Consider the following 72,089-nt stretch of genomic DNA (forward strand, 5'->3'; position numbering starts at 1 on the left):
TAAACCGATTTGTTTTCTGAAAACCCTATTTTCAATGCGTTCATTACCATTGAACGTAAAATCCTAGGAATTCACCTGGAATTCATTAGGTCACCTGAACTAAATCGGGTGTCAACCGTAAGAACGGTGGTTGCATAGTGGTCAAAGACAGGACCTTGTGCCAGACCGAAAAATTATAAGGGTGAGCTTTACTATTGCTCCTACCAAGGATAGTAATTGCGTCCGACACGTTATAGACCATAATCAAAAGCATGTCACGGGACATTGCCTTAACAGTTGCTTGTTCAACGCTTTCCTTTACAACCGGACGGTAGTTTGCCGAAAGGTAATATACGGGACAAGTAAACTGGATGTGTTGCTTTCCAAATACAAGGTTAGCAAGTGGGTGACACAAAACCGCAAGTTTTGAGCTAAAATTTTCAATTCTGAAACCCACCAAACCCACAAAAATATTTTGCAAACACCGGTAAAGGGTTATTCCGGAAAACTTATCTAGGGTAAAAACTAGATTTCAAAAGATCAAATGTTTTCATAAAGATCCAATTTCCTTAATGGATCTAAATTTTTATAGTCATGTGGGACTGTAAACCATATCGTTACTACCATTGTTTATACCGCCGTATAGAAATCACTGATGTACAAAGTGTGAAGAATAAAGAAGTGATTCTAGTATTTCAAGACGATATTGCTTGAGGACAAGCAACGCTCAAGTGTGGGAATATTTGATAATGCTAAAAACGAACATATATTTCATAGCATTATTCCTCAAGAAAGACAAGCTTTTAGTTGCAATTGTTCTATTTACAAGTGATATTCGTTTAAATAATAAAAGGTGAAGACAAAAGACAGATTCGACGAATTGAAGACGCAAACGACCAAAAAGCTCAAAAGTACAAAAGACAATCAAAAAGGTTCCAATTATTGATAAGAAACGTCTCGAAATTACAAGAGTACAAGATTCAAAACGCAAAATACAAAATATAAAATTGTACGCAAGGACGTTCGAAAATCCGGAACCGGGACCAGAGTCAACTCTTAACGCTCGACGCAACGGACTAAAAATTACAAGTTAACTATGTATATAAATATAATATAATATATAATTAATTATATTAATTATATATATATATTATATATATATATATATATATTAAAAACCGTCGGCAGAGAAAACTCCAAGGACTGAGCTGTAAAATTAACCTCCGCGACTCGCGGAGTTTGAAGAGCATTTTGCCGCGAGTCGCGGAGTTTGAAGAGCATTTTGCCGCGAGTCGCGGAGCCCCAAAAATCAACTCTGGCTATAAAGCCAACCGAATTCTGATCAAAATGATCATCTTTTTTCTCCTCATTCATACGATATATATATATATATATATATATAATTTATATTTTTATTTTAATTTTAATTTTAATTCTAATAATAAGGGTATGTTAGCGAATTTTGTAAGGGTGTAAGTCGAAATTCTGTCCGTGTAACGCTACGCTATTTTTAATCATTGTAAGTTATGTTCAACCTTTTTATATTAATGTCTCGTAGCTAAGTTATTATTATGCTTATTTAAAACGAAGTAATCATGATGTTGGGCTAATTACTAAAATTGGGTAATTGGGCTTTGTACCATAATTGGGGTTTGGACAAAAGAACGACACTTGTGGAAATTAGACTATGGGCTATTAATGGGCTTTATATTTGTTTAACTAAATGAAAGTTTGTTAATGTTAATATAAAAATTTACAATTGGACGTCCCTATAAATTATCATATACACTCGATCGGACACGATGGGCGGGGTATTTATATGTACGAATAATCGTTCATTTAACCGGACACGGGAATGAATTAATAGCCACTAGAATAATTAAAACAGGGGTGAAATTACATTCAAGGGTAATTGGTGTAATTGTTAACAAAGTAGTAAAACCTTGGTTTACACGCAGTCGATAACCTGGTGTATTCATTAAACAAAGTATTAAAACCTTGTTACAATTCGAATCCCCAATTAGTTGGAATATTTAACTTCGGGTATAAGAATAATTTGATGAGGACACTCGCACTTTATATTTATGACTGATGGACTGTTATGGACAAAAACCAGACGGACATATTGAATAATCCAGGACAAAGGACAATTAACCCATGGGCATAAAACTAAAATCAACACGTCAAACATCATGATTACGGAAGTTTAAATAAGCATAATTCTTTTATTTCATATTTAATTTCCTTTATTTTATATTTAATTGCACTTCTAATTATCGCACTTTTATTTATTGTTATTTAATCGCACTTTTAATTATCGTACTTTTTATTATTCGCAATTTCATTATCGTTGTTTACTTTACGCTTTAATTTAAGTCTTGTATTTATTTTATATTTTACATTAGGTTTTAACTGCGACTAAAGTCTTAAAATCGACAAACCGGTCATTAAACGGTAAAAACCCCCCTTTATAATAATAATATTACTTATATATATATTTGTATTTTTAATAAAAGTAAACTAATATAGCGTTGAGCTTTGTTTAAAGATTTCCCTGTGGAACGAACCGGACTTACTAAAAACTACACTACTGTACGATTAGGTACACTGCCTATAAGTGTTGTAGCAAGGTTTAAGTATATCCATTCTATAAATAAATAAATATCTTGTGTAAAATTGTATCGTATTTAATAGTTTTTCCTAGTAAAATATAAACTATTTTATATACACCTCGTACGACATCAGGTATACCCCATGGATTCGGCCGAAAAAGGGAGTGGGGTGGGCCCCACTTGGTCCATCTCACTTAAATGTATAATCCTTGTGGCCCGAAAGCCCGAACGAGTCCCGAAACGCGAAAACACGTTTACGCGATTAAAAACCCGGAGAGATAACAAACGCGCGACGAAAAATAAATATAAATACACTATTTAATAATATGATCTTAAAATATCATATTTAAAATATTTAGGATTTAAATGTCCCAAAAACTCGACCGTTGGTTTGAAAACCAAAAAGATTCGCCGGATGGAAATCCGCGAGACGTAGAAACGTATAAATTAAAATATGAATACAAATATTCACATAACACATAATAATTAATATATATATATATATATATATATATATATATATATATATATATATATATATATTATAAAAATAATAATATAGGTCATAGAAATGACGTGGCACACTAACAGTTAACGGCCGTTAAATAATTAACGGAAAAGATAACGAAAAAAGTAGGGTCGTGACAGTACCTTCCTGTTACGGAAATTTCGTCCCGAAATTTAAGCAGGCGCAGGGGTTGACTCGGCATCTGAGAACAAATGCGGGTATTTCTGCTTCATTTGGTCTTCACGCTCCCAAGTGAACTCGGGACCGCGTCTTGCGTTCCATCTGACCCGAACAATAGGAATTCTGCCCTGTTTAAGAGTCTTAACCTCTCGGTCCATGATTTCAACAGGCTCCTCAATAAAATGCAATTGCTTATCAACTTGAAGTTCCTCCAAAGGAATAGTCTGATCAAATTCAGCCAAGCACTTCTTTAAATTCGAAATATGGAAAACATCGTGAACAGCACTGAGTTCTTGTGGCAATTTCAAACGATAAGCCACCGGTCCAACTCTTTCAATAATCTCAAAAGGTCCAACAAAGCGAGGACTTAACTTCCCTCTTTTACCAAAACGGATTACGCCCTTCCAAGGCGAAACCTTTAACATAACACGATCACCAACTTGAAATTCAACATCTTTCCTTCCCTTATCGGCATAACTCTTTTGCCGACTTCTAGCAGTTCTCAACCTTTCTTTAATTTGTACAATCTTCTCAGTAGTCTCGTGAATAATCTCTGGACCTGTAAGTTGAGCATCCTCAACCTCATTCCAACAAATAGGAGACCTACATTTCCTACCGTACAAAGCTTCAAACGGTGCAGCTTTAATACTTGCGTGGTAACTATTGTTATAAGAAAACTCAGCTAGCGGCAAATATTTATCCCACCCATTTCCAAAATCAATAACGCACGCTCGCAACATATCTTCTAATGTCTGAATGGTCCTTTCACTTTGACCATCCGTTTGAGGATGATAAGCGGTGCTCATATCCAACCTAGTACCCAAGGCTTCCTGTAAAGATCGCCAAAACCTCGACACAAATTGACTGTCTCAGTCAGAAATAATGGACACGGGAACACCATGCCTAGAAACAATCTCTTTCAAATACAAACGGGTGAGTTTCTCCATCGAATCCGTTTCCTTAATCGGCAAAAAGTGAGCCGACTTAGTGAGTCGATCTACAATCACCCAAATCGCATCATAGCCACCCGAAACTCTTGGTAACTTAGTAATAAAATCCATAGTGATACCTTCCCACTTCCACTCGGGAATTTCTGGTTGCACCAAAAGTCCAGACGGTTTTTGATGTTCAGCTTTGACCTTAGCACAGGTCAAACACTTAGCCACATACGTAGCCACATCACCTTTCAAATTATGCCACCAATACAGCTCCTTAAGATCCTGATACATCTTTCCTGAACCATGATGAATATAGTATCTAGACTTATGAGCCTCATCCAAAACAAGTTGTCGAAGACCTCCAAATTTCGGAACCCAAAGACGTCCTGCAAAATACCTAGTACCATCAGCTCGAACTTCAAACTTCTTAGCTACCTTTTCTACATTCTCCTTTACAAAATTCTCCTCCTTTAAGGCTTCTTTTTGTGCCTCAAGAATCTGCCTTGCGAGGTTTGATCTAACTGTCATATTCAAGGCCCTAACCCTGCGAGGTTCAGTCCTTTCTTTATGACTCAATGCATCAGCCACAACATTGGCCTTACCCGGGTGATACAAAAGGTCACAATTATAATCATTCAACGTCTCAATCCATCTTCGTTGTCTCATGTTCAACTGTTTCTGATCGAGGATATGTTGAAGACTTTTGTGATCGGTGTACACAGTACTCTTAACACCATAAAGATAGTGTCTCCAAATTTTAAGTGCAAAAACAACAGCCCCCAACTCTAAATCATGAGTTGTATAGTTCTGTTCGTAAATCTTCAACTGTCGTGACGCATACGCAATAACCTTCTTTCGTTGCATCAAAACGCAACCATAGCCTTGTCGCGATGCATCACAATAAACAACAAAATCGTCATTTCCCTTCGGTAGTGACAAAATCGGAGCGGTAGTCAACTTCTTCTTCAAAATCTAAAAAGCATCCTCCTGTTCATCCTTCCGCTCATACTTCTTCCCCTTATGCGTTAAAGCAGTCAGAGGTTTCGCAATACGAGAGAAATCCTGAATGAACCTTCGATAGTAACCTGCCAACCCTAAGAACTGACGAATCTGAGTAGGAGTTTTCGGGGTTTCCCGCTTCTCAATCGCCTCAATTTTAGCAGGATCAACTTGTATTTCCTGTTTACTAACAATATGACCAAGGAACTGAACTTCTCTTAACCAAAAAGCACACTTAGAGAACTTAGCGTACAACTCTTCTTTCTTTAACAAATCAAGCACTAACCTCAAGTGTTCTTCGTGCTCTTCATCACTCTTAGAATAGATAAGGATGTCGTCGATGAAAACAATAACGAACTTGTCCAGATAGGGTCTACACACACGGTTCATGAGGTCCATGAACACAGCAGGTGCATTTTTCAATCCGAACGGCATAACAAGAAATTCAAAGTGACCGTAACTGGTGCGAAAAGCAGTTTTTGAAACATCGGATTCTTTAACACGCAACTGATGATAGCCAGAACGAAGATCAATTTTTGAATAAACAGAAGAACCCTGACGCTGATCGAACAGATCATCAATTCTCGGAAGAGGATAACGATTTTTAACAGTGAGCTTATTCAGTTCACGATAGTCAATGCATAAACGAAAAGAACCATCTTTCTTCTTAATAAACAGAACGGGAGCTCCCCAAGGGGACGAACTAGGACGAATAAAACCTTTGTCTAACAACTCACGGAGTTGACTCGACAATTCTTGAAGTTCGGAAGGCGCAAGACGATAAGGAGCACGTGCTACAGGAGCAGCGCCGGGAACAAGATCAATTTGAAATTCTACCGCGCGTTGCGGCGGAAGGCCAGGTAAATCATCGGGAAACACCTCGGGAAAATCCCTAACAATGTGAACGTCATCAACGTTCTTCACTTCCTTACTAGGATCAAAAACATGAGCAAGAATAGCATGACAGCCTTTACGGAGATGTTTACGAACTTTCATACAGCTAATAAGATTTAACTGTGTGCATTTCTTATCTCCAAAGACCATCAGTGGCTCTCCAATCACATCAGTAATACGAATAGCCTTATCATAACATACGATCTCAGCACGGTTCGCAGATAACCAATCCATACCAATAACAATATCAAAACTACCAAGTTCAATCGGTATCAAATCTATCTCAAAATCCCTACCACCCAGATTAATGTTACACTTACGATGTACAGTCTTAGCAGTAAGTTCTTTACCATTAGCTACTTCAACAACATAAGTATTGTCTAAGGGAGTTAACGGCATTTTGATTCTCGGACTTAATTTACTCGACACAAAACTTAAATCAGCCCCTGAATCAAATAGTACATAAACTGATAAATCGTTGACTGAGAACGTACCAGTAACAAGCTTAGGATCTTCCTCCGCATCCTTAGCATTAATGTTGAACGCTCGGCCGCGTGCAGTTTCAGCAGTCTTCTTGTTGGAACAAGCATCTCGGAAATGCCCCGGCTTCCCACACTCATTACAAACCCTTTGATTACTTCCATTATTCGGTTTCCCATTACCATTACCGTTACCACCTCTATTACCAACATTATTATTACCACCAGCCGCGAGAGTAGCAGAACCCGACAAAAGTACTATACAATCTTTAGCAATGTGCCCTTGCTTAGAGCACCTCTTACAAGTAACTGTGCAGTAACCAACATGAGCTTTATAGCAACGAGGACACACACGCTGATTTCTGTTGTTAGCACCTGAGGTATCCTGTTTCTTCTGCTGATTTTGGTTTTGATTGCGGTTGTTATCCCACTTTCGTTTCCCATTATCAGCCTTCTTGATAACCTCCTCACTAGTTTCAATAACTGTAGTCTTGCTTCTTCTCAACACCTTGTCATTAAGTTTGTGGGCCATAGACATAGCCGCCTCAATAGTCTAGGGTTCACTAGACTCAACCCCGTGTTCAATCTTCTCGGACAAACCATCAATGTAAACCTCAATTTTGCGGTCCTCATCCGCATAAACCCTAGGACACAGCAGAGTTAACTCGAAAAACCTTCGTTCATAGGCATCTAACTCGGTGCCATGCATTTTCAAATTCTTGAGCTCAACCTCTAGCTTCTTAAGCTCACCCCGAGGTCTATAGCGGGTGATCAATCTTTTCTTAAAATCATTCCAGGCCAAACCATAAGCTACATCGTTCCCCAAACTACTAACCAGATTGTTCCACCATGTCAAGGCACTATCCTTGAGAGTGCAACTAGCGAAACTAACTTTGTCCTCTTCACGGAACCGACTGACCCTGAAAATAGATTCGATTTTCTCGAACCAACGAGTAAGCCCTATTGGTCCTTCCGTACCACTGAATTCTTGGGGTCGACCAGCCATAAAAGTTTTGTGGGAGCATTCCACGTTGTTGTTCACATTGGCGTTAACATTAGCATTTGCTGCCATAGCAGCAGCAATTCCTTCATTGATCAGGCGTTGCATACGCACTTCAGTGGACTCTCTTGGAGGCATGATCTTCAAAATAGAATAACACATCCGTTAGTACCAAGAATAATACTAGTGTTATAAAGGAATAGATCAAAACACGAAAAGACTAACCATTAAAATATTAGTCAACTAACACTATGAGTAATAACATGACAGTTATGATTGTTATAGAAATAACCATCACATGCATACATATTTTATGATAACATCATACAACATACATAGCACCTAACATACATGAACATATATTACGCATAATATAACATGCCAAGAGCCACAACATCACAAATAAAACATTATAATGATAATAGATGTCATAAAAATAACCATCCATACATAATGAAAAATATCCCATAACAAAATCTTAATAAAATCCTCGGCAAAACGCCATACATAACCCAAAATGTATGTATAAAAAGGACATTAAGTCTGATGAAATAGATAATCAATATGAATAATCACATCACATTCTCTTAGAGCGGGTGTGATAAGCTGGTCCAGCATGAGTCTCAGCAGGATCCTCATACTTAAGCAACTTCCCTTTCACAACATCCAACTCTTCCTTCAACACACGAACAGTGCTCTCGAGAGCCTCAAACTTAGCCTTAACTTCTCGATCACGCTTACGGTTCTCATCCTCAACCCTATGCTTGAAAGTGATAAAGTTACCCATGTCGGCACGGATCTCGTCCATAACTTCATTATGTGGCAAAGTGCGCAAACAATCACTAAGGGCGTTAATACGTGTCACCTCATTATAAGCCCGGTTCATATGAGTAATGGTAGAAAAATAGTAATGAACAGGATCATCGATCTCTGGTTGATTAGCACGACGTCTAGCAGGAGACGGTGGAGCAGGAGCAGCAACGGAGTTATCGCTCGAAGTCGACATCTGCAAACAGCAAAACCGCAAACCACATACCAAAGAGATATAAAAGCTAATAATATAACTTATACAAAATGAAATGCATATTAATGCTATAGCAAAAAGGTCGGGCTGTAGACTAGACTCTAATGCACCCTAAAAACCACGGGTTGACCACATTAAGACCGCCTAGTTCCCTACAACCAACGCTCTGATACCACATGTGACGACCCCGTCAGAACACTTAACGGATCCGTCAGTTGGTCCCACAGCTTGATCGGACTTAAATGAATTAAATAAACAAAGTTGCATTCTTTTATTACAAATGTTTCCCAAAAAGGAAACAAACCAAAATAAGTAGTTTTAAAACAACTAACCATAGTAATAAACCAAAAGTTGACACAAAACCTTGCCAACAACCCACAAGTTTAAATTATCCAAAAATAGAATGCCAACTTAAGTTTCATAAATTGTTTCAATAAAATCTGCCCAAATGCATGCAGACTCTTCTAAAGACAGCGGAAGCATCATATAACTCAAGTACCTGTGAAAACATGCAAGTAAACTGTCAACACAAAGGTTGAGTGAATTATAGGTTTAAATAAATAAGTAAACTTTAGACCACAAGATTTAAAAATGTTATAAAACATTAAACATTATTCCATTATCAATGAGCCACCTGGTAACCACTTAACCCTTTATTTACCCTTGCCAAACACAATAAAAATATACACTTGGACAGTGTATCTACAACAAATTACGAAGTACTAAACATTCCGATTATAAATTGCTAGCGCGACTAGCTCGAAATGGGGTTGTCACACCCGATAGATCTATTCGTAGGATTCGCGTTCACCGGTAGAAATCAATGATTACAGTTACCAGACTAGGAAATATTTTTGTCCAACTCACAATGAATAATTAAATTTAACTGTTACTTGTGTCTAAACGTAAATAAAAATGCATGTAATCACATCCCAAAAATATACTTTGAAAAGTATGTAAAAACGGGACTATAACTCACTTTAAAAGCAACTGAAGAAACCACACAAACAAGCGAACAGCAAATAGAGTAAAGTGATCAGGAATGATCACAACGCCGACCTATAAATAAAGTAGGTCGATATAAATAACTAACTTAGGTCAAGTCTTAGTATGATAGCCATTGTACATGTTACAAGTAGACATAGAACAATACTCGACAAGCATCGGTTTGACTGGAACAGCGTACGGACACATACTTTCTATTTTTAGAAAGTTTCTATTTTTAGCAGGTTTCCATTTTTGGAAAGTTTTCTATTTTAGAAAAGTTTCTATTTCTGGAAAGTTTCTATTTTTGGAAAGTTTCTATTTTTGGAAAGTTTTTAAGTTAGGAAAGTTTCCTTATTTAGAAAGTCAACAAAAGTCAACTGAAAGTCAAAGTCAACCGAAAGTCAACTCAAAAGTCAAACTTGGTCAAACATATTCAACGTTAATTTGAAAAGTGTAAGTTATAATAATAACATAAGTTATAATGTTTATTAAAGTTAAAAGTGTATAATTATGTCATAACATAAGTTTAATTAAATAAAATGAATTATTAAAGTTAATATAAGTTGAAATGATATAATTCATATAACATAAGTATTTAATTAATTAATTAAATATTAATCATAATATAAGTATTATTAATTAATAATAAATTTTAAATCATATCATAAGTTTTATTAATTAATAATGAATTATTAATCATATCATAAGTTTCTAATTATAATTATTAAATCATAAGTATTTAATAATTAAATCATAATTAAATAATAATTAAGTCTTATAATAATTAAATAATTATTTAATATTTATTATAAGTCTTATAATAATATTCTTATAAAATAAATTTAATACTTATCATAAGTATTTTCCATTAATAATAAAAGTATTATTAATCATAAGTTAAATTAAAATGTTAATTAAATCATAAATAATAATTAAGTGATATAATAAATATTTATATCATAATTCTTAAATAATAATAATTACTTCTTTTATCATAAGTAATTAATTAATAATGAGTTTCATTATTTTTATCATAAGTTTTAGAATTAAACATAAGTTTTAATTCAAAAGTTCATCGGGTCGTATCTTGAGCCCCGGGTGTCGATTTCTGGCGAGCCTTATATGCATCTCCGCCTATTCAAACCACCCAACACAATGATGCACTCAAGAACACACCAAGAACAGTCCACAAGTTGTGGTAATCAGCCATGACACCACTTGGACCTTCAATTTACTCAAAACCGTGTTTTAGTCGTAACGGGTGAACCGTGGCTCGGATTTAGGTGACCCGAACATGAAAGTTCGTCCCACCATCAGTCCTAACACACTAAAACACCCTAAAGACATCAAGGATGGTCACAAAGTTGGACCAAACCTGTTTCATGTCAATCCACATTTCAATTTTAACAAAATAGTAATTTGATCATAACTAGGGCTCCGGGAATCGAAACGACATGAATCCGGAGTCTAAAATTAATGTCTTGATGAGAGGAACTCATTTACATACTTTATTTTAACATTTATCTCAGTCACAAACGCAGAATACACGAAATAGCTGCTGTCCAGAATTTAACAAACCGAAAACATGTGATTATGAGTACATCTATGCATACAAACACCATTACAATAATCCACAAACATCATACTACTAAATAATCATCAAAATACAGTAAATAAATGAAAAATTGAAAATTCTAGGGTTAGAGTTTATACCCTAATCAAGAAACGATTTATGTAATCGCGTAGAGAAGAACGAGAGGAACGCGTTGGTGCTAAATAATCCTTGATCCAAGCTATATGTTGAAGCAAGATGATGATGATGATGGGTGTGGTGGGTTACGGCCAAGAGAAGAGGGGAGGGAGGAGAGCACTTTGCTAAAATTAGGTTTTAGGAAAAATAATATGAAGTGAAAAGTAATTAACAAAAAAAAGAAAGCAAGGGGTATACCCCATGGATTCGGCCGAAAAAGGGAGTGGGGTGGGCCCCACTTGGTCCATCTCACTTAAATGTATAATCCTTGTGGCCCGAAAGCCCGAACGAGTCCCGAAACGCGAAAACACGCTTACGCGATTAAAAACCCGGAGAGATAACAAACGCGCGACGAAAAATAAATATAAATACACTATATAATAATATGATCTTAAAATATCATATTTAAAATATTTAGGATTTAAATGTCCCAAAAACTCGACCGTTGGTTTGAAAACCAAAAAGATTCGCCGGATGGAAATCCGCGAGACGTAGAAACGTATAAATTAAAATATGAATACAAATATTCACATAACACATAATAATTAATATATATATATATATATATTATTATAAAAATAATAATATAGGTCATAGAAATGACGTGGCACACTAACAGTTAACGGCTGTTAAATAATTAACGGAAAAGATAACGGAAAAAGTAGGGTCGTGGATTGTAACATCCATGTTACATCCGTCCCACATCGGTTGGAGAGGGGAACGAAGCATGCCTTATAAGGATGTGGAGACCTTTCCTAGCATGACGTGTTTTGGGACCACAAGCGCAGCAGATCCCATGAGAACTCTGCAGTTAAGCGTGCTCAGGCAAGGGCACTACCAGGATGGGTGACCTCCTGGGAAAGTGCTCTTCGTGTTTGGTCGCCAAGAAAAATCCGTGAGCAACCTACGGGGGAGACAAGGGTACGTCCCTATCTCTGCAAAGCGGACAATATCATGCTACGGGGAACGTTTTACTTGGGGTGTCACAGATGGTATCAGAGCCAGGCCCCGGACCAAACGTGCACAGCGAGGAAGCTGTGTCCCATTAGGGGGGAGGATTGTAACATCCGTGTTACATCCGTCCCACATCGGTTGGAGAGAGGAACGAAGCATGCCTTATAAGGATGTGTAGACCTTTCCTAGCATGACGCGTTTTGGGACCACAAGCGCAGCAGATCCCATGAGAAATCTGCAGTTAAGCGTGCTCAGGCAAGGGCACTACCAGGATGGGTGACCTCCTGGGAAAGTGCTGTTCGTGTTTGGTCGCCAAGAAAAATCCGTGAGCAACCTACGGGGGAGACAAGGGTACGTCCCTATCTCTGCAAAGCGGACAATATCATGCTACGGGGAACGTTTTACCTGGGGTGTCACAGTTTAGTTAAGCGAGACGTCTCGGGTTCGAGCCCGGGCATGGGGAGTTATTTCTTTTTGGAGCTTTTCTTGCGAGGTAGTATTTATTTATTTATTATTATTATTATTATTATTATTATTATTATTATTATTATTTTTATTATTATTATTATTATTATTATTATTATTATTATTATTATTATTATTATTATCATAATTATTATTCTATTTACAAACTAAAAGACAATTATCTAAAAATATATTTTTTTACAACTATATTAATATTAGATACTATTTTGTTCTAATAAAATGTTATTATAATTATGTTACAAATAATATATATAGATATTTTTAAGTTGAAGTATATAAATATTAATTTTAATACATTTTAAGCATTTATATATAGTATTATAAAATATATTATATCCTAATAAAAATACTTTAATAGGAATATGTTAATAAAGTTAATATATAAACTGGTTAATTGTCAATTATATGTGTTAATATATATAATTGATATAGGTTCGTGAATCCGAGGCCAACCCTGCATTATTCAGTATAGTCATATGTATTTTTACTACAAATACATTAGGTGAGTTTCATTTGCTCCCTTTTTAATTGCTTTTGCAATATATATTTTTGGGCTGAGAATACATGCGCTGCTTTTATAAATGTTTACGAAATAGACACAAGTACTTAAAAATATATTCTAAGTTGAGTTGTACCACTGTCATATTTCCCTGTAGCTTGGTAACTACTATTTACATGGGTATTGTAAACGCGAATCCTGTTGATAGATCTATCGGGCCTGACAACCCCAACCGGACTGGACGACTAGTATTCAACGGTTGCACAGTACTTCATTTTGTAGGCTACACTTGGTACAGTGTAGTGAGATTTCATAATAAAGAGAATATGCGACGTTGATTAAATGTTAAGTATGCTTACCAAGTGCTCAACCACTTAGAATGCTTTACATACACTTGCGTGTGTATTATGTTTATGATTATGAAATCTTGTGGTCTATTAATATATTGAAATGATTGTTATGATAAACCTATGAACTCACCAACCTTTTGGTTGACACTTTTAAGCATGTTTATTCTCAGGTACGAATTAAGTCTTCCGCTGTGCATTTGCTCATTTTAAGGACATTACTTGGAGTCGATCATCGCAATGGGACCAAATGTTGATGACTTCGTCCAGGTGGATAAGGACGGGTCCTTTCATCTATGTTATACATGCATAATATACTAACAATTTAACTCTAATTACACTAGAAATTAACAAAATTAAATTAAGTATAAATTAGCTCAAGAACACTAAAACTGAAAATTTAAAGAGTTTAGGGGTGAAATTTTTACCTTTTTGCCTCCCCATCTGAAGAAAGACATGATTAGAGCAAGAAATTTGATGAATTATGGTGAAAAATGGCGAAATTTTGAGAGTGTTTGGGAGTATTTTCGGGTATGTGTGTGTTTTTGTGAGGATATAGAGAAGCAGGTCGACTGACTTATGCTTCTGTCTAGGATTTTGCCTCCATGCGACCGCATGGATTTTAAGAGGAAACTCCATGCGGTCGCATGGGGTCTGATTTTTTTTTTTTTTATAAAAACCTTTAACTAATAAAACATAAATTAATAAATTTTAGAAATTTATTTCTTTTTAAGAATGAGGGAGTTTCGGATAGTTGTCCTAGTCCGTCTCTCAACAAAGTTTTAAAATTTGTTACTTTTTAAGCATCGTTTTAAAAGCAAAGATTTTTGGGTTTTTTAATATTTTTGGCAAACTTTAATTCAATAAGATTAAAAATAATGATAATAAAAGTTCTCGTCCCGCCCTCGGGTAAAGCAATTTCGGTTCAACGACCTACTTTTCAACTCACGACGAATTTTAAATATCAAATTTTTAACTTAATGAAATAAAGTATTTTTTTTTTTTAAATTCTCACCAAACTTAAATGCAAAAAATTAAAAATTCATATAAATATCATTAATATTTTTATACATTAATTTTATAAACTTATATTAAAAATATTAATTTTTAAAATATTCATTTAAACTTATATTAAAAACTTAAATATATTGATTTTAAAAATTTACATTAATAATTTGATATTTATATATTTATTTTAAAAACAAGGTAAAAATTAAAATTAAAAATCTTTTTGGTTTTTTTATCCCACTTTAATCAATCAAATATTAACAAAAATATACGTCCCTCTTTTCGGTAAAGTAATTTCGGTTCCATAAACTAGTTTTACTCCTGAAGAATTTTTGAAATATCTTGGGTTGATTAATTAAAGATATTTATACCTTAAAAATAAACGGTAAATTTTACAGTGATGTAATAAATTTTTGTATGTTATCAATAATTTTGGTTTCGCATACCTAATTTTATTGAATATCAATTTAATACTTTATAGCGAACGATTCAGCGTTTATTATCAAAAGGTTAAAAGCAATAAATAAAAACAAAAATAAAAACTGTACATACTTACCTGTGAGATAGAATTCTCTGAGACCTGCTTTAGCTGACTCATAGGAGAGTCGTGTGATTTGGTTCTCCATAGCTACATAAGCGTAACCTCGATTCTTCAATATCTTTTCTTCTAAACATATGAACGGTTCTTCTCTGCATATAGTAACAAATTCGGGATTTGAATATGTTTGATTGTTTGAACATTTACCTTCGTGTGACCATTTTCTGCATTTATAACATCTTTCAAGGTGTCGTGCTCTTCTTTTTGTTGCGGATTTTGATTTTCCTTTACCAAAATGTGTCTTATGATGATCTTTCCTGAGTTCTTTCCTCACTTCGTCCATTTTACCTCTTATAAATGATACCACTTCACTCGGGAGTGTGTCATTATTACGTTTAGTAATCATAGCGTGTAGTAGTAGACCATGGTTCAGATCAAAGGAATTCTTCATCTCGTAAAACTTAAAAAAAAATAAAAATTCAGAATGGAGGGAGAAGACTAGTTCTTTAGGGTCTGCTAGGGAAAGACCATTCGGATTCCATTCTAGGAAACTACAAGAAAACAGAATATCTAACTCTAATAGAAATATATATTACCCTTAAAAGATTCGAATCTTCCCTCACTTAGTTAGCTGTAGTGTCGAAATTATGATTAACTTCGTTGTCAACTTCTATTGGATCATGTATGTAATGTTTAACTCTGTGACCATTAACTTTAAATTCAATCCCATTTGAATTTATTAACTCTACTGTTCCATATGGGAAAACTCTTTTGACTATGAATGGTCCAGACCATCTTGATTTCAATTTTCCAGGAAATAGTTTAAATCTTGAATTGAAAAGAAGAACTCTGTCTCCTTCTTTAAATTCTTTTGAACTTCTGATTCTTTTATCATGCCATTTCTTCGTTCTTTCTTTATAGATTAACGAATTTTCGTATGCTTCATGTCTTAATTCTTCTAATTCGTTTAGTTGACTTAACCGTAGACGTCCGGCTTCATGTAAATCAAGATTACATGTCTTCAAAGCCCAAAATGCTTTGTGCTCAATTTCTACTGGAAGGTGACATGCTTTTCTGTAAACGAGTTTAAAAGGTGTGGTTCCAAATGGAGTTTTGTAGGCTGTTCTAAAAACCCAGAGTGCATCCTCCAATTTCATGGACCATTCCTTCGGATTTGATCCTACGGTTTTCTCTAGAATACGTTTTAAAGCTCGGTTGGTATTTTCAACTTGTCCACTTATTTGTGGATGATAAGCGGTTGAGATTTTATGAGTTACTCCATATCTTTTGAGAACTTTCTCAAGTTAATTATTACAGAAATGAGTACCCCGATCACTTATTAAAGCTTTCGGTGTTCCAAACCTTGCAAAAAGACGTTTTAAGAAGTTGACTACAACTCGTGCATCGTTAGTTGGGAGAGCTTGTGCTTCCGCCCTTTTAGATACATAATCAATGGCAACAAGAATGTAGAGATTATTATGAGATTTTGGAAATGGACCCATAAAGTCAATACCCCAAACGTCAAATACTTCACATACTTGAATGACATTTTGTGGCATTTCATCACGTTGACTTATTTTTCCGGCCCTTTGACATGCATCACAGGATTTACAAAGAAGGTGTGCGTCTTTGAAAATTGTAGGCCAATAGAATCCAGCGTCATAGACTTTTCTTGCTGTGAGTTGAGGCCCATAATGCCCTCCTGTTGGTCCTGTGTGACAGTGGTTTAAGATTTGACTAGCTTCATCTCCGAATACACATCGGCATATTATTCTATCGGGATAACTTTTAAACAAATATGGATCTTCCCAGAAATAGTGATTTATATCACTAAAGAATTTATTTCATTTTTAGTACGACAACCCTTTTTCAAGGAATCCACATACTAAATAGTTTGCATAGTCTGCAAACCATGAAATTTCATTATAATCGATCTTCAGTAGATATTCATCAGGAAAGTTATCTTGTATGGCCGATTCATTTAGAACTTCTAATTCGGGATTTTCAAGACGAGAAAGATGATCAGCGGCGAGATTTTCTGCTCCCTTTTTGTCTCGGATTTCAATATCGAACTCTTGTAAGAGTAAGATCCAACGGATTAATCATGGTTTGGCATCTTATTTTGAAAATAGGTATCTAAGAGCAGAATGGTAGGTATAGACCACTGTTTTAGCTAGAACGAGATATGAACGAAATTTGTCAAAAGCAAAGACAATAGCAAGGAGTTCTTTTTCAGTAGTTGTGTAATTTGTTTGTACTCCTTGTAATGTCTTACTAGCATAATAAATAGGTTGAAATCGTTTTTCAATCATTTGTCCTAAAACGGCTCCCATTGCAAAATCACTTGCATCGCACATGAGTTCAAATGGTAAATTCCAATTTGGAGTTATCATGATCAGCGCATTAGTGAGTTTTTCTTTAAGAATATTAAAAGATTTAATGCATTCATCCGAAAAGATGAATGGAGCATCTTTTTCTAGGAGTTTATTCATAGGAGTGACAATTTTAGAAAAATCTTTTATGAAACATCGGTAAAAACCGGCATGCCCTAGAAAACTCCTAACTCCTCTAACATTGGTGGGAGGTGGAAGTTTAGCAATTACATCTACTTTAGCTCTACCCACTTCAATTCCTTCCTTTAAAATTTTATGACCAAGAACGATGCCTTCTTTAACCATGAAATGGCATTTCTCCCAATTAAGTACTAGATTTGATTGTTCGCATCTAATAAGCATTCGTTCAAGATTAACTAGACATGTTTCAAATGTATCACCGAAGACTGAAAAGTCATCCATGAAAACTTCCATGCATTCTTCTATCATGTCGTGAAAAATCACCATCATACACCTTTGAAAGGTTGCAGGGGCGTTGCAAAGTCCAAATGGCATGCGTTTGTAAGCAAAAGTACCATAAGGGCACGTGAATGTGGTTTTCTCTTGGTCCTCGGGTGCTATTGGAATTTGAAAGTATCCAGAAAAACCGTCAAGAAAACAATAGTAACTATTCCCAGCTAATCTTTCCAACATTTGATCAATGAAAGGTAAGGGAAAGTGATCTTTTCTGGTGGCGTCATTTAATTTTCTATAATCAATACAAACACGCCATCCTGTTACAGTCCTAGTAGGAATAAGCTCATTTTTTCGTTTGTGATGACAGTCATGCCACCTTTCTTAGGTACGCATTGAACTGGACTTACCCATGGACTATCAGAGATTGGATAAATTAAACATGCATCTAGCAGTTTAATAATTTATTTCTTAACAACATCTTGCATATTCGGATTTAGTCTTCGTTGGCGTTGCACATACATTTTATAACCTTCTTCTATAAGGATTTTATGTATGCAATACGAAGGACTTATGCCTTTAATGTCATGAATCTTCCATGCAATAGCTGGTTTATAAGCTTTTAGCACAGAAATGAGTTGAGATTTTTCATTTTCAGTAAGAAAAGATGATATTATTACAGGTAATTCAGATTCACCATGTAAATACGCGTATTCCAGATGGTTTGGAAGTGGCTTTAACTCTAATGTCGGTGGTTCTTCTATCGATGATTTGTATCGATATCTGTCTTCCACTTTTAGCATTTGAAGTTCTTCTGTTGTTGGTTCGTAATCATTAGCCATAAGTGTAGCTAACATTTCAGCTTCATTAATTGGTTCAGTTCCTTCTCCTAAAGAACATTCTCTTGTTCCTTGTAATTCTGGAAATTCTTGTAACAATTCTGCATGTGAATCTATAGTTTGAATATAATAACATGTATCATCTGCAGATTGCGGTTGTTGCATGGCTCTATCAACTGAAAAAGTAACACTTTCGTCCTCTATACTTAGGGTCAGTTTCTTACCGAACACGTCTATTATTGCTTTAGCCGTGTTTAAGAATGGTCTTCCTAATATGAGAGGAACTCAAGAATCTTTTTCCATGTCCAGAATAACAAAATCTACTGGAAATACTAAAGTACCAACTTTAACTAGCATGTTTTCCATTATCCCTCTAGGATATTTTACTGATCGATCGGCTAGTTGTATGCTTATTCGTGTTGGTTTCAATTCTCCAAGGTCTAGTTTAGCGTATAGTGAATACGGCATTAAATTTATACTAACACCTAAGTCTGCCAATGCTTCTATTAAACTAAGACTACCCATAAAACAGAGAATTGTGAAACTTCCTGGATCTGAGAGTTTTTCTGGTATCTTATTCAACAGTACTGCAGAACAATTAGCATTCATAGTAACAGCCGATAGTTCTTCCATTTTCTTTCTATTTGCGATTAGATCTTTCAAGAATTTAGCATATCTAGGCATTCCTGAAATCACATTAATGAAAGGAAGATTTACATTTATTTGTTTAAACATATCCAAGAATTTTGGATTGCTCGGCTTCAAGTCTTTCTTTTCTCATTTTACTCGGGTAAGGAAGTGGTGGTTGGTATGGTTTAACATAAGGTTTAGCCTTAACTGTGTTATCTTCATTAACCTTTTCAACTACCGATTTTTTTTCCTTCTCTTGCTCAGGTTGTTGTTCTTGTGAAGTAGGAATAGAGTCATTAGAAATTACAGGTATTTCAGATAATTTAATTGTAATACCACTTCTTGTGGTAATGGCTTTAGCTGTTTCATTCTGAGGGTTAGCATTTGTATCACTAGGTAGACTTCCCGATTTTCTTTCACCTATCAACCTTGCTAGGTTGCTTACTTCTTGTTTCAGATTTTGAATAGAAGCTTGTTGATTTCTAAATGCTTGAGCAATTTGTTCACTGTTTTGTTTCTGAGATGTGAAAAATTGAGTTTGAGATTCAACTAGCTTTGACATCATATCTTCTAAATTTGGCTTTTTATCATCGGTTTGTGGTGGTTTATTTTGAAAAATAGGTCTTTGCTGATTGTAAGTATTGTTAGATACTTGTTGATTGCTAGGACCTTGTTGGTTGTTTTATGGAAAATTTCGGTTATAATTCTGATTTTGATTGTAGATTGGTCTTGGCGGTTGATAATTATTTTGATAATTATTTCCAGGCCTTTGGTTCATGTATGAAACATTCTCTCTTTGTTCCATTGTTTGTTCAATACTGAGACAATCTTTTGTCAAATGTGGTCCTCCACACTGTTCACAACTAATTCGTATTGCGTGAATATCTTTAGTCATCTTTTTCATTCGTCTCTCGAAAGCATCTATCTTTGCGGACATGGAATCAAAGTCATGGCTAGAATCGGATCTAGCTGCTTTAGATGATCTAACGATATCTTTTTCTTGGTGCCACTCATGTGAGTGGGAAGCAGTGTTATCAATAATTTTGTAAGCTTCAGTTGCGGTTTTCTTCATAATGGAACCACCAGCTGCTATATCGATGTCTTTTCGTGTAGTGATGTCGCATCCTTGGTAGAATATTTGTACTATTTGATAAGTGTCTAAACCATGTTGCGGACATCCTCTCAATAACTTTCCAAATCTTGTCCATGCTTCATATAAAGTTTCATTTGGCTTTTGCGTGAACGTAACAATTTCTTCTTAGAGTCTTACGGCTTTAGATGCCGGAAAGAATTGTTTAAGAAAATTTTCAACTAAAACATCCCATGTATCAATCGCCCCTTCGGGTAATGATTCTAACCAATCTTTGGCTTCTCCCTTTAAAGTCCAGGGAAATAACATGAGATATATCTGTTCATCCTCCACTTCTCGGATTTTAAATAGAGTACAGATCCTATTAAAGGTACGAAGATGTTCGTTTGGATCTTCCTTCGGCGCACCACTAAATTGGCATTGATTAGTTACCATGTGTAGGATTTGTCCTTTGATTTCATAATCTGGCGCATTAATGTCTGGTTGAGTAATTGCGTGACCTTGGCCAGTGCGTTTAGCTCTCATTCGGTCTTCCATACTTAGAGGTTCCAGATTTTCCATGATTGAATTTGTTGAATCTGAATCACCAAAGGATTCTGACTTAATGGTTTCCTCCTCGACAATCTCTGGATGAGTGATTTGTGGTTCAGGAGGAACGATTAGTGGTTCAGGATCTCTGAATTGTCCCTGAATATCCTCTGGATTCTCAATTGTGAGGTCAGGTTCAAAAAATGGATTATCAAAAATTTGAATTGGAGTACTTAGTCGACTTGATGACGATTCTAAAGAAAAATTGATAATGCTAAAAACGAACATATATTTCATAGCATTATTCCTCAAGAAAAACAAGCTTTTAGTTGCAATTGTTCTATTTACAAGTGATATTCGTTTAAATAATAAAAGGTGAAGACAAAAGACAGATTCGACGAATTGAAGACGCAAACGACCAAAAAGCTCAAAAGTACAAAAGACAATCAAAGAGATTCAAATTATTGATAAGAAACGTCTCGAAATTACAAGAGTACAAGATTCAAAACGCAAAGTACAAGATATTAAATTGTACGCAAGGACGTTCGAAAATCCGGAACCGGGACCAGAGTCAACTCTTAACGCTCGACACAACGGACTAAAAATTACAAGTTAACTATGTATATAAATATAATATAATATATAATTAATTATATTAATTATATATATATATTATATATATAAAATAAATCGTCGGCAAGAAAGACTCCAAACATGGGTGAGCTGTAAAAGTAAACTCCGCGACTCGCGGAGTTTGAAGGCAAAATTGGCCGCGAGTCGCGGAGCCCCAATTTCTGAAACTCCCTATAAAGCTCGCGCATTCTGATCGTAAAAATTCACCAAATATATCCATCTCTCTATCTATATCGTATATATTTATATTTATATTTTAATTTTAATTTTAATTTTAATTTTAATCCTAATAATAAGGGTATGTTAGCAAATGTTGTAAGGGTGTAAGTCGAAATTCTGTCCGTGTAACGCTACGCTATTTTTAATCATTGTAAGTTATGTTCAACCTTTTTACATTAATGTCTCGTAGCTAAGTTATTATTATGCTTATTTAATCCGAAGTAATCATGATGTTGGGCTAATTACTAAAATTGGGTAATTGGGCTTTGTACCATAATTGGGGTTTGGACAAAAGAACGACACTTGTGGAAATTAGACTATGGGCTATTAATGGGTTTTATATTAACTAAACAATACCTTGTTAATTTAATATACAAACTTATAATTCGACGTATTTATATATAACCACATACGCTTGACTGGGTACGGTGGGCGGGATATCTATAAATACCAATAATTATTCATTTTATCGGATACGGAACTGGATTAATAGTTAATAGACTTGTTGAAACAGGGGTGAATTACATTCAAGGATAATTGGTGTAATTGTTAACAAAGTAGTAAAACCTTGGTTTACACGCAGTCGATAACCTGGTGTATTCATTAAACAAAGTATTAAAACCTTGTTACAATTCGAATCCCCAATTAGTTGGAATATTTGACTTCGGGAATAAGAATAATTTGACGAAGGCTTTCGCTCTTTATATTTATGACTGATGGACTATTATGGACAAATCCGTATGGACATATTAAATAATCCAGGACAAAGGACAATTAACCCATGGGCATAAAACTAAAATCAACACGTCAAACATCATGATTACGGAAGTTTAATTAAGCATAATTATTTTATTTCATATTTAATTTTCTTTATTTTATATTTAATTGCACTTCTAATTATCGCATTTTTATTGTTATTGTATTTAATTGCACTTTTAATTATCGTACTTTTTAATTATCGCAAGTTTATTTTATCGCACTTTTGTTATTCGCAATTTCATTATCGTTATTTACTTTATGCTTTAATTTAAGTCTTGTATTTATTTTTAATATTTTACATTTGGTTTTAACTGCGACTAAAGTTTTAAAATCGACAAACCGGTCATTAAACGGTAAAAACTCCCCTTTATAATAATAATATTACTTATATATATATATATATATATATTTGTATTTTTATAAAACTAAACTAATATAGCGTTAAGCTTCGTTTAAAAAGATTCCCCGTGGAACGAACCGGACTTACTAAAAACTACACTACTGTACGATTAGGTACACTGCCTATAAGTGTTGTAGCAAGGTTTAAGTATATCCATTCTATAAATAAATAAATATCTTGTGTAAAATTGTATCGTATTTAATAGTATTTTCTGCTAAAATTTAATAGTATTTTATACCCCTTAGCTTTGACATCAAAAATCAACGGCGACAATATTGGCTAGATGTCTTGATCGTGTTACAAGTGGTGAACGTTTTGCTCGGTGCATTCACTGAATATCCTATTAGTTATAAAAATAAAAATTATATAAGTTATCAAATTAATAGACTTTTCTGATTTTGCTCACGTTTCGAATAGCCAATAGTTGCAGCAGGTAGCCAGGACCCTTTAAATCGGAAGCCCACAACTCGCCACTAACAAATCCAACTATTACTACGAACCAGAAAATTTTGGATGTCTATCAATTTAACCACTTAAAATAATTTTTCGTCGAAATTTAAAGAAATTTTAGAGAAGAAATAAAAAATTCTATGTCCTAAAAACTAGAGCGTCGAGAAATAAGAATAAAAAAGAGCGCGTCGAAAAACGTCGAAAAATAAAAGGTCGAAAAATAAGCGTCGAAAAATAATAAAATGCAGCGTCGAAACTTAAAAGTCTAAAAACTAAAATTTAAAACTTACGTCTAAAGGTATTAAAGCTTAAAAGGAATTTTATATCCAAAACGGCAATAACTTAAAAAGTACTAAAATTTATTTAAAACTAAAGCGATAAGCGATGTCGTAAAATTTTAAAGCGCCTAAATCTCAATCTAAAGAAAAAGTACTTACGGGATTTTACGGCAAAGTTTTAAAATTCTAGAAATAAAAATAAACTACGGCAAATACTAAATTTAAAACTAAGTACGAACGAAAAATTATAAAATTACGCTTTAACTAATAAAAAGATACAAAATATAAAATAAGTTTAAAGTTATAAAAATATTATTTTTATATTATTTATTTTATAAAAGTATCAATTTTAAAACTAATAAAACTAATTTAAACTAAATATTACAAATTAATTAAAACTAAAATTAATTAATATAATAATTAACCCTAATTATGGTTTATATTAATAATAATTAAATTATACTCCGTAATTAATGCAGTACCAGGTTCAGACCAGGCGTGTCAGACTGTCTCATGCGGTCGCATGAGTTTTAGCCTACGGGTTCATGCGGTCGCATGGGTTGTGGATCCAGGCCAGCTGATGGGCCGCTACAGTTGGGCCCGATTACTTTTTTACTTTTTTTTCTATTTTTAATTTTATATAAAATATTTATATTTATATAAAATAAATTAAAAACTTATATTTTAAAAACTAAAATAGAAATAGAAATACTTTATAATTTTATATACTTTAAACAAACTCTTAAAAATATATATCGTTTTTCTTTCTATATTTTTTGTATTTTTAATATTTAAAACGTATTTTTAGTTTTTTACAGAAAGAAATTAAAACTTAATAATTTTTTTTTTATATATAGCGTTTCGCTTCCGGCGTTTAAGAAGTCCCCAGCAGCGGCGCCAAAAATACTTGATGTGTGTAGAGGTGTATACGAAATAGTTATATTTTTACTACGAAATACTATTAAATACGATACAATTTTACACAAGTTATTTATTTATTTATTTATAGAGTGGATATACCTAAACCTTGCTACAACACTTATAGGCAGTGTACCTAATCGTACAGTAGTGTAGTTTTTAGTAAGTCCGGTTCGTCCACAGGGAACTAGCCAAGTTTAACGCTATATTTTTTTAAAACTAAATTTGTATATAAATATATATATAAATATAAGTAGTATTATTATTATAAAAGGGGGTTTTTACCGTTTAATGACCGGTTTGTCGATTTTATGTCTTAAGTCGCAGTTAAAACCTAATGTAAAATATTAAAAATAAATATAACTTAATTTAAAGCGTAAAGTAAATGACAATAATTAAAGTGCGATAAATTAAAGTGCGATAATTAAAAAGTGCAATAAATAAAATGACAGTAAATAAAATTGCGATAATTAAAAAGTACGATAATTAAAATGACGATAAATAAAAGTGCGACGAGATATAAAATAAAGGAATTATGCTTATTTAAACTTCCGTAATCATGATGTTAGACGTGTTAATTTTAATTTATTACCATGGGTTAATTGTCCTTTGTCCTGGATTATTCGATATGTCCATATGGTTTTGTCCATAATAGTCCATCAGTCATAAATATAAAGTGCGAGAGTCTTGGTCAAATTATCCTTATACCGGAAGTCAAATATTCCAACTAATTGGGGATTCGAATTGTAACAATGTCTTAATACTTTGTTTAATGAATACACCAGGTTATCGACTACGCGTAATCCAAGGTTTCAATACTTTGTTAACAATTACACCAATTACCCTTGAATGTAATCCACCCCTGTTTCAACGAGTCCATTGACTATTAATTCATTCCCGTGTCCGGTAAAATGAACGATAATTCGTATTTATAGAAATCCCGCCCACCGTACCCGATTAAGCGTATGTGGTTATATATAGATACGTCAAATTGTAATCTTTATATTAAATTAACGAGGTATCGTTTAGTTAATATAAAGCCCATTAATAGCCCATAATCTAATTTCTACAAGTGTCGTTCTTTTGTCCAAACCTCAATTATGGTAAAAGCCCAATTACCCCGTCTTTAATAATTAGCCCAACATCACGATTATTTCGGCTTAAATAAGCATAATAATAACTTAGCTACGAGACATTAATTTAAAAGGATTGAACATAACTTACAATGATTAATAATAGCGTAGCGTTACACGAACAGAATTTCGACTTACACACTTACAACATTCGCTAACATAACCTTCTTATTATTAATCTTAAATTAAAATTAAAATTATAAATTATATATATATATATATATATATATATATATATATATATATATATATATATATATATATATATATATATATATATATATATATATATATATATCATAGAGAGTGAATGATTGAATTCTGTGTAATATTTTCTGCCAAAACACGCGAAATTTATAGATGTGGCCAGACTTTTGGGGCCATGCGATCGCATGGGTTTTGTTCTTCCAGGCCATGCGATCGCATGGCCAGCTGGATCCAGCCCAAATGCTTTTGTTTTCTTGTTTGCTGACGGTTTTAATATAATATATATATATATATATATATATATATATATATATATATATATATATATATATATATAATTTTAAGAATTAATTATATATTATATTATATTCATGTGCATAGTTAACTTGTAATTTTTAGTCCGTTGCATCGCGCGTTGAGAGTTGACTCTGGTCTCGGTTCCGGATTTTCGAACGTCCTTGCGTACTATTTAATATCTTGTACTTTGCGTTTTGCGGCTCGTAATCTTGTAATTTCTAGACGTTTCTCATCAATAATTTGAACCTCTTGGATTGTACTTTGTACTTTTGAGCTTTTTGGTCGTTTGCGTCTTCAATTCGTCGAATCTGTCTTTTGTCTTCACCTTTTATTATTTAAACGAATATTACTTGTAAATAGAACAATTGCAACCAAAAGCTTGTCTTTCTTGAGGAATAATGCTATGAAATATATGTTCGTTTTTAGCATTATCAAAGACATTTAAAGCATCAAAATTTCACTTTACTTCTACCCAACCCTAACTCAAAAATCATAAATTTGACAATTATGTTTATGAAGCTTTTTCATGTCAACCTACACACCAAATTGAAGCTAGTGATGCTAGTAGCACATTTAATACATGTATTTTTAACATCTAACAATATTTAAGCAACTAAATCTCAAGATCAAACACACCCAATTATCAAATTCATGCTAGTTACTCAAAACAATAAGATCGAGCATATAAATCACATATTCATGTTAGACTTGAGCCATAGACACTAATTAACACATTTTTAAGTTTTAAAGATCAAGAACAAGAAATTTAGTATTTTTAGAAAGTTACCCAAACGAGATGAAGTTGGTATGGATTCGAAGAGGAAGATGCAAGGATTCCAAATATGTAATTTGTTTGAGTTGATGCTTGCTAGATCTTGAATAAATGATGAATCTTTGAATTGGGTGTTGAGAGCATAAAGTGAAAGTATCAAGTTTGAGGAGGATGAAATGAATGGAGGAGAAAGAAGTTTGACTAGTTGACCTAGTCATGTCTTTGCCTACTTGACAACATTGGTCCCTCAAGTTTAAATACGGGTGCGTGAATTAAACAAACGAATTACCTTAAATACGTAGAGAAAACGAGAGATGTTATAATTAAATAACGGACTTTAAATTATTTAAACGGAAAGTAAACGGAAAAAGGCGGGATGTTACAATAGTGATCTTGGTGTTGTTGGTGGGTTTAACGGACCTTCGTTTTCTGATGAAACCGGAGAAGATTTGTTTTCTATGTACCTTGACATTGATAAGTTCAATTCATCATCTACATCAATACATCATCTGGTTTTCAAATGGGTGATTTATCAGAAGGTGTAATACGACAAGATGAAAATGAGAATTTTGTTGAGAAACTGAGAGTTAGACATCAACATAGTCAGTCGATGGATGGGTCAGAAGAGATGATGTCATCAACTGATACTAAGAAATCCATGTCAGCTGCCAAGCTGGAAGAGCTTGCTCTTGTGGATCCAAAACGTGCAAAAAGGTAACACACCATTATCATATTAAACTAATGTTAGCAAAATAATTCAGTTTCCGTGGTAACTTAACTTTGGTAGAAGTTGTATTTTCTAATATATGTATCTAAAGTTGTATTTTTTAATAGATGCATCTGAAGGTCCATGTTCCGAATTTGTAAGCATTCATGTAAATTGTTTCTTTTGTTGTGTACTATTGTTAACTTAAAATTTTTTCTATTATTGCTGGTATTTTACTATAGCACCCTTTGAACCTTATGAAGAATACTATTTTGACTAGTTACTTTTGATGTTTATCGCTCATATATGTCGAAAGACCGGAAAAAACGGCCCAAGCAACTTATATTATTAATTGTTATGGCCTATCTAAGTCACAAAAGTAAAACATAGTGAGTTAGATAAGATATCATAGATTTCAAGTTAGGAACAAGTGATTTTTAAGCTTGATTTCGGCTCAATATTTATTTCGAGTTCGGTTCTTATGTGTAGATAATGTATAATAATTATAATTACTAGGTGTTTCATATATACCATGATTTACTTTTATGTCTGTATTACTAGAATATGGGCGAATCGGCAATCGGCTGCAAGGTCGAAAGAACGGAAAATGAGATACATCGGCGAGCTCGAAAGGAATGTTCAAACACTGCAAAGTGAAGCAACCTCACTCTCTGCCCAGCTCACTCTTATGCAGGTAATGTTACATCATTTATATACGGATTCTTTATGACTTATAAGTTATAACGAGTGTTGTAAAAGTCGGTCGAGTCGGTCGACGCGTAGATTTGGGAACTAGCCCGTCACGTTTCGCAAAAAAACACCTAAAAAGTCAGTCAACACTAAAAACTAGGGTCAAAGTAGGTCAAAGTCTGACTGAGTCGGTCAAAGATAAAGTTGGTGAAAATTTACTTTATTTTTTTGAAATTAGACGTTGTGTCCTATATCTATGTTTGAAATGTTTATGTTTCATGTTTGATATATTTATGTGTAATATATATGTTTAAGTTATTTATTGTATAAAGTCAACGTTGGTCAACGCCCGAAACGTCCCCGACTCGACCTAATCATCCCTCGGAGGTCCCGATTGATTCGTTCCCGACTCGCGACTTTTACAACCTTGTTGGAATTGAACATCTTTTTTTTATATTTACCATCTGTTGTTTTCAGAGGGACACAAGTTGTTTTACAGCTGATAACAGTGAGCTGAAATTGCGGTTACAAACTATGGAGCAACAAGTTCACTTGCAAGACTGTAAGTTCCGTTGTAGAATCTTTTTTACCTGTTGAATTAATTCAACACTAAAAATATATTTTGTTCGTTTTAATACATTAAATAAATACAATTTTTTAATCAACAATGTTAACGGACTACATGGGATTTTCTAACATTTGCTCACGTTCAGGTGTAATTTTTCGACTACCAAATTAAAGGGGATAAGTCAACAAAATTGACCAACTATTCTTTTGTAATAATTTCAATATTTTGTCTCTTTTGGGGATTTATTGGTTTGCAAATGATAGACAAATTATTCACATGCACATTTTTTATTTTTTTTTATTTTTTTTTTTCATTTTCGTTTTGAAATTGGAAGATTGTTGCTTGACCGTGTCCTGTTACATAATAGCGTTAAACGAGGCACTAACGGAGGAGATCCATCATCTAAAAGTACGGATTGGACAGAACCTTACTAACGGTGGCCATTTACTAAACTTCAATGCATCATCATCATTTGGATCAAAGCAACAGCCATTTTACCCTAACAGCAACAACATCAGCCAACAGCACCAGCAAGAGAGGAACACAATGTTGACAGCTCAGCAGTTTCAGCAACTTCAAATACAGACCCAGAAAAAACAACACAATTTTCAACAACTGCGCCAATTCTCGTACCAACAACAACAGCAGGAACAACAAAGTAACGACATAAACGAAGTGAAGACATAATGGGTTTTTGCCTTTCTTATGGTTGAAAGTATTGAAACTGTGCATGAATTTTTTGGTGTTGCTACCTTACCCTGCATATCACATATCATATATATCATATATGTTTGGTTTTAACTATTCAGAACTCTTGACTCCATTAATATGAAAAATGCAACTTTAACATCTAGGAAATTAAGAAATTTGGTTATACCTCAATAAAAGTATACAATCAATTTAGTAGCAGTTTTGAGATTTTCATGTTTGTATTTAATATACTGATGATGATTTATTGTTTATCTTTCGGCAGGTTTTGAGATTTTCATGTATGTATTTCTTGGTTATACCTCAACATAAGTATACAATTTTCATGTATGTATTTCTTGGTTATTTATACCTCAACAAAAGTATACAATCAATTGTATTTAATTTAATAATACTGTAATATACTTAAGTGGAGGAGAAAACAAGGGTGCAAAAAACACCGAAATAGCCTTTAGTAATAAAATATACCCTTGAACAGTGAAAACATGGTTTCATCGATTACATATATATCATTTAAGTAAATGATTTTACTGTTCAGGACCTTTTTATTTTCTTTTCAAGAAGGGTATTTTCGTCATTTTACAACCATGGTATAAATACATATTTATCTCACCTAACTTCCTTTGGAGCTTCCATTTGTTGACCGCCCTTTCTTCTGATTGATATAATTAGAATTTATTTCTGGTTATACCTCAATAAAAGGATACACTCAATTGTATTTATATAGTCTAATAATGATGTCATCATTATGCTAAATACCCCTTAATTTGAAAAAATTACGCCATTGGTACATGTGATTTGTACATTTTTGCACTACAAAACCTAAACTTTTATTTTTGCATGGTTGGTACCTAGACTTTGCTTATTTACTTGTTTGGTACCAACACCTCACATGTGCAACACATGTGAGGGTAATTTCGTTATTTTAAATAAGCAAAGTCTAGGTATCAATCATGCAAAAGTGTACAAACCACGGGTAGCAATGGCGTAATTTTTCTATCAATTACTTTTTATGAATTATTTATTATTATTATTATTATTATTATTATTATTATTATTATTATTATTAAATAAATAACAGTTGTTATATAATGTGGCTATTATTTATTTTGTTTAAATACGAAAATTGTTCATTAACATTCTTTTTTTGTCTATATTATTTTCGGTACCAAACGAATATAGTACCTATTTTTTACCGTACCGATACCGGTACCAAACCGATTATATCGGTACGGTATTCGGTACTCATTTTCAGGTAAAAACAGATAGCGGTACCAACCGGTTCGGTACCGTTATAGTACCACGATCACCCCTAGTTTGGTTACAGATAAGGGTGATCGTGGTACTATACCGATACCGAACCGAAAATAATGAAGGGAAAAAAAGAATGTTAATGAACAATTTTCGTTTTTTAAACAAAATATTATATAAGAACAGTTATTTATTTAATCAAATTATTATGGAGTGCAACCGTTATGATGGAATGCATCTTATTCTGACTATATAGATGACTGAGACTAAAAAGAATATAAGTCATCTAATACTTAGAAACTATTCTAATTGAACTAGGCATGATAAAATGGACAAAAATAAGAAAAGGTTGCTAGTTTATAATGATGTGTCAGATGTATACATTAGTTGTTTTTTTTTTTTTTTTTTTTTTAACGGCCGGTTAAATGGTTAGTCACCCCACACAAGCTAAAAGGAACCCGCTCTCGAATCTTCGCACTTACGTGAACCAGATTGATTTTATTATATACCTACACCTGCCAGTAGCAAAGCGTAGGGACCACAAACCCGAAGATTGACTATGTATACATAATATACGGTAAACCTCCCCCCATAGAATCGAACCCGCACCAATCGCGATGAAAGGATACGGACCCACAGTCCAGGAGCTTGGTACCACTCAGCCATATGCTCGGTGGTGTATACATTAGTTGTTAGTATTATAATATTCTTTGTTCTTCATAAGTTGCTTCCCTAAACAACAAATTAAATTAAAAAAGAAAAGAAAAAAGAACTACAAAAGTAACATAAAATAGAAGAGTAAAATATAAACATATTATGAATCACATGACACAACAACATGAAGGAATTCAGAATGCTTGTATTAGAAAGAGATAGAACTAAACTAGATGTGCAGCTCTCGCTTCGCGCCGGGAGCTCCGTTTTGAATGCGAGTTAAAAAAAAGTGTTGATCTACTTTGTAAAAAAGAATTTTTTTCGACATCTAACATTGAAGGGTTTTTCCTTTTGTGAAAGTTGCTTCTTTTAGCGTTCGGGTTTTATTTAAAAAAAAAGTTAGTAAAGTGGGGGTTCGATTTGTATTTTAATAAAAGTTAGGAGGTTAAGTTTGTGAAATTTGAAAAAATATACGTATAAAGTGGGAGTTCGATTTCTATTTTAATAAAAGTTAGGGGGTTAAGTTTGTGAAAATTGAATATTAGTAAAAAAAAAAGTTAGTAAAGTGGGGGTTTGATTTGTATTTTAATAAAAGTTAAGGGGGTTAAGTTTGTGAAATTTGGGAAAAAAATATACGTATAAAGTGGGGGTACGATTTGTATTTTAATAAGAGTATAAAGTGGGGGTGCGATTTGTATTTTAATAAAAGTTAGGGGGTTAAGTTTGCGAAAAGTGGAAAAATGAATAGTACCATTCATTTGGCCTTTGCCTTTTAGATGTAGGTATATAATAAGTCCTTGCAAACAAAAAAATAATAAAATAATAATAATAATAATAATAATAATAATAATAATAATAATAATAATAATAATAATAATAAAATAATCTACTCTATATATTAAAGTAAAGTACTATTTACCTCAGATCTTAATAAATCAAACTAGTTGTGGAGCCCTCGCTTCGCACCGGGGGCTCCGTTTTGAATGCGAGTTAAAAAAAAGTCTTGATCTATTTTGTAAAAAAGAATTTTTTTTGACATAACATTGAAGGGTTGTTCCTTTTGTGAAAGTTGTTTCTTTTAGCGTTCGGGTTTTATTTTTATTTTTTTTAAAAAGTTAGTAAAGTGGGGGTTCGATTTGTATTTTAATAAAAGTTAGTGGGTTAAGTTTGTGAAATTTGAAAAAAATTTACGTATAAAGTGGGGGTTCGATTTGTATTTTAATAAAAGCTAGGGGGTTAAGTTTGTGAAAATTGAATATTAGTAAAAAAAAAAGTTAGTAAAGTGGGGTTCGATTTGTATTTTAATAAAAGTTAGGGGGTTAAGCTAGTGAAATTTGAGAAAAAAATATACGTATAAAGTGGGGGTGCGATTTGTATTTTAATGAAAGTTAGGGGGTTAAGTTTGTGGAAATTGAAAAAGGAATAGTACTATTCATTTTCCCTTTACCTTTTAGATGTAGGTATATAATTAAAACAGCCAATCTCAACGTTTTTTTGGGGTAATCCAATGGCTAAAATATATCTAGGGTATGTTTGGATGAAAGTAGCTGGAGCTGGAGCTTGTAGCTGGAGCTGGAGTTTATGAGATAGAGCTGGAGCTGGAGCTTATTTTTTAAGCTGGTAGCTGGAGCTTATTATTTTTTATAAGTGTTTGGTAAATTAGCTGGAGCTTATTTTCCAGTTCATAAGCTCTACTTTTTTCATAAGCTATTAAAAGTAGCTTATTTTTTCAGAGCTTATGATTTTCATAAGCTCTACTTTTTTGTCTACCAAATGAAGCTTATGACTTAGAGCTTATTAAAATCATAAGCTCAAGCTCCTATAAGCTCCCATAAGCTTCAACAAGCTCGTCACCAAACACACCCCTAATGTGAGAATTACCTCTGATGTTAGATTTATGCGACTTTCCTAATATAGCCATCTAAAACTACTAAGGAGAAGTTATTTTATCTGATCAAAACAGTTACGTTCATCTCAATACTTCCCATTCACAAAATAACCACGCTCTTTTTTTTTTCTTCTCTGAAACCCTAATACCTTTTTGAAATCAGCTTCATGTTAATTGATACTTATTCGGTATCAATTAATCTTATTCTCCTTTATTACGGTTCATTCATATTATATCTGTTTGCAACGGAGGTTATTGAATCTTTTCAATATATCGATCAATTGCCATATTACGCTACATATATTAACTTCCGATGTCATCAATCGATCATCAATTGTTGAACATCAGGTATGAAAATACGTTTTTTTTTTGGTTTTGTACTTATTGATCGAGAAATTTGAAACATCATTATCGATCTTTTAAAATTGTTGTTGTGAGAATCGATCGTTTCCAATAATTGTTGTGAGAATCGATCATTTTCATTTGGTTAACATAGTTTGATAGATTACGTATGCTCTTATTGGGCATTCTGGTAACGTCAATAATCATTTACGTTTTTATTTACGCACGCCAAGTGTTTGTGAAAAGTAACCTGGACACTAATTTCTTTTTTGATTACTTTACTGTTGTTGGAACTTGCTTTGGTTGATCATATACGCTTAAGCTTAAGCTAGGCATTACATGTAAGTATGTTGTTTGTGAAAAGTAACCCAGACACGAATTTGTTTTTTGATTACTTTACTGTTGTTGAAACTTTTTTAAGATTTTTCAATTTTTCATTACTTGTAAGTATGTTAATTTTTATTTTAGTCCGCTCATTAAATGCTAAATCATCGTTAATCTGAATAGGAATTAGATTAGATTTTAATTATTGACAGTGGGTGTTTATATTGAATTACTTATGTATGAATATTTTTAAGTTTTTAAAGCTTTGTTTCGAATTTACATATTCATTCCTTCTTGTTGCTAATATAAAAATCAATAGATGGCATTTTTTAAGTTCTTTTTTTTGTAAAGTAATAAGAATCGTAGGCATTTATTTAGGATTTGGAGAAATATGAATGGAAACGATAATTAGATAAGAGGTACACTTGATGAATAGAATGATCAAAGTATCCAAAATTGAGTAAATGGATAACACTTTCTATATTGATGGTCAATTAGTGATGAGTGATGTGTATGCGTTTCGTTCCAAAAATCAAGGCTTTATTTTATTGTATTGTTTATAATTATAATCTCTGCATTGTCTTATTGGTTTGTTTTTTGTTTGAGTGTAGCAAATATTGTTTGTTTCATCTTGCATATTTGTGAATCTATAACATCTCTTCTACTTTGGGTTGTTCATAGATTGGGTAAATAGTAATAAAGTGTTGTCTACTTTCTATACGGGTATAGTCACAGTGAAATTAGATAGTTTCGTTATTCCGACTAGAGTTTCTAGTATGAAAATGGCCATGCGTTTTAGTTGCAAGTCCAATTACTTGATGACATTAGTATATACAGCATCTGAGATGAGCAACTCATCTAATGATAATGCATTTTAAAGATTTAGGTGTGCCATTTTTTTATAATACACTCATATATGATTTTTTGATTTATTTTTATTTTGTATAATGAGTTATAAATTATGGATATTGTCACAAGTTATGCATTTGGTGTATGTATCATACTCCTCTATGTTCATTTAACCAGGTCAAACCACGTGAAACATCAAGTGCAATTCTTCCCACTTCGGGTCATTGCATCGTTGTTGAAGTTTGATATGTTGGCGATAGAATTTCATTAGTCGTGCAATCAATAGCAATTCGAAAGTCAAATTACTATTAAATTGTGAGGTAGTTTTTTATGATTGACACTTTATGTCATCATGTAAATCTATCTAACCACTAATCAGTAGATATATTAAATAATTCAGTTAGTGAAAAGTTTGTCTTCATTTGTCAACTGTACCTGCATGTGGCATTCGCAATTTTGCTACTGCATATATTGTGCTTCTATATGAGTCAGTTAGTGACTGGTGGACCTGAATACTTTTCTTAGAGTGCTCCCAACGGTGCGTCCAGGAGAGCCGCCCAGCTCCGCCCAGGCTGGGCGCCGATGGCACCACCTCCGCCCAGGGCCTGCCCAGGTCCCGCCCACACCCCTCCGTCTCTCCACTCGTCCATTCTCAGCATATTTGTGGACGGGATTTTGTAAACATTTTTCACTCGTCACTTTCTTTTTCCTTTTTTTTTTAATTTTATTTGTTTTATGTTTGTGTGTAGAAGTGATGAAAATTGAGTTACATGTGCCTTTAGAGTGAAGAAGATGAAGATATGTGGCTATTGTGCTATTTTTAATTTTTAATTAATTGTGGGTCCCACATGTTTGTGGTCAAAATGGGTTACATGTGCTTTTCATATTTTATTTTACAGCTTCTTTTTAATCAATTTGATGAAACCTCCGATGTTTAATCAATTTAATTTTTAAGTTTTAAAATTGATGTAATTTAATAATTAAAATTATAATTATAATTATAATATTAATAATAACAAAAGTATTTTAATTTAGTTAAAATAATAAATGTGGGTCCCAATATTGTGAGGAAGGAGTAGGGATGGCAATGGATGTTTCATCCATGGACATCCACCCGATCCGATCCATTTATAATGGATATGGATGATGTAAATGGATGATTAACGGATATGGATATGGATATGGATGATGTAAATATTTCCTGGATCGGATATGTATGACAACTTATCATCCATGGATATATCCATTATCACCCGAAATTCATGTATATATACATATATACGTACTAAAAATATGCATATGCATCTACATATCGATATAAATATACATATAACCTACAAGTTCTTACATTATTAATGAAAATAAGGTTTGTGATAGTCACAATTATTAAATTGTTACTAACAATATTCAAAGTTACTTATCTAAATGAGTTATACTTATATTATAACGTCTTTTGCTCAATTAAATTCATAATTAGCGACAAATTACAATCAAAACATATGTAACGAATCAAAAACATAAAAATTAAATATTTACATTTGTTATAATCTATATTAAATTGATAAATCGTCGTTAAATTAACATTTCATTTGATATCCAACGGATATCCATTAACCCGCTTAATCCATCGGATATGGATATGGACGGATGAAATGAAATCAAATGGATATGGATATGGATATGGATGAATAAAAACTAAATGGATATGGATGTTGATATGGCATCATCCGATCCATATCCGATCCATAGCCATCCCTAGGAAGGAGTGTCTTCGTTGGGAGTGTTTAGTCCTGGGTTTAGTCTTGGGAAGGAAGTGAGATGGAGGTGCTGATGTGACGCTGAATGGTTGGTTGGTCCTGGAAGACATGTTGTCACCATTGGGAGCACTCTTAGAGTTACTTTAGTATTTTCATATGCTGAGGTGTTCACCGATGCGTTTTGGGCTCTATCTTATCTGTCTGATGGTACAAATGATAAAATTCAAGTTGTGGTTGATGCGGGTGTGTGCCAACACCTTGTTGAGCTTCTTCTGTCAGCTGTGAATTATTGTCGCTATCTTTATGGTTTTTTATAAATTTCATTTGTTATAGATTGATAACAATATTTTGTGGTCTGTTCAGTTATCCATCTTCTTCGGTACTCATCCCTGCACTACAAACCGTTGGGAACATCGTGACTGGCGATGATCTCCAAACTCAGGTATGATGATATTCACTTATGTCGTTTCTAATTCTTTATTATGGTTTCTTTTTGTATTATATTTCATTTCGACATATGAATTTAGTATTGAATGTCTTACTACATTTGCATTTCGTTGTGCGTTCAGTTATATAGCATCTGCCATTTTACTTTGTTGTACATTAGATGCTCTTACAATGAAGTCTGGGTATGTAGTACAACCATTATCTTTTGTTTTTTTCGACTTAACATTTAACACATACGTTGATATTTCTAGCATGTGTATTGACACGTTTTGTATTTCTTACATACAATTTGGGCATAAAGCAGTTTTTAAGCTATGTACATTATATGTGTTGGATGGTTGCTGTTTGGGCATCTTTAGATATTATTGTGGGGATTCTTGATTTTTTAAAGGCTGTTTTCTTAGTGATGATATGCACACCATCAATTTTATATGTATTCCATCAAACATGCTTTAGAGTGTCTATACAACATAAACCATGATTGGTGTGGTACGAAAAAAATTAGTGGTCTACTTTTTGTGCTGAATGAATAGTCTGAATGATAGGAAACGACCATTTTAACCTTTTTTTCTTGTTAAGTCCTGTATGGATATGTATGGCAGAATGGATAATGAGTAGATATATGTAGTAAGTAGAGAATGCAAATATCTGTTTACTTTTTGTGCTGAATGAATAGTCTGAATGATAGGAAACGACCATTTTAACCTTACGAAATAAAATAAGTTAACTATTACTTTGAACAAATATAGTAATAATAATTTCACAAATATAAAACCAAATTCATAAACACGATATATTTATCATAAGATCTCAGTTTATCAACAACTATTTGCTTTCATCTTGGGAAACCTAACATAAAAGTCAAACTATCGACACACAGAAATACAAGTTGTGGTTTATGACTAAACAATTGATGATTCCTCATAAACCCCTTTACTCAATTTTGACAGAACACCAAATAAAGAATCCAACATCGTTTCCATTAATTGTTGTGAGTTGCTCCAAAATCAAAAACCCCAAAATTAAAGGGAACTTACCTGTGACTAAACCGATTTGCTCCCTAGACCATATCCATTTAAAATCAAAAAGACCAACGACCCCAAAATCATCCAAAAATTCAACCAAATAACCACCATATCCAGTATCTAAAACCCAGTTTGTTTTCGCTTTAAACCATGTCTTTTTCTGGGTTTTTTGAAAAAATCATTTTGCTTTAGAGGTGGCTGTAACTTTAGTTGATGGTGTTTCTTTGATGGTTGTTGTTAATGGCCATAAAAAAATAGAAATTACGAGGAAAACTAAGATGGAGGATTGGTGGTGGATGAAATACAAGGGGGTAATATTGGAAAGAGATCAGCCATATGGGGACAACACCTATTTTTGGGGTGAATGATAAAGGTATTGGCACGGTTAAGCTCAAAAATTAAGTTCCAAGTAAACAGCTCATTTGATGACCGAATAATCTACCCACAACAATAATCCCAATTAAGTCTCAAGTAAACAGCCCCTAAGTGTCACCCTTCTTTTTGGATATGCCTTTTATAAAAGATTTTTTTGACATTTTTGTTACTTGATATATATTTTCACATTGAATCATATTGCTTTAACCAAAAATAGGTATTTATGAGAATATACATTTTAAAAGTACTAGATTTATGGATGTATATTTTAGCACATGTGCTAAGATAAGGGAAAATTTTTGCATTTCTACTAAAAAGTTCATGGTTTTATTGTCTGATTTGGTTCCCTTATTGTTTTGATTCGTTCTTTACAGTTGTTGACCCTGACCTATCAATCACAGCAGAAGCATTGAAGGTGCTCAACTTTTGTGGATCATAAATAATTGAATTAGGTGTTACATATTACAATCCCTTGGCCGATGAATAAAGTGTTGCAACTTATCCGCAAAAGCAGGCTATATGCTTAACCTAGGTGTGGTATCTTATATATACTTATTTATTTATATTTTTGAAAACTACATCAGTAAACAATATTTGTTTTTTGTTTTTCAAAAAACAAAAAAAAAAAAATCTTGGTTTTCACTATTTATGCTTTATGTTTTATTTGTTATTATTTCAGGACGTTTCTGATTCTTTGTTGATGTAGTACAAAGGGTCTCACCAAAGAGTTATCAGCAGGCTTTTCCCGAAGTGTTTGTTGCAACAAATTGTTTAGAAAAAATTGCAGGAACGAACAGGTACTGATATAGTTTCGTTCATGATGTTAGTTGTGGCCCACATGACAAGATAATAACGACAACTTAGTGATGTCATAAAATGGGTTAGATAGGTCTGATCACAAACGGTTTTCTGTTCAGTTCTAAATGCTTGACCCGTTTGAGATAAATGTGAGCCTTTCTTAAATGAGTCACATATCTTATGGGTTGGAATTGCCATCTCTACATAGTACTTCCATATTGATATTTCTGTCCATGTCATTTGTTCTTATAGTGGACTCGATGTATCTACTACGTGCTGGTATTCATTTGATCAAGGAAGAATAGTTGTGTATTAACTTTTATGAGATGATCAGGCTGTTCATTCTCTATCCTCTAACTAATTTAAATCGACCTGTTTCGGAAAGCGATTGGTAGTATATGATATTCATGTTATCGCTAACCGGTATACTATATTCATGTTTCCACTCATTAAGACTATGATTGTTATTTGTTAGATATGGCAAACAGGCTGGTAATGGATCATATGAGGTTAGCTTAAACAGGGTAAATTCTTTATCATCTCTGTCAAAAAAATGCGGCATTTGCAGGGTCATGCGAACACAGATTGCCGCATCTTATTTTTAACATTTCACAATTAAGGTATTTGATAGGCTTACTAAACTGGTATGACTTCTATTATCAGTTATCTAGAATGTTTGATCTTTATTTTAATGGTAGTTTTATGTGTTACCGTCAGTAAATTAAACATACAGTTTCAATATCGTATTGTCAGGGTTTTTTTTTGTGATTTTTGAGTATGTTTTGTGCGAAATCGTCATTGAAAATTTGTTTTTTAAGTTGCAACTTTAAAAATCCTCTTTGAACTTATGGTAATAGAAAGATTATTGCTCCTACTGATCTCTATTATTGCTATCATTCATAGTCATCTGTCAATATAATATGCCTATACAAATATTGGAGAAACCCATTAAAGATTTTTGTACATATAAAATGATAAGATTGGTTAACGGGTAAAATTTGTTACTACCTCTGTAGGGGTTAAAATGGGTTTGGTTGACCCGTAATATTTTTGTTTCTCACCTTTTAAAAGAAACTATATACAAAAGAATACAAAATATTTTGATCCCCTATTAATGTGCAGTTTACAAAACTGTTTTTAATTATTTTTTGAACAAAAAATTAGTAACTATTTTTTTTCTCCAAGGAATTGAACTTGACCATGAATATGATCAATTTGTGAAATTTTGCATTTTTATTGACAATGTTAACTGGTAAATGTAGATGGCAATGCAAAAAGAAGAGCAACAATAATAATGCAAACAATGAAGAATGAAAGGTTATTCGAGTCTCAAGGTGGTCAAATTATCCTCTCAGGTAACTTCCGGTTTCTTGCACGATTCAGTTATTTTGCTCCATTTTATATGGTATTAAATCACTTAATTTGAAATGATAGTCTCACATTTGTATATATAGTTTTATTAAGAAATAATTATGAAAATGTTGTTTCCCCTTCAAGTATAGATAAATCACTAGAGGTTCATGAATTGATCATAAACATGTTGTCAATGTCATGATATATGATGTTAACATAAAGAAGGTAATGTTTAATTCTCTTTCATATACCAGTGGTTTATTGATTGTATTGATGATATCAGACTAGATTCTGTTGTTTAAAAGCTCTGAAAAGCTTTAATAAGTGCTGGGGATTGTAGGTACTTCAACCATCTACAAGAAATCTGTATCATAATTAGTTTATTTATTCGCTCTGTCCACCTCTTTCTATAATACCATGTAACAGGTTGCACTCGAATCTTTTTGACCTTTAAAATTTGTGTATCTATGTTATAAATTGTGGATGCAGGCCCTAAAACAAAGTAATGCACCGGAAAGAAAGTGCACCAGAAGCAAACTTATCAATCGCCATCGATCACCAAAGCTAAACCGCTATCGATTTTACCTCCAGTTTTTGGAATCTTAGGTTTGATCTCAAAGTATAAACACATTCCAACTTCAGGAACATGTAAGTGAGATGGAAGCCATTTACACCGTCAACGAGTACATGGATCATCCTGATGCTAATGTTGATCTTCGTTTGATTCTTGAGAGCACCAGTTCTATGCTAAGCAAGGTGAGGTTAGTGCCAGCAATTCTCCATTCATTTGGTGATGAATGTACCTATGAAACTGGTATTTTAGGTATATGATACTGGACTACTCGAATTTGAATCGTTCAAAGTTTGTAATGTTCAAAGGTTTAAAGGTTTATGATGGTTTTGTTAAATTAGGTTGGTTTGTTTGTTGTAATGGAATATTGATATTTTGTTGTGAAAATATTTTAATTTGAAACATATATAGTTGTGTACAACTAAAAGCTTCCCGATCGCTACTACAAACAAAATGCGTTTCAAGGTGATTCTTGTTTAGTTCATATAGTTGGCTATTTATTGCCTAATTTTCTAATGGATGGGTCATATTCGTTTTCTACAATTGAACCATATGAGTGGGTCAATCAAGTTCAGCTATCATATTAGTGTTAATCGTAAAATGTTACTGCAACTGAACAAGACTCGATGCACTAATTGGATTTTCTTATGTACTATTACTCCGTACTATGTTTGAATAAATGAACCTATATGTTATACTCCTATATGTTACCATAATGACGAATTCGAAAAGCTATTTTCTATTTCGAACCCGCAAGATTGCGGGTATTACACTAGTAGTAGTGGTAGTAGTAGTAATAATAAATAATTCATTTAAAGTAATTGATGATAAAAGTTACGTCATTGGTACCCGTCGTTTGTACAATTTTGCATGATTCATACCTAGACTTTGCTTATTATACGTAAAATGACAAAATTACCCTCACATGTGTTGCACATGTGAGGTGTTGGTACCAAAGAAGTAAAATAAGCAAAGCGTAGGTACCAACCATGCAAAAATGAAAGTTTAGGTTTTGTCATGTAAAAGGGTACAAACCACAGATACCAATGGCGTAATTTTTTCCCTTAATTTTCATAATGATGATGTCATAATTATATATTAACTTAATTAAAAAATAATAGGAAATCTTTTATAAAAGAAAATACTAATCTCTCCTAAATTGTAATTTTAATTTTTTAAAAAAATTTAAAAGGCATTTATTATTACTAATAATAATTATTATTATTAAAAATATAAATACTCAGCTTTGAACGAAGAATTATTATTATTATTTACTTTTAATATAATAATTATAATTATTATATTATTAATATTCAAATATGGATTCTTTTTACGAAATTAATTACGTTACATATGTATGCGAAAATACATGTCTCTATATATTTGTAAAAACAGCGACAAATTTCTTAGTCAAACGGGTCATTAAGATAAATGACTTCAGCATTTACATTCACTTAATGAGGAATATTCATTTAAGTCCATAAATTAAGTCGAGATTCAAGGGACCAATGAGAGCGCGACACGTGTCGCGAAAATTACATGTGATTGAAAAAAAATTCAAAAATTTTTTTTTGAAAAAAAATTTAAAAAAAAAAAATTTTAAATTTTTTTTTTTACAATCACATGTGATTTACCTGCACAATCACACAATCACATGTGATTGAATTGTACAATCACATGTGATTGGATTTGCCATGCATAATCACATGTGATTGGGTTTACAATCACATGTGATTGACATGCATAATCACATATGATTTTTAAAAAAAAAAAATTCGAAAAAAAATTTTTCGAAAAAAAAATTGAAAAAAAAATTTTTCGAAAAAAAATTTAAAAAAAAAAATTTTCGAATTTTTTTTTTCCAATCACATGTGATTTTCGCGCCACATGTCGCTTTCTCATTGGTCCCTTTGTTTTCAAGCAAATTTATGGATGCAAGTGATTACAACTCTTCACTTAATACCTAAAACATGTCATTAAATTGTTCGCTTAAACAAATCCGTAATTTCACGTGTCATTTTACTAGTTCAATTTAATAATACTCTAATACTTAAGTGGAGACATCAAGGGTGCAAAAAGAACGAAATAACCTTTAGTAATAAAATATACCTGTAAACATTGTTTCAGATGATATGATTAGAATGTTAGAGGTGTCAACGTCAGCATCCAAGAATCTTTCGACCCGAAAACCCAAGAACAATTATTGAGATTCCATATTTAGCTTTTGTCCCAAGTCAATTGTCTCGTAACAGGTCTAATGGGCTTACTAAAAAAAATTACCAACAAAAACTAAGGTCCATATTTAAGTTAGTTTGTCTAACAGACCAATCTTATAAAAGTATAAATAAATCTCTGAGAATTGCTAAAAAAAACACCTAAATTCGATTCATGAGCCGAAGAAGAATTTATGAAAAATAGACAAAAAATAAAGTCGACCGATATTCTAATCAGGCGGGGTTTTAATTTTGAAACTAAGTTAGGGTTTATCTTGATTTTGTAAATCGACCGATTGGATTTTCTTTTTCATACGTGCCTACCTTAATATCCATCACCTCATACATGATTGGATTTTCTTTTTAATAATTAAAACAAAATCAAGTTATTTTTGTTTCGTGTCTTGATTACTTGTGCTACCTGTACCTTTTTTTATATTGTTCCTTTTTATATAACAAGTTCAATTTCAATTTCAAATATACATGTAATATGATGTGTATGTATATGTATATGCTTATGAAGATTATTTGCTTTTATTTTGTAGAGTTCTATATTGTTTGGGTTTCAAGCAGGGTGCCTATTAAAGACATATATACTTGATTCGTGTGTTTTGTTGTGTGATGGCTTCCGGTTTTCTACCTGATGAGATTGTGGTTAATATACTTGCTAGGCTTACCGCAAAGCCATTGGTATGGTTTCGGTGCGTATCCAAGTATTGGCATTCCATGCTTATGGATCCATACTTTATGAATTTGAGATCACGCAAAACCATCATTTTTCCTCTCCCTGATAAAACCTTACACTTCATAGATGACGACTACACTACTTTTTCGTCATTCAAGCCTTGTTCTCCCTGCGTCAACGCTGAAGTTATTGGATCGTTGAATGGGTTAGTCCTATTGATGAATAATGTAAATGCTTTCATTCTATACAACCCTTTTATTGGTGAGTCCTGTGAACTTCCTTTTCCTCCTCCTCCGAATAATGATTGTAATATAAATAAATGTCGATATGGATATGGATTTGCCTACGGTGCTTCTCCTGACGACCTAAAAGTTGTTAGGATTAGCGCACTTACACATATTTGTGATGTCTTTGACTTTAAAAGCAAATCGTGGAGCTCACGGATTATTACAATAAGTAACGACTTTAGGCTTGTTTATCAAATGGGTACATTTGTAAATGGATTTTTGTATTGGCCGGTTCAATCCGATAGTAAGTTGATTGCCCTCAGTGTTAAAGATATGGTCTTTACTGAGATGACTATACCCGATACAAGCTTCAGGGAACGTCTAGGTACGATTAATGGACACATTTGTTACCTCGAAAAGGTCTCGTTTCGCCAATTCAAGTTGTGGGTGAAGAAGGAATGCAACCATCTTGATGGCCCATGGGTGAATCCATATTTATTTAAGTTTGATCCAAATTTAACAGATAATTTTTACTCCCTTTATCAAACTCTTAATATACTGGATGATGGAAGAATTTTTATGGTGAATAACTCGATGCAACTCATTATCTTCGATATCTCCAGCAGCTCGTATAAAGTGCTTGAGATTCCATCTAGTGATGATCATCTCAGTTCAATCTTTAATATGCGTTGTGTCGAGTACGTGGAGACTTTGATTTCACCTTTAGATATTCTAGCTGGGAATGTCAAAGAAGAAAACAATCATAGAAGATGATGAAATGATACATCTGTAAAAGCCGCAATGTATATCTTCATTTTAATATTGTTAGTTTAGCCTAGTGCTCAAGACCTGTTGCTTAGTTGATCATATTGTGGTTTCCATTGACTGCTTGTTATATTTAAATTTTTTCTCTGTCCTTATTCTTTCTTGGCACAATAAATAATCAATACGTACTCAATTCTAAATCATGCAATTATGGAACAGTACGGATTACGGAGTGATAAAATAGAATGAAATTTAACTAGAAATTACTTTTAATGATACGTCATCCGGATAGCGTAAGCAAAACCTATCAAATAAACCTTCTGCGAGTAAAACCGGTCACCGTAAATGTGTAAGTAAAATCGGTCACCGTAAACGTGATTTAGGGCCATAAAACCGTGAATGCGCTCAATAGCGGATAGCGCGTAGAAAAAACATACAAGCAGCGGACATTGCATAAGCCCTACATGATGCAGTGGCACACATCATTCGGAAGAAAGTCACGAAAATATTATGTTCCGAATATTTAGGGTTGACCGGCCCATCAGAACATAAGAGGTTAAGCTGTGGACTTTGTCTATAGATACGAAACTTGGGTCTCTATTATTGGGGCACTTAGATTTTATCAGAGCTTATACACTTCTCTCTCTAAGAAGGTATTTCTCTCTCTAGAAATCTAAGCAAGATAACTGACCGGACTCGAGCTTTATTTGAATCCGATGATCGCCGAGCCATTCACCATCAACGCGATCTAATCTGCACCGTATGTTACCCGCTATGTGACAACCCGAAAATTTTCGATCAAAATTTAAACTTAATCTTTATATGATAACATTATTCCGACATGATAAGCAATAAATTTTGACAAGTTTTAAAACTTTTGAAATGAGTTTCATACAAACAATTGACCAACCATTTGTTCGACGATTCACGAACGTCACAACTTGTATTAAATATATACTTATGTATATATATATATGGATATATGGATTATATCTAACTTGAATATATGATAGTTAAGTATCTCATTAAGTATATTAATAATGGGTTATATATATATAAATTGAGACTACTAACTTAAGGGTTTCGAAAACAATATATATATATATATATATATATATATATATATATATATATATATATATATATATATATATATATATATATATATATATATATATATATATATATATATATATATATATATATATATATATATATATATATATATATATATATATAACATTTAACGACGTAATAACCCTTATGTTAAAATGAATATATATGTATTGTATTAAGATGTATTAATACACTTTTGAAAGACTTAAATACATATATTAACATAAGTGTATTCAACAAAGATAGCTATACTCGCATTCGCATTCTATTTCCTCATGAATTCTATTCGTATTTTTACGGTATTTTTACCCGTCTAATACGCAACTTATAGATGTATAACTATTGAAAAATACACTCCTTAGCAGCCCCATTTTTGGATCCTAGCATCTTTTGTCTTGTTAATGAGTCATGAGACAAAAACTCACAAGTTTACTAACCATTTTGGCAACATATGACTCCATTATTAACTTAAAATTCGTCCATATGTACCACCTCATTTTTCCATTCCATTTTCTCATTCTTTACTCCAAATTACTCTCTCAAAATACTTCTATCTTCATACTAGATCATCACCAAGCATTTTCCTCATCATCTAGCTTCAAAATCAAGGTAGAACACTTCTTAAAACTCTTGTTAAATTCCTACTCTATTGCTATCTTAATAAGTTTATAAAACTTATAAAAACTAGAACTTGTTTTGGTGGAAACCAAGCATGTTTATAAACTAATGTAACCTTACTAACTTGACTTTAAAAACACTTATTTATATGTATTATGACATTGTATTAAGTTATTATAAGAATTTATAACTTGTATATATGTATAACACCTTAGAACTTAATATACAACAATTGGTCTCTTTCGGTTTTTGAAAACTGTTTTGACACACGAATTTAAAAGCTATCTTAAACTTTGTTTTAGAGCATATAACTCTGGATATATGTTAATATATATGAATCAAGATTTCTGTAATTTGTTCATGATTTTAGACGAAGTGAAAGTATTTTTCAAAAATTCATTAGTTGACCGATGACAGATTTTATCCGAATCTGTCCACCGTTACAAGTTAAGGGCATAAGCCTAACTTCGACTATGAAACCAAAACTTTTAGATTATGTTTTGAAAACACAACATATTAAGGAGTCTCCAGCAACTTGATTCATTAAAAATCATGTAGTAACAAATAATTTATGAACCGAAATATTTGGCTAAGATTAATGTTGTATGCTTAATCAATCTAACTAGAAAACTATGCTAACTAAGACATGGGCTATTTTCCTTGATAATACCTGTTAGTGTATATGTTAATAACTAAAATATAGAAGGAAAATTAAAAATATTGAGTTTAGCTATTTTTCATAGCCTACGGACTGTTCCTATGACGAATTATTGAACTGTGCGGACAGATTTACGCACCTGTGACAAAATAAAATTTTAACTAACCTATACTCCAATTCAGAACATATGCCGATTATGGCTGGTTATAGGACTCGAATACCTTTCCAATGATGGCTCTTACACCTATAGAAGTCGAACACACTATGAGATATACCAATCGGGAGTTAACTATTTAAAATCAGGAAACCTATATAAGATTTAAAATAAGACTAACAACTAATTACTGACTTAAACAAGTAAAAATATTATATAATTAATATATAAACTTGTTTTATCAATATTATATGTTAATAATATTATTTAATATATATAATCGATATAGGTTCGTGAATCCGAGAGTAACCCTGTACTTGTTCAGTGCCGTCATATACATAATTGCTACGAAATACAGTATTGTGAGTTTCATTACTCCCTTTTTATATATATTTTTGGGCTGAGAATACATGCGCTGTTTTATAATTGTTTTACGAAATGGACACAAGTACTAAAAACATATTCTACGTTGAGTTGTACCACTTTGCATATTTTTCCCTAATAGCTTGGTAACTAATATTTACATGTTGTAAGAGCATGTAAGCGCGAATCCTATTGATAGATCTATCGGGTTTGACAACCCCAACCGGGCTAGTCGCTCTAGTATCGTAAACGGTTGCATAGTACTTCGTTTTTACTACACTTGGTACAGTGTAGGGAGATTTCATAATAAAGGGAATATGCCACATTAATTGTTAAGTATGGTTACCGAAGCGCTCAACAACTTATAGAATACTTTTATACACTTGCGAGTGTACGGATATTTATGGAAACTGAAATCTTGTGGTCTATTACTATTACGGAAATGATTAATTATGATAAACTAATGAACTCACCAACCTTTTGGTTGACACTTTAAAGCATGTTTATTCTCAGGTATTAAAGAAATCTTCCGCTGTGCATTAGCTCATTTTAAGGATATTACTTGGAATTATTCATGACATACTTTGAAAGACGTTGCATTCGTGTCATTGAGTCCATCAAGATTAATATTAAGTCAATTATAGTTGGATGTAATATGAAATGGTATGCATGCCGTCAATTTTTGATGTAAAGAAAGTTTGTCTTTTAAAAACGAATGCAATGTTTGTAAAATGTATCATATAGAGGTCAAATACCTCGCGATGAAATCAACTATTGTGAATCGTTTATAATGTATATGAACGGGTCCTTTCACGCTAGCCGGAATAAGTACGATCAACTGTAGTACCGAGTAACTGGCCTAACCGAAAATGGAGTTGTCATGACCCGTTTTTATGGAACAGAACCGAGTAACTAGTCTAACGTAAGTACGTAACCATGAACCACGTCTGAACACGGACACGGACATGTTTAGGCTCAAATATGTTCAGATACCACTTTATTTCGGTGACCGATAAAATTAGTTACAATCTCGTTCACTATGTCCAAACGTATCCATAAGCGTTTTTTGTTCGGACGTGATTCACGGGTACATCAGGTCAATTACTCAATAACGTTTAAGAAAAAACAGGTCGTGACGAGTCCAAACGAAAACTTAGGCAGATATGTTCTTACGAATGATATGTTTTGTCAAATTAATTTTAAAAAAGTGCAATTTTTTAAAAAACTTTTAAAAAATAGGTGTATCGTAACAGGTCCAACCCATCTTATATACTAAAACTCAAAACAATTCATCTTCTGAGAATTGCTTAAAAATACCTCAAGTCGATTCATGAACCGGAACAAGAATTAATCAGAAATTGACGATAAAGTCAAGGGGTTTTTCATCTAAATCGGCTCCTCTCTTACAATTTCTTATCAGGTGAGGTTTCAATCTTGAAACTAAGTTAGGGTTTATCTTTGATTTTGTAAATCGACTGATTTGATTTTCTTTTTCATACGTGCCTACCTTAATATCCATCACCTCACACATGATTGGATTTTCAATTTAATAATTAAATCAAAATTTTGTCTTGATCACTTATGCTAGCTATACCTTTTTTTGATATTGTTCTTTTTAATTTAATATAACAAGTTCAATTTATATTGTTTTGTTTTATTTTGTAGAGAGGATATATATATTGTTTGGTGTCCATTGAAAAAAACATAGATACTTGATTTGTGTTTTGTTTTGTGATGGCTTCCGGGTTTCTACCTGATGATATTATGATAAATATACTTGTTAGGCTTAAGACAAAGCCGTTGGTACGACTTCGGTGCGTATCCAAGTATTGGCGTTCCATGCTTATGGATCCATACTTTATAAATTTGAGATCACACAAAACCATCATTATTCCTGTCCCTAATAAAACCTTACACTTCATAGATGACGATGACACTACTTTTTCGTCATATAAGCCTTGTTCTCCGTGCGTGAATGCTCAAGTTATTGGATCGTTGAATGGGTTAGTCCTATTGCTCAATGATGTAAATGCTTTCATTTTATACAACCCTTTTATTGGCGAGTCATGTGAACTTCCAAGTCCTCATGCTCATCCGATTATTAGCTCTAATAACAATAAAAGTGGATACGGATTTGCCTACGGTGCTACTCCCAACGACCTAAAAGTTGTTAGGTTTAGCGTACCTTCCAATATTTGTGATGTCTTTGACTTTAAAAGCAAATCGTGGAGCTCACGGGTGACTGCTACAGAAAGTAACAACTTTAGGATTCAATATCATATGGGTACGTTTGTAAGTGGATTTTTGTATTGGGTTCAATCCGATAATAAGTTGATTGCCCTCAATGTTAAAGATATGGTCTTTTCTGATATAACTATACCCGATACAAACTTCGATCAACGCCTAGGTACGATTAAGGGACACATTTGTTTCCTCCAAAAGGTTTACTTTTCCCAATTCGAGTTGTGGTTGAAAAAGGAATCCTACCTTCCGGATGGTCTATGGGTGAATCCATATTCATTTAAGTTTGATTCATATTTATCAGATAAATGATACTCCATTTACCAAACTCTTAATATATTGGATGATGGAAGAATTATTATGGTGAATAACTTGATGCAACTCATTATCTTCTATATCTCCAGCAGCTCGTATAAAGTGCTTGAGATTCCGTCTAGTGATGATCACCTCGGATCAATCTTTAATATGCGTTGTGTCGAGTACGTGGAGACTTTGGTTTCACCTTTAGATATTTTGGGGGTGTCAAAGAAGAAAACAAACAAAGATCATCATGAAACGATACATCTGCAAACGCAATGTTTATCTTGATTTTAATATTGTGCTATTGTTTGTTGTTCTAAATGCTATTTTCAACTACTTAAATATCCGTTGACTTGGTTGTTAGTAGTAGGGAGTATAATTATTTGGTACCTGTTACAGATGATTAATTTATTTGGATTATTTTGACCAAGAATCGACTAATTGTTGCATCTATTCTATTTTTTAGTTTATTTTGATAGTTAGTTTAATTTAATACTCGCGGATTCGCAGGTTTATGAAAATAAAATTGCAATATTGATGTAACTAGTTTTCGAACCCTCGCTTCGCGGCGGGGGTTCGATTTTTCATGTATTTTATTGTGTTTAGTTACGGAGCCTGCGAGTGAAAAATCTAACATATATGAAAAGTACCCTAAATATTTAGCGGTTTTTTAAAAGAGTCTGTTTTGCGTATAGTTAGTGACATTGTGTTCATAAAATTATTTCGAGTTTAAGGATGGTGTCGGAAAAATTTAACTCGTTGCGAGCGAGAAGATATGACCTGTTGAATATTTGAGTGAAGTTTATTTAAGATATTTAATGAAAATTTTGATTTGACGCTTTAACCCCCTGTGTTGGGGACTGATTTTAATTTTTAAACAAAGTGTGGGGGGCTTTTGTGGTGTTACTTGAAAGAAAGAAGGGGGAAAAAGAAAAGGTGAAAAGACGAAAATACCCCTGATAATATTCATAAGTTTTGTCTAATACTACCTCCGTCTCATTCCAATAGTCCAGTATTCCATTTTGGGCTGTCCCAAATTAATAGTCCACTTCCATAAATAGAAAGGAAAGAAGATATTTCATTGGTGGATCTGGAGAGAAGATATTTCATTGGTGGAGAAATGAAGTTAGTGGAATTTTCTAAAACTGCGTGTTTTTTGTCTGTGGACTATTAGAATGAGACGGAGGGAGTACTTAATATGGTAATATAATTGGTTGTTGTAATAAAACAAAGTTGAGGTCAGCAGTGCGAGCGATTGTGATCCGACATTATTTTGCCGCCAATAGCAAAAGCAGGTTGGATATCCGAAACACCAAAAAGAAGGGTCAACCGACATTATAATTGATTTTGTTTCTAACTGAGTTGTGTTTTATCACCAAAAGGTCAATAAGCCAAAAAGAAGGGTCAAATGGATTGTATACAAAGGAGAGGTGTTCATCGATTCAGATTTCAGATTATTCGGTTCGATTTTTTCGGTTTTAAAACTGTTAAAATTAAATTGAAAACTAAACCGAAATCAAATTTAAATATCAGAACCGAAACCAAAATCAAACCGAAAATCAAATTTGAATTCGGTTTGGTTTCGGTTAAAACCGACTTCAACTCTCAATATCAATTTTTTTACATTTTTCCTACGAGATGAACAAACATTATCATATTAACTTTGTAATATATCATACTAAACTAATATATATAATCGAACGTATATATACAAACTTACAAAATACAATAAGCTTATATAAGCTTATAAAATATCATAATACAATACATATTATTTTATGAAAATAAACAAAATCAATAACCAAGAGAAAGTCGAGTTGAATTAGTTATGTGGAGAGAAAGAAATTAGATAAAATATGAATTAATAATTTAAAAAGGTAAATTGTCTACTCAAATCATAAATCTAACACATGTATACAATAATATTAATAACTGAATATATTTATTTAATAATGTCTAAATTGAATTCGGTTTTATATTTGATTTTTCGATTTTATATTCGGTTTTATAGTCCCACTCACCTGATAAACAGCAAGAACTCAGAAGTCAAATATTACTGAGCCTTCTCTATGTCCTTATCACCTGAGAACAACATAAACAGAGTCAAAACAGTGTTCTAAACTTTAATTAGATACACGGGTAGCATAACGACTTATAAATTTGAAATTAATGAAACATGCACTGCTGATACACATCCGTACGGATTCAGGCCATCCGTATGGATCCAAGTCGTATCCGCATGGATAGAAAAGCCATTTGCACGGATTCAAATTCCACTTAAACGCGGTTACAATCCAATTCGCACAGTTGCACATCAATCCGTACGAGTGTAGTTCATCTGCAGCAACATCAACTTATCGAGTTCAAATACCCCAAATCTCATTTTAGCAACGTATTGCCATAAAAGCTTGTACCAAAACCATAAGTAACTGTTTCTTAGCAACATTTGGTGTTTATAATACCTCCAAATACTGGTTTTGATTCAAAACCCATTTAACACAAAGCTTAACAAAATACAAAATTAAACTACATATTATCAGTTTCTAAATAACTTATAATGTTACATAAATCACTAGACACGATTTGCAGCTTTCAAACAAGATGAAACAATATCAAACAACAGGATGTATGAATTAGGGTTTTAGAATCAAGTGTATAGGTAATGTTTGAGATATTAACCAAAAGAGGGAAATGAAGAAGGGAGCAGGAGTTTTAAGGCTTAAGGGTTTCCTTCATGTGAGAGAAACCTACTCCGTGTATCTCACGGTATTTATGAAATTTTTGATATTTTACACGCTTCGTTAGGCAGTCTCAACGGAGTCCAAATTTAACAAACAAATATGACCCTTGTCACAAAACACATTTAACAGTCTAATCAAATAATTAAAAACACATAATTATAAAACGGGGTTGGCTATCTTGTGTCCTAAGGGCACAAGATAAAGATGATTAAATACACTCAATGTTTCCATATATAACTCAAATTTCATTTATTAAACTCGTTTCATTTCCATTTATACATTACTATTAATTAGGATTCACATTTACTTTGGAAAATTATACTTCATTTAATGTGTTTATCATGTGCCCTTAGGGCATTCTTTAGTCAAACCCTTATAAAAATATTAATAAATTAATATAAAACAAGGGTAAAATAGTCAATTACCGCTAGGCATGGTTTGAAGTTGTTACATTGGTCCTTAGGCACAACAAGCCACGACGTAAGAGAAAAACACAATGGAAAAAAGAGAAGTAGTCAAGAAATCTACAACTCTATAAACGAATATCAGTTTATTTAATTCGAAAAATAAGAGGGAAAAAAAGTTATATTTTTATCTGTTTATTTCATATTTTTATCCGAGTTAATAGTAAAAGATCGACATGTATATATGTATGTGTGTGAAGTTATCTCGTTGCTTTTATCATTCCCTTAAATTGGATTTAGATTTAGATGTTTGTGATAAGAGTAAGTACTCGTTAAGGTGGCAATATCGATATCGATTAGACGATTAATATCAAAGTGAAGTTCATAAAAGGGTGCCTCGTTTCTGCTAGAACTTCAATTTTAGTTAATGGTTGCCCTACTCGTGAATTCCCGATTAAACGGGGATTAAGGCAAGGTGACCCTCTTAGCCCTTTTTATTCATTATTATCATGGAAGGTCTCTATTTAACTTTTCAAAGGGCCATGGAGGTAAACTATATTCGTGGAATTAAAGTGGGGGTCGAGAACATTCATCTTTCTCATTTTTTATATGCGGATGATGTTATTATCTTTTCAGACTGGAGTTTGCAAGAGTTGAAGCATATTTTGATCATATTGGATATCTTTTACCTTGTTTTGGGTTTAAAGATCAATATTGCCAAATCTCATTTGTTTGGTATTGGCGTCACGGATGAGGATATTATTTCATACGCTAATGCAACAGGGACTAGAGTTGGTACTTTTCCAACAAAGTATCTAGGTTTTCCTATCGGATCAAACATGAGGATTGTTTCGAATTGGAATCCTCTAGTGGAAAAATTCCGGGAGAAACTTTCATCTTGGAAAGCTAGCTTATTATCCTCGGGAGGTAGACTAACGTTGATAAAATCAGTTATGGGAAGCCTTGGTATTTACTTCATGTCGTTGTTCAAATGTCCCGAAGCGGTCTTAAAGTCTCTTGAATCCATTCGGGCAAGATTCTTCTGGGGAGGAAGTGATTCCAATAAAAAGATGTGTTGGGTGAAATGGGACCAAATTTTAAATTCTTTTGAACATGGTGGTTTAAACGTTGGAAGTATAAAAGCTTTTAACTTGGCTTTGCTCTATAAATGGAGATGGCGCTATTTGGTGAACACGGAAGACATGTGGCCTTATATTATTCGTTCCATCCATGGGAACATTTTTGAATCTACTGTTAACAATGGCTCAAGTGTTTGGTCCAATATAGTTAATACTTGCACTAAGGTTACCGCGAACAATCTGCTTCCGAATGATGTTTTTCGTTTTAAGGTTGGAAATGGCAACAAGATTCGTTTTTGGCACGACTTATGGTGTGGTAACTCTACACTTTCGTCCAGATTTAATCGTTTGTATCACCTCGACATAACAAGAACTACACACTTGCGGATAAGAAGTTTGATTATAGGTGGAACTGGACGTGGTCGCGATTGGATATAGGAAGTCGAAATGTACAATTATTTTCTTCTTTACAGGAAGAGATAGGTGATTGTATCCTTACTGATAATGATGATGCATGTTCGTGCTCATTGAACAATGTGGGCATGTATACTGTTAGTACGGGTCGGAAACACATAGATAACGACATGCTATTCTAGTCTACTATTGCTACGTATTGGCTAAAACTTGTCCCTCGCAAAGTTAATTTATTTTTATGGCGTTTTAGATTAAACTCCCTGCCCGTTCGTTGAAACCTCTCCGCGAAAGGAATAGAGATAAACTCTGTTGTTTGCCTGGTTTGTCTCAATGGAGTCGAGTCACGGGATCATTTATTTTTTGATTGCGAGATGGCTTCAGACTTATGGCATAAGATTCGTATATGGCTCGATTGTAATCTCCCTACGTTTTCTTCTTGGAATTCGTTCATGGCGTGGGTTGAAGGCGTTCGGTTACAAGCCTCTTTGAAGAACCGGATTATTGCGGTGGCGATGATCACTCTTTGGGCTATTTGGCGCGTTCGGAACGGGATTGTTTTTCATAATTCAGATTGTAACAAAAGTTGTATTTTTGATTTTATTAGGCTTATGTCATTTCGTTGGATTAAAAATAGAGGCCACTTAGTTTCTAATTGGAACTTGTGGTTGTCTATACCTTTATAATCATCCCTTAGCGACTTGCTAGGGATCGTTTTTTTGTTATTTGTATAAATTCTTTGGCCGTTAAAAAAAATTGAAGTTCATAATAGAACAAACAGCGTTGTACTATCTATAAAATAATCGAGTGTTGTCAAATAGTTGTGTATCAAAATTTATGATTTTCAGTCAGGTTGCGTCAATATGAATGAATGTGACTTTCTGATAAGATAAATTTGATTAACCATCATGCGATACTTGATAAATTCATAAATAGAGTATGCTAGTGAAATGATCTGTGAAATTATGGGTTTGTTTAAACGAAACAATTTAATGATATTTTTTAGATATTAATTGAACGTAAATGCTAAATTCATTTAGTTTAATTACCCGTGGAACCACAGATTTCAACTAAGAAACTTGTCGTTGTTAACATATTGATATACTTAACTTTGTCAGAATCTCACAATTTTCTTTCAACTTTCATCACAATTATTATTTTTCTTATCATAAAAGCTACATATTAACTGTAAGAGATAAAGAGAGAAAGAAATAACTGTGTTCTTGTATTTGTGTGTTATACCAGTACATGAGACCTTCTATTTATAGAAGGTATACTTACATTAACAATCCCTAAACTATGATTACAATGCTATATTACAATATAAGTAGTTGTCTAATATTCCCCGCAAGCTAAGGTCGGGTAACAACCTGTAGCTTGGATCGTAACTGGAGAAATCTTGGTGAGGACAATGGCTTGGTGAAGATATCAGCAATCTGATCATCAGTAGTTATAAACTGAACTGAAAGTTTTTGTTGAGCAACTCTTTCTCGAACAAAGTGAAAATCAACTTCTACATGTTTTATACATGCATGAAAGACTGGGTTAGCTGAGAGATACGTAGCGCCAAGGTTATCACACCATAAGGTAGGAACCGATTTAACAGGAACACGAAGTTCACGTAATAGATCTTGAAGCCATGTTAGTTCTGCAACCGTGTTAGCTAGGGCCTTGTATTCAGATTCTGTTGAGGATCGAGAGACAGTCTTTTGTTTTCGGGCTGACCATGATACTAGGTTTGAACTAAGATATATAGCATATCCTCCCGTGGATCGACGGTCATCTGGAAAACCTGCCCAGTCAGCATCAGAGAAGCTAGTCAGCGAGTTGTATGCTGAATCAGTATAGGCATGAAGTACTGTTCCGGAGTTGTGCATAAATCGTAAACCATAATTGGCAGTGCCTTGTAAGTAACGGAGAATTCGTTTAACTGCTGACCATTGATTTATCGTGGGACAATGCATGTACTGACAGACTTTTTTAACTGCGAAAGTGATGTCCGGTCGAGACAATGTAACGTATTGAAGGGCACCTACAATTTGACGGTATTGAAAAGGGTTGTCAAATGTTGCACTATCACCAAGAGCAAGTTTGGCGTTGGTTGTCATCGGAGATGAAACTGGTTTAGCATTAGATAAGTCGGCGCGTTCCAAAAGTTTACAGATGTATTTGCGTTGTGATAGAATCATGTCATTACCATTCCTTGTGACTTCAATCCCTAGAAAATAAGATAAGTTACCCATGTCTTTAACAACAAATGAGCGGCTTAGACTTTGTACCACCCTATCTATTTCTTTTGTATCGTTCCCTGTTAAAATAATGTCATCAACATACACAAGCATATATAGAAGAGTGTTCCCACTAGAGTAGATGAATAAGGAAGTATCCGTTTTCGACCCATGAAATCTAAGAGAATGAAGTGTCGTAGAGAGTCGATGAAACCATGCTCTAGGTGCTTGTTTTAATCCATACAAGGCTTTGTGAAGGAGGTACACATGATTCGGTGTAGCTGAATTGACGAATCCCGGTGGTTGTTGTAGATAAACTGTTTCGTGAAGATCACCATGTAAAAAGGCATTTTGTACATCAAGTTGCCTGAGGGACCATTTCTGAGACACAGCCAAGGAGAGAACCACACGAATGGTTGTTGATTTTACAACGGGGCTAAATGTTTCCTGATAGTCGATGCCTGGTTGTTGTCGAAACCATTTAGCAACTAAATGCTTTATAGCATTGTACTGCCCCTGTTTGATCCTGTTTTAATTTGTATACCCACTTGCAATCAACGACATTAGAATTTGAAACACGAGGTACTAGTGACCAAGTACCATTCCGCACCAACGCTGAATACTCTTCAGTCATGGCTTTACGCCAGTGAGGATCTTTGTTTGCAATGGTAAAGTTTGCTGGTTCAATATCGGACAAGGGACCTCTTGTATGATAGGAGGTGGCCTTATGTTGGCAGATTTGTTTAGGATTGGGGCGAAGATTGGCTGGTCGAGAACGAGGAGGTGGCTCAGTATTTGTGGAAGTGGTGGTAGTAGTAGCAGTAGTCTGAGGTAGTTGGTTGTGACTTTGTTTAGGTGGTGATGAGGAGGTTTTGGAGCGACGATGATATGTGTGAATGATTGGTGGTTTGATCGTGCCATTTCCAAGCGGTGTAGTGGTGGTATTTTGTGGTTCTGGTGGGATAGAATGTGTTTTAGGAACGGTGGAAGGTGAATCTTTAGTTTGTGAGGTAGGATTTGGATATTTAGAGATGTAGGGATTGACTGGATGTGTAGAAATGGTTGTATCAGATTATTTAAAAGGAAAAGATTGCTCATTGAATCGAACATGACAGGTTATATAAATATGATCCGACTTTGGGTCGAAACATCGATAGCCATGATGGGCAGTACTGTAACCAAGAAATACATAAGGTGTAGATCGAAAATTCATTTTGTTGGTTGTATGAACGAAGATGAGGGTAGCATTGGCACCCAAAAACTCGAAGAAATGAAAAATCAGGTTTATGTTTGAACACATGTTCAAAGGGTGAGGTTGCTGAGTTTGTTCTGGATGGCATTCGATTGATAAGGTATACTGCAGTTCCAAAAGCAAAATGCCAAAAACGTTGTGGTACATGTGATTGAGCGAGTAGAGTAAGACCGGTTTCAACAACATGACGATGTCGTCTTTCAACCAAACCATTTTGTTCACTTGTATGAGGATAGGAAAGACGATGATTGATGCCTAGTGGAGAAAAGAATTGAGAGAGATTTCTAAATTCACCTCCCCAATTAGTTTGGACAGATTTGAGTTTGGTCTGAAATTGTCGTTCAACCATTGCCACAAATTGCTTAAAGGTGGCGTAAACATCAGATTTGAGTTTTAATGGAAAAAACCACATAAATCGTGAAAAGTGATCAACACACAATAAAAAGTATTTGTGACCATCAAAGGAGGTAACAGGCGCAGGTCCACATACATCACAAAAGACTAAATCCAGAATGTGCGAACTTTTATAAGTAGATGGTAATGGATTAAGTTTAGAGGATTTTCCAACATTACATGAATCACAAAAGGTGGTTGTAAACTTATTTTGTAAAGGCAAATGATATTTAGATAACATGGACTTCAACAGTTGTGGATGTGGATGTCCGAGTCTTTGTTGCCATGTAATTGAAGATTCACGGGTAGTGGAGAATGCTATTTTGTGAACTGGTGAAGACTGAGGAAGATGGAAGGAGTAAAGACCACCATTACTTGGACCCGTGAGGAGGGTAGTGTGTGTAATCTTGTCCTTCACAGCAAAGAAAGTTGAGTGAAATTCAAAATACACATTGTTATCAAGATAAAACTTTTTACAGAAAGTAATTTATGTTTTATTTCAGGAACATGAAGTATGTCTTTGAGGGAAAATGTTTTGTTTGGAGACGAAAATTGTGAGGAACTAACGTGTAGAATGGGTAAACCCTTACCATTGCGAACATGAAGATTGTCCTCACCGTAGTAGACCACGGAGTTGCCAAAGTTGGATAGGTCTAGAGCAACATGGTGACCAGAGCCTGTGTCTGGGATCCAAGAGGTTGACGCTTGGGAGCGATAGTCTGTAAAGTTGGCTGAAGGTGACTGTCGTCTCATAGTAGCAGGGTTACGATTAGGGCATTGAGATGGGATGTGCCCAATCCCACGCCTGTTGCATGTGCCAAAAATTGTGTTTTAATTAGAAGCCCAGTTGAATGAATTTCGATTACCTGCTTGATTTCTGTTGTTATAGTTGCCTCGTCCACGTCTGTAATCACGTCCACGACCACGGTTATTGCCAGATCGGTTAGTGTACATGGCTTGTGAAGCCGGTGTATGGGCAAGTTGAGCTTGGAGTCCAAGTTGAGATAAAAGCAATTGTACGGCTTGAAGTTGATCTGTTTGTGAAGCGGGCTAGACATTATTAGGAGCTGTTGAATTGCGACTTTGTGTGCTAGTCGTGAATGCTTGAGCTGAAGGAATGTCGGGTACAGATTTCTTGATCATATAGTCGTGGTCTGATAGCAGACCATTGTAGTGACCCGAACTTTTCCATGTTTATATATATTAATTGAGATTGATATTTACATGATTAAATGTTTCCAACATGTTAAGCAATCAAACTTGTTAAGACTTGATTAATTGAAATATGTTTCATATAGACAATTGACCACCCAAGTTGACCGGTGATTCACGAACGTTAAAACTTGTAAAAACTATACAATGACATATATATGGTTATATATATAGTTAACATGTTTTTATTATAAGTATGTATCTCATTAGGTATTTTAACAATGAGTTATATACATAAAAATGAGACTATTAATTTAAGAAACTCGAAAACGATATATATAACGATTATCGTTATAACAACGTCTTACTAGGTACATATGAATCATATTAAGATATTGATACACTTGGTTAATTATGTTAAATGATAAGTAAATATATTATTAAGTGTATTAACAATGAAATACATATGTAAAAATAAGACTACTAACTTAATGATTTCGAAACGAGACATATATGTAACGATTATCGTTGTAACGACATTTAACTGTATATACATCATACTAAGATATATTATATATCATAATATCATGATAATATAATAATTTAACATCTCATTTGTTATAATAAACAATGGGTTAACAACATTCAACAAGATCGTTAACCTAAAGGTTTCAAAACAACATTTACATGTAACGACTAACGATGACTTAACGACTCAGTTAAAATGTATATACATGTAGTGTTTTAATATGTATTCATACACTTTTGAAAGACTTCAAGACACTTATCAAAATACTTCTACTTAACAAAAATGCTTACAATTACATCCTCGTTCAGTTTCATCAACAATTCTACTCGTATGCACCCGTATTCGTACTCGTACAATACACAGCTTTTAGATGTATGTACTATTGGTATATACACTCCAATGATCAGCTCTTAGCAGCCCATGTGAGTCACCTAACACATGTGGGAACCATCATTTGGCAACTAGCATGAAATATCTCATAAAATTACAAAAATATGAGTAATCATTCATGACTTATTTACATGAAAACAAAATTACATATCCTTTATATCTAATCCATACACCAACGACCAAAAACACCTACAAACACTTTCATTCTTCAATTTTATTCATCTAATTGATCTCTCTCAAGTTCTATCTTCAAGTTCTAAGTGTTCTTCATAAATTCCAAAAGTTCTACTTTCATAAAATCAAGAATACTTTCAAGTTTGCTAGCTCACTTCCAATCTTGTAAGGTGATCATCTAACCTCAAGAAATCTTTGTTTCTTACAGTAGGTTATCATTCTAATACAAGGTAATAATCATATTCAAACTTTGGTTCAATTTCTATAACTATAACAATCTTATTTCAAGTGATGATCTTACTTGAACTTGTTTTCGTGTCATGATTCTGCTTCAAGAACTTCGAGCCATCCAAGGATCCATTGAAGCTAGATCCATTTTTATCTTTTCCAGTAGGTTTATCCAAGGAACTTAAGGTAGTAATGATGTTCATAACATCATTCGATTCATACATATAAAGCTATCTTATTCGAAGGTTTAAACTTGTAATCACTAGAACATAGTTTAGTTAATTCTAAACTTGTTCGCAAACAAAAGTTAATCCTTCTAACTTGACTTTTAAAATCAACTAAACACATGTTCTATATCTATATGATATGCTAACTTAATGATTAAAAACCTGGAAACACAAAAAACACCGTAAAACTGGATTTACGCCGTCGTAGTAACACCGCGGGCTGTTTTGGGTTAGTTAATTAAAAACTATGATAAACTTTGATTTAAAAGTTGTTATTCTGAAAAGATGATTTTTATTATGAACATGAAACTATATCCAAAAATTATGGTTAAACTCAAAGTGGAAGTATGTTTTCTAAAATGGTCATCTAGACGTCGTTCTTTCGACTGAAATGACTACCTTTACAAAAACAACTTGTAACTTATTTTTCCGACTATAAACCTATACTTTTTCTGTTTAGATTCATAAAATAGAGTTCAATATGAAACCATAGCAATTTGATTCACTCAAAACGGATTTAAAATGAAGAAGTTATGGGTAAAACAAGATTGGATAATTTTTCTCATTTTAGCTACGTGAAAATTGGTAACAAATCTATTCCAACCATAACTTAATCAACTTGTATTGTATATTATGTAATCTTGAGATACCATAGACACGTATACAATGTTTCGACCTATCATGTCGACACATCTATATATATTTCGGAACAACCATAGACACTCTATATGTGAATGTTGGAGTTAGCTATACAGGGTTGAGGTGGATTCCAAAATATATATAGTTTGAGTTGTGATCAATACTGAGATACGTATACACTGGGTCGTGGATTGATTCAAGATAATATTTATCGATTTATTTCTGTACATCTAACTGTGGACAACTAGTTGTAGGTTACTAACGAGGACAGCTGACTTAATAAACTTAAAACATCAAAATATATTAAAAGTGTTGTAAATATATTTTAAACATACTTTGATATATATGTATATATTGTTATAGGTTCGTGAATCAACCAGTGGCCAAGTTTTACTTCCCGACGAAGTAAAAATCTGTGAAAGTGAGTTATAGTCCCACTTTTAAAATCTAATATTTTTGGGATGAGAATACATGCAGGTTTTATAAATGATTTACAAAATAGACACAAGTACGTGAAACTACATTCTATGGTTGAATTATCGAAATCGAATATGCCCCTTTTTATTAAGTCTGGTAATCTAAGAATTAGGGAACAGACACCCTAATTGACGCGAATCCTAAAGATAGATCTATTGGGCCTAACAAACCCCATCCAAAGTACCGGATGCTTTAGTACTTCGAAATTTATATCATATCCGAAGGGTGTCCCGGAATGATGGGGATATTCTTATATATATGCATCTTGTTAATGTCGGTTACCAGGTGTTCACCATATGAATGATTTTTATCTCTATGTATGGGATGTGTATTGAAATATGAAATCTTGTGGTCTATTGTTACGATTTGATATATATAGGTTAAACCTATAACTCACCAACATTTTTGTTGACGTTTAAAGCATGTTTATTCTCAGGTGAATACTAAGAGCTTCCGCTGTTGCATACTAAAATAAGGACAAGATTTGGAGTCCATGTTTGTATGATATTTTGTAAAAACTGCATTCAAGAAACTGATTTCGATGTAACATATTTGTATTGTAAACCATTATGTAATGGTCGTGTGTAAACAGGATATTTTAGATTATCATTATTTGATAATCTACGTAAAGCTTTTTAAACCTTTATTTATGAAATAAAGGTTATGGTTTGTTTTAAAAATGAATGCAGTCTTTGAAAAACGTCTCATATAGAGGTCAAAACCTCGCAACGAAATCAATTAATATGGAACGTTTTTAATCAATAAGAAGGGGACATTTCAGTTGGTATCCGAGCGTTGGTCTTAGAGAACCAGAATTTTGCATTAGTGTGTCTTATCTAGTTTGTTAGGATGCATTAGTGAGTCTGGACTTCGACCGTGTTTACTTGAAAAATGATTGCTTAACAAATTTTGTTGGAAACTATATATTTTTAACATGTGAATATTATGTGATATATTAATCTCTTAACGCGTTTGATATTATGTGATAGATGTCTACCTCCAGAACAAGTCCCATTGACTCACCTAATAATAATGAAGAGTCAAATGTAAATTGGAATGATTCGTGGACTGATTCACAAGTTCCCGAAGAGGAACCGGAAGAAGAGTCGGAACCGGAAGAAGAATCGGAACCGGAAGAAGAATCGGAACCGGATGAAGAAGTAGAACCGGTGGGGGAAATAATAAAAGGGTTAAGTAAAAGAAAATCCTCAACCAACCGACCAAGGTTAATTATGGTCAATGGTGTTTCCACCAATGAAGCAAAATATTGGGAGGATTACAAATTCTCCGAAGAATCGGATTCCGATGAGAATTCCGATGATGTTATAGAAATTACTCCAACTGAATTTAAAAAGGCAAAAGAAAATAATAAGGGAAAGGGCATAAAAATAGAGAAATCTAATTCCAACCCCGATGAACTTTATATGTATCGTCAACCCCCGAAGTCCTTAAGTTGTAACAATGACCCGGGAACCTCTAAACCACCAGGTTTTTCTAAACCATTGTGGAAAATGACAGTTAGTATTAGGGAAACATCATATATCCCTAGAAACTTGGCAAAACGAACCAAAACCGAAGAAGAAGAAACGAGCGAGTCGGAATAAGATAGTTGTATTCGTGTGGTGTAATATATGTAATATAGTGTGCTTATGCTTTATGATATATGTAAAATGTAACGACCCGACCAAAACCGTTATTGACGGCGTCGTTAACTTAGGTCCCGTTACGTGGTCGTAGTCCCTATATGAGACTCGTTTGACCAAAAGTATGTCGCGTTCATTTGAAAGGTACAAAGTTTAGTTTAACAAACGGATCGACAGTAAGTTTAAGTTTACAAAGTTATAAAGTATGAATGAAATAACTTGCGACATAATTAGTTTGAAACCACAGTTGCTATAAATAGCGTAAGTAAGTAGACAAAAGTTTGAATCCAAAAATGCTATCCCTAGCGTATGCATGCATGGTAGACTCCAATCAAGTAATCAAAGAGTGCGGAAGCATGTATCAAATAGCCATGTGAAAACCTGAGAAAACATAGAAGAATCTGTCAACGCAAAAACGTTGGTGAAATCATAGGTTTGAGTAAGTGAGTAAAAGTAAAGTAAGTCGAACCACAAGATTTGCAAAGTTGAAATAATAGTAGTACATTCTAAAAGTTAATATTCACGAGCACCCAATTATCAAAGCTTAACGTTCCGTCCGTTGAATACCCCATCAATTAGTGCTAGAACAACACTGTTCCCGAAAATATATTTCATTCGTAAACGGTAGCGAACCGTTTGAATGAGGGTTTGTCAAACCCATATGGCCATATAACATAAGTTCTCGCTTACACCATCTGATGTAACTAATGATAATCGGATTGAGGATTTTCGTTCTAAACTCGTATGTAGAATGTTTGTTTTCCCGTTCTTGTGTTCACTTAGTTCAAAAGAATCGTTTATGTTTTCTCATCCCAAAAGTAAGTTCAAAAGAGTAAAAAGTGGGACTATGATCTCACCTCGAGTGCACGAGTATAAATGTACTTCAACAAGTAAACGTGTGCATGAAAGTTGCTTAGCCTTGACCTAAACAAGTAAGTTGTATCAATTAACCGGTTACGACACAAGGTCGGGTGAAATGTGTTCAATTAGTCCTACGGCTCGTTACGACTCGATTAAGTATAGCATGTGAATCACGTTGTCAAGTTTCATACAAGAAACAAGTATAAAAGCATGTTAGAATGATTGTATAAAAGTTTGGTTAAGTTTGACTAAAAGTCAAACTTGGTCAAAGTCAACGAAAAAGTCAACACGTTCGGGTTCGGTCCCGAACTATTTTTCTGAGGTTTTTATTCATATATAAGCATATTAGAACAAGTTTCATGTGAATCGGAGGTCGATAGCTAGTCAAACATTTCGCGTGAAATGCGCCAAAGTGAGCAGAATCTGGCCAGGCGATTCTGCGCGCCGCGCGGGGATGTGGCGCGCCGCGCCACTACCTGGCCAGAGAATTCTGGTCAGTTTTCAAAGTATGCACGAACCAAAACACAAACATTCACATTTTATGATCCGCAAACAATTAGAACATGTATTTTATATCATCGGAAAGCTATTTCGACAAGGAATACAACTAACCACATATCATTAATCAAAAACATCATTTACAATAACCGAAAACTCGTCAATTGATCAAGAAAGGTTTATTTTCAAAGTTTCAAGTTCTTAAAACGTATTTTATGATTCGGGAATCCAATTTACACATACGATATGCCGTTTCGAAGGTAATTAAGCATACATTGCATCTAAACACTAACAATTAACATTCCATAGCATTTAAGCATCCAAAAGTTCATGTCAAGAACTATCAAACCCTAGTCAAACATCACAAAATCATTAATCGGGTTTTTGAAGTTTTCTTAATCAACCTACGCATCAAAACGAAGCTAGTGATACTAGTAACACAATTAAAACATGCACTTTAACAATCTAACAACATTAACTCATCCAAAATCAAGGATTAAGCTAACCCATTTCAAATGTTCAAACTAGTTACTCAAAACAACGAATCGAGCAAACAAAACATATATTCATGTTATACACGAGCCATAGACACTAACTAACACAATTTCAAGTCAAAAACACGAATTTAAAGAAATCTAGAGTTTTAGAAATGTTACCCAAACGAGATGAAGTTTGTATCAAAATGTAGAGGATGAAGAGAGGATCACGAAAATGTAATCGGATTTGTTGTGAGCTTCCAAGATTGAATTTAGATGATGAATGATTGAATTGGGTGTTTGTGTGTGTGTTCTTGATAGAGAGAAAGAGAGAGAGGTGGAGGTGATTGAATGGAGGAGGGTGAAGGTTGACTAGTTGACCTAGTCATCTCTTTGCCCTCTTGGCAAGTTTAGTCCCTCAAGTTTCAAAGCGGGTGCGGGAATTAACCAAACGAATATTTTTAAAACGCTCGAGTAAACGGGTAATATCAAAATTAAATAGCGGGAATATAATGAACGTTACTCACGGAAACTATTAATTTAAATACGAAAGATTTTGTTTAAAAAAAAAAGACGGTGTTAAAATTAAATTTAACGGAAAAACACGGGATGTTACATTATCCACACCTCAAAAGAAATTTCGTCCCGAAATTTAGTTGGAAGTAGTAGTCGTTGAATCTTCCTCGAGATCTTGTGTTGCCAATTCTACGAATGAGGGAGAAGTACGTTCTAAGGTATTTCAACGAATTTTGACGGTCGGGATCATGTGTTGTTTTAAGGTTTGGCTTCACGATTTATGGTTTCAACCGGTCCTCCTAGGAAGTGAGGGTTATCGTCGATAGTGAGTTCATCAAAGGAGATAACAAGTTCTCGTTTCGCAAAACACATCTTTGAGTTGATACATCGAATGTAGGATAAACGGAGACCCAAAATGAGTCGGAAAAGTCTAAACGGCTAGCGACGGGTCCAAAACACCCCAAGAATTTAAAGGATCAAAATATCGCGGATTTAGCTTCCAACGTTTTCCCGAAACGGATTGCACCTTTCCAAGGTGCGACTCTTAACGTGACGCGGTTTCCCACGTGGAATTTGAAATGTTTACGTCTAACATCGGCGTAGCTCTTGGTGATTACGAGTCGCGTAGGGTTTTACCTGAATATGAATAAATTTTCTCGGTTGCTCATGAATAACCTCGGCCCCGGTGAATTGATCATCGTTTACTTGGTTCGACAAAGGAGAATGACGTTTCCGGTCACATGTGGTTTCAAAAGGTGTGACGTTAAAACTCGAATGAAAATCATTGTAGTATGAGGATTCGGTTAAGGAAAATACTTTTCTCAAGTAAATTTGAAGTTGGTAATACAAATTCGTATTATGGTTTTCAAGACTTAAATCGTATGTTTGTTCGGTCCGTCGGGTTGTGGATGGTACGCGGTACTCATGTCTAAACGTGGTCCCGAGGCTTTTTGTTAGGCACTCCGAAGTCTACGGAGTACATTCCGTAAGGTATATTTAGACAAGTTTGTTAGGACAAGTTTCTCAAGAAAAGTCGCGTAGCGAAAGATTTATCAGTTTCCAAAAACGTTCGTCGGGGCAAGTCCTCATCGGTTTCTGAAAGAAAAACGTTCGTCGGAACTATTCACCCTCGAGGTGAATACTAGTATAACGTGGAGAGTCCCTCCCTCCATTGAGAGTTTAGAATAAAGATTTCCTGAACTGGAAGTACGAGTGTGGTGAGAGAGAAGTTTCCGCCTCAGTGCGAGCATAACGAGTAAATTGTAATTAGTCCATAAGACTGTGCGAGGACGAGCTAGTATACACGTGTAACATACGGTTGAAGTCGAATGGAATCGGTAATTCATTCGGAAGCATAAATATAATTTGACAATAATTGAAGGTGTGTCCCCGGTATGGTTGTTATAAATATTCTCGGAGTTTTCGGATGTCCAAACCTGAAAAGATGAAGTCATGTACATGGCACATGGTGGTGTTTAGGTTGATCGAGTCTAACCACCATCACGCGTCACTAGAACTTTGGTATGTCTTACCGTAATATAACTACGTTGATCGAGTGTAGTTATATTATGCTAACTCATACCTCCATTCCCACATCACTCCATAGACTCAAGTTCTTGTCATCGCGAAAATCTAAAATGAACAAAATGTAACGACGTCTCAAACGTGACTCGTATTAAATCGAAATAGTTTCTACAACTCTAAAGAAGCGTTTCCCCGCGGGAAGAGTATAAATGATTGTTAACGTCAAATCGGTTCGATTCAAACAATAATGTATTTAGGTATAAAAAGAGTAACGAGTCATGATAACAAGTAGTACGCAACCGTAGCGATAAATAGTGATGACGATACTCATCTAGAGTAGTGATGGTAGTAACACTAAAAAGTAGATAGTAAGAAACACCAGTGGGAAACCGATAGTAAGTTGAAACGGTGGCAAATAACAATCCGGGAGACAGAGTTCCCGAACGAGTGTGACTAACGAAGTCGTCGTCATCCATACGTGTATGAATCATGAATTTACGTGTGTTACCAAAAAGTGGCGGAATACGAATTCGTATGATGAAGGTTGGGTACCATTAAAAAGTTTTCCCTAAGAATGATTCAAGTATAATGCACAAGTAGTCAAGTAAGTGCTATCTATAGCAAATGTATGTCAGAATGCAATGGCTAACTATCCGGTTGTAGTCTAGACTCACTAATGCGTCCTAACGACTCTGTTAGACACACTAATGCACGTCCTAGTTCCCTACAACCAACGCTCTGATACCACTTGTAACGACCCGACCAAAACCGTTATTGACGGCGTCGTTAACTTAGGTCCCGTTACGTGGTCGTAGTCCCTATATGAGACTCGTTTGACCAAAAGTATGTCGCGTTCATTTGAAAGGTACAAAGTTTAGTTTAACAAACGGATCGACAGTAAGTTTAAGTTTACAAAGTTATAAAGTATGAATGAAATAACTTGCGACATAATTAGTTTGAAACCACAGTTGCTATAAATAGCGTAAGTAAGTAGACAAAAGTTTGAATCCAAAAATGCTATCCCTAGCGTATGCATGCATGGTAGACTCCAATCAAGTAATCAAAGAGTGCGGAAGCATGTATCAAATAGCCATGTGAAAACCTGAGAAAACATAGAAGAATCTGTCAACGCAAAAACGTTGGTGAAATCATAGGTTTGAGTAAGTGAGTAAAAGTAAAGTAAGTCGAACCACAAGATTTGCAAAGTTGAAATAATAGTAGTACATTCTAAAAGTTAATATTCACGAGCACCCAATTATCAAAGCTTAACGTTCCGTCCGTTGAATACCCCATCAATTAGTGCTAGAACAACACTGTTCCCGAAAATATATTTCATTCGTAAACGGTAGCGAACCGTTTGAATGAGGGTTTGTCAAACCCATATGGCCATATAACATAAGTTCTCGCTTACACCATCTGATGTAACTAATGATAATCGGATTGAGGATTTTCGTTCTAAACTCGTATGTAGAATGTTTGTTTTCCCGTTCTTGTGTTCACTTAGTTCAAAAGAATCGTTTATGTTTTCTCATCCCAAAAGTAAGTTCAAAAGAGTAAAAAGTGGGACTATGATCTCACCTCGAGTGCACGAGTATAAATGTACTTCAACAAGTAAACGTGTGCATGAAAGTTGCTTAGCCTTGACCTAAACAAGTAAGTTGTATCAATTAACCGGTTACGACACAAGGTCGGGTGAAATGTGTTCAATTAGTCCTACGGCTCGTTACGACTCGATTAAGTATAGCATGTGAATCACGTTGTCAAGTTTCATACAAGAAACAAGTATAAAAGCATGTTAGAATGATTGTATAAAAGTTTGGTTAAGTTTGACTAAAAGTCAAACTTGGTCAAAGTCAACGAAAAAGTCAACACGTTCGGGTTCGGTCCCGAACTATTTTTCTGAGGTTTTTATTCATATATAAGCATATTAGAACAAGTTTCATGTGAATCGGAGGTCGATAGCTAGTCAAACATTTCGCGTGAAATGCGCCAAAGTGAGCAGAATCTGGCCAGGCGATTCTGCGCGCCGCGCGGGGATGTGGCGCGCCGCGCCACTACCTGGCCAGAGAATTCTGGTCAGTTTTCAAAGTATGCACGAACCAAAACACAAACATTCACATTTTATGATCCGCAAACAATTAGAACATGTATTTTATATCATCGGAAAGCTATTTCGACAAGGAATACAACTAACCACATATCATTAATCAAAAACATCATTTACAATAACCGAAAACTCGTCAATTGATCAAGAAAGGTTTATTTTCAAAGTTTCAAGTTCGTAAAACGTATTTTATGATTCGGGAATCCAATTTACACATACGATATGCCGTTTCGAAGGTAATTAAGCATACATTGCATCTAAACACTAACAATTAACATTCCATAGCATTTAAGCATCCAAAAGTTCATGTCAAGAACTATCAAACCCTAGTCAAACATCACAAAATCATTAATCGGGTTTTTGAAGTTTTCTTAATCAACCTACGCATCAAAACGAAGCTAGTGATACTAGTAACACAATTAAAACATGCACTTTAACAATCTAACAACATTAACTCATCCAAAATCAAGGATTAAGCTAACCCATTTCAAATGTTCAAACTAGTTACTCAAAACAACGAATCGAGCAAACAAAACATATATTCATGTTATACACGAGCCATAGACACTAACTAACACAATTTCAAGTCAAAAACACGAATTTAAAGAAATCTAGAGTTTTAGAAATGTTACCCAAACGAGATGAAGTTTGTATCAAAATGTAGAGGATGAAGAGAGGATCACGAAAATGTAATCGGATTTGTTGTGAGCTTCCAAAATTGAATTTAGATGATGAATGATTGAATTGGGTGTTTGTGTGTGTGTTCTTGATAGAGAGAAAGAGAGAGAGGTGGAGGTGATTGAATGGAGGAGGGTGAAGGTTGACTAGTTGACCTAGTCATCTCTTTGCCCTCTTGGCAAGTTTAGTCCCTCAAGTTTCAAAGCGGGTGCGGGAATTAACCAAACGAATATTTTTAAAACGCTCGAGTAAACGGGTAATGTCAAAATTAAATAGCGGGAATATAATGAACGTTACTCACGGAAACTATTAATTTAAATACGAAAGATTTTGTTTAAAAAAAAAGACGGTGTTAAAATTAAATTTAACGGAAAAACACGGGATGTTACATAAAAATTGCTTGTATTAATAAGTATTTTTTTATGAATCTAACTCTTGTCTATTTTACAGTTTAAAAACACAAAATGGATAGACAACCCAATATTTTAAGAGACCTACCTGGAGACATGATTGATGAAATTTTGTCTAGAGTCGGTCAGAATTCCTCGGCACAACTATTTAAGGCGAGATCAGTTTGTAAGACATTCGAAGAACGTTCCAAGAATGTCTTGGTTTATAAGAGACTTTCGTTTGAAAGATGGGGGATATCACATTGGGAAACCCATAAGTTACGATGTGTTTACTTTGACGCATATATT

The 72,089-nt window shown here is 33.8% G+C and overlaps 1 protein-coding gene, 1 long non-coding RNA gene, 1 other non-coding gene and 1 pseudogene across 9 annotated transcripts; all 4 read left to right on the forward strand.

The window, feature by feature from the left end:
• Positions 1 to 14,113: 14,113 nt before the first annotated feature.
• On the forward strand, positions 14,114 to 29,772 carry LOC139855129 (probable transcription factor PosF21; annotated as a pseudogene).
• On the forward strand, positions 20,598 to 20,704 carry LOC139856570 (small nucleolar RNA R71). Its single transcript, XR_011762043.1, has one exon. It is a non-coding gene; the product is annotated as a small nucleolar RNA R71 (small nucleolar RNA).
• A 3,925-nt stretch (positions 29,773 to 33,697) lies between the features above and the next one.
• On the forward strand, positions 33,698 to 41,824 carry LOC139852404 (uncharacterized). Of its 7 annotated transcripts, none has more exons than XR_011761063.1 (6): positions 33,698 to 33,934; positions 35,851 to 37,300; positions 39,080 to 39,237; positions 39,385 to 40,123; positions 40,766 to 40,858; positions 41,346 to 41,824. It is a non-coding gene; the product is annotated as an uncharacterized lncRNA (long non-coding RNA). The 7 variants fall into 7 exon arrangements; XR_011761062.1 differs by having other exon boundaries at positions 39,385 to 39,502; positions 39,979 to 40,858; XR_011761060.1 differs by having other exon boundaries at positions 35,851 to 37,101; positions 37,222 to 37,300; positions 39,385 to 40,858.
• A 2,437-nt stretch (positions 41,825 to 44,261) lies between these two features.
• On the forward strand, positions 44,262 to 45,326 carry LOC139855130 (F-box/kelch-repeat protein At3g06240-like). The gene has a single exon (XM_071844376.1). It carries the CDS (start codon positions 44,262 to 44,264, stop codon positions 45,324 to 45,326), a length of 1,065 nt encoding a protein of 354 aa, XP_071700477.1.
• The last annotated feature ends 26,763 nt before the right edge of the window (positions 45,327 to 72,089 follow it).

This window comes from Rutidosis leptorrhynchoides, chromosome 6, assembly GCF_046630445.1.
Source record: "Rutidosis leptorrhynchoides isolate AG116_Rl617_1_P2 chromosome 6, CSIRO_AGI_Rlap_v1, whole genome shotgun sequence".
In the NCBI taxonomy this organism is placed as follows: domain Eukaryota; kingdom Viridiplantae; phylum Streptophyta; class Magnoliopsida; order Asterales; family Asteraceae; genus Rutidosis; species Rutidosis leptorrhynchoides.

Bases quoted from the DNA above. Each gene is read 5' to 3' on its own strand.
- LOC139855130 (XM_071844376.1), top strand. From the start codon at position 44,262: ATGGCTTCCGGTTTTCTACCTGATGAGATTGTGGTTAATATACTTGCT.